Source organism: Otolemur garnettii, unplaced genomic scaffold (assembly GCF_000181295.1).
Source record: "Otolemur garnettii isolate 467f Iridium unplaced genomic scaffold, OtoGar3 scaffold00025, whole genome shotgun sequence".
Classification (NCBI taxonomy): Eukaryota; Metazoa; Chordata; class Mammalia; order Primates; family Galagidae; genus Otolemur; species Otolemur garnettii.
In genome coordinates, this window is record NW_003852420.1 from 13,957,036 (window position 1) to 14,026,318 (window position 69,283).

A 69,283-nucleotide genomic window follows, 5' to 3' on the forward strand; every position below is an offset into this window, starting at 1 on the left:
CTGAAAGTCCTGATAGACAACAGCTTTCCCAGCTCATGTCCCCACAGGCCAGGGAGCTGGCAGCTGCTCTCTCCTAACACCTCCATGCTCAGGCCAGTCAGGAGCCTGTCTGAGGGCGAGAACAGGTTCTCCATAGTTCCCTGGGAGTCACCTTTGTGTAGGCTGATGATGTTACACAGGAGAGCTGCTGAGTTTCTTGAGCAGATACTTATCTCCTTAGCCAAGACTCCATTTCCAGAATGAAGATGGAGGGAAGAATGCTCTTCCAGGCTGGGTGCAGTGGCTCACGCCTGTAATCTTAGCACTCTGGGAAGCCGAGCTAGATAAGCTTGAGATCAGAAGTTTGAGACCAGCCTGAGCAAGAGTGAGACCCCATCTCTACTAAAAGTAGACAAACTAGCCAGGCATTGTGGCATGCACCTGTAGTCCCAGCTACTTGGGAGGCTGAGGCAGGAGGATTGCTTGAGACCAAGAGTTTGAGGCTGCTGTGAGCTAGGCTGATGCCATGCCACTCTAGTCTGGGCAATAGAGTGAGACTCTGTCTCAAAAAAAAATTTCTCTTCCATATGTTATTTCAACAAGTCATGTGATAGGTGAGGAAACTGAGGCTTGGAGTTTAAATTGCTTACCCAAACTCATACTGCCAATAAGTGACTGGGTCAGAATTTGTACCCAGGCCTGTCTGTTCTCAAGGGCAGACAGACCTCTCTTTGTTTTTGTTTTTTTTGGGTTTTTTGGCCGGGGCTGGGTTTGAACCCACCACTTCTGACATATGGGGCCGGCACCCTACTCCTTTGAGCCACAGGCACTGCCCTGACAGGCCTCTCTTTACACCACTCCAGCCTGTATCTCTTGAGCTTAGCCAGCACTAGGGAATGGGCATTTATAGGAACACCAAGATGATAAGGCCTGGCTGTTTTGGATTTGATTTGATTTGTTTTTGGAGCCTTCACTGAACTCTTGACTTTGCTGTGGGAACCTCTTGCTAAGCTTCCCAGATGCTGGAAGGCAGGTCCTCTCTCTTCACTTCACCCCATCAGCACAAGCATCTTGGATTGTCAGGGATGGACTGTGCTGGATCCTGTCAGGGATGTGGCAGCTGCCAGTCACTTACGTCACGAGCCTCAGCAGGCCTGAATGATTACCAAGGTGGTCAAGCTGCCAAGCGGACTGCCTTGGGACTATAGCCATGCCTTGCCCCAGCCCACTTGTCATCTGTCATCTGCCCCTTACCACCCCAGGCAGGGTCCTCTTCCCCTAGAAGCTGCTTAGAGCTTGCCAGGCACCCCCAGTACTTATGGTAACCCAGTTTAGCAAATGGACCTGGAGTTTTATAAATAGCACAATGGCAGGCTAGTAAGCTGTCCTGTGCAACAGGACAGAACATGCATTCCCTGTTTCTTGAGCCATTTCCTAGAATCACGTGATAGGAATGACTTCCAGTGCAGATAAATTTGAATTACTCTTAACTCCTGGGTCTATGCTTTATACTTGGTCTATCTTCTACTCTTTGCCTGTGTTTGTCCCCTGCTGCCTCTGTCTGCATGTGGTGGTGCTTCCAAATCTGTTCCTGGGACGTTTCCTTTTCTTGGAACAGCTGTACCAGCCTGGGGTACCCTCTTGCTACTTGATCCTATAGGGAGGTATCCAGTGGCTGAGGGCAATTTTCAGACGACCTTGTTCCTCTGACGTCATTAGATAGTTATTTTTGGCTTTGCTGTTTATGCTGCAGAAGTTGGGCTGGGATAGGAGAGAAGGAGTAGTGAAGGAGGGGCCGGTCTTGCTTTCTCATTGTCCCAGGGCCTACCAAAGCAGGGGCATTTATTCTTCCAGTATTTATAGAGAGCCTACTGAAAGTCAGGACCTGGGGTAACCAAACTGATGACACAGTCCGAGTATTACTTATGAATTTAATTTTCAGTGGGCATTACTTTGTGGCATGGAGTAGTAATTAAGTGAGACAGCTCTGGAGCCAGTTTGGATTTAATTTCTGGCCTACCATTTACTTCCTCTGTGCCTCAGTTTCCTCTTGAAAATGGGGGTGATTGTACTATTTACCTTATAAGATTGCTCTGAAGATTAAAGGAGTTAATATCTGTGTCTGTCACATGGTAAATATGAGTAAGTGTTAGCAGCTATTACTGTTAACCACACTACCGCCACTTCTTATTGTACTAGGTACCTGAATGTGGCATGGTCCCTGTCTGTTCTGTGCTAGCATCTGGACTCCCAGAGTCTCAGATACTGGGATGGTACATGCAGTCAACACAAGTCAGAAGGAATGCCTGCCATGTGCACCACTTTATCCTAACTTGTGGGGGCATTCAAGGGAAACAGAAGATGGAGTACCTGTCTGGGAAAGCCTCAGAGCAATGGCTCTCAACCCTGAATGCACATCCGAATTTTCTGGAGAGATTTAGTAAACACAATATTCTGGGTCCCACCTCCAAATATTCTGATTTAACTGGTCTGAGCTCAGGATGGGTTTCTTCACAGGTTGCCTAGCATACTTCAGAGCTGGGAAGCATGGCCCCAGTCTATAGGCACATGTGTCCTTGAAGCTTTCCATTAACTGTACCAGTGTGACTCCCTGGAGAGTGCCTTAGAGCCAGTCCTCTTTTGGAGCTCTTGGGGTGTTTTCCAGTGAAGTGGTTGTCTGACTTGGTGGTTCCCCAACTTGGGTGTATGTGAAAAATTACCTAAAATGCTGGGGGCTTATTCCAAAAAAACTTCATTTTAAACAAACCACTGGGGCTCAGGCACGGAGAAAACCCTGTAATGGCTGAATCATGAGTCCTCTGAGGCCCTGAGCCACCCCTGATCCCAGTCTCAAAGACTCTGTCCACAGTGTTTTGTATTTCATTATAACTCTTATCATCTTCTGCCTTGAATTAAAGACTCTGTGTCCATATTGATATATTTTGAATTATTAACCTAGTAAGAGTTACAAAGGGTCATTTTAAAAAATTGGAAAATCCAGACAAAAAATAATCTCCATTCCCACACCTTTTAATATGTCCATTTAATAACCCTCCAGTCATATTCTCTGTAAATATTTTGAATAAAAAGGATCCCACACCATGGATCATTTTGGTGATTTTTTTTTCACCTAAAATGCAATATGTGGTGATTCTATAGCTTTCTCCCAACTTCATCTCTGTGTCTCCAAAGTGACCAGTTTACTCTTTGCCACAGAATAGAGCACTCAGTAAATAATCTTAGCTATAGAATTCTATAATTCTGGGATGACAGTGTGTTGACTGGTTTTCCAGAGAAATCTATGTTCAATTTGCTACTTGGAGTGCCCATAGGTTGCTGGCTGACCACCCTGGCCGGAAAGACAAGGTATGCTGTAGGGACAGCAACCTTACCTAGGGCTTTTCCAGAGGCCAGAGAGGTACTGCCAAGGCTCTGGGCTCAAGAGGTCCAAGGAGGGAGAGAGCAAGAAAAAACAACTTGTTAATGAGAGCCCTGAGTGGCTCCCAAATCAGGAGCAGAGGGAATGTTGTGAGGGGAGTTGGCTGCCCTCTTTGGAGTCAGAAATGTCGTTGCTCAACTCCTTGGATTTTCCATCACAGCTGAGCAGGGAAAGGGTCAGTCTGGGCATGTATCCTCTGAGCAGGTCCTTTTAAAGCCTGTTGGCTGGGCTGATACTCTCTCCAGAGCCAAGGAAACAGTGCCTGGGTAGAGTTAACCTCTTCACTTCCAACAAATTCTCCCGGAGGTAGGTGAGCCTGGAAGCCTAAGCTGGAAGGCAGGGCTACTCAGGGCAAGAGGCCTAAGGAGCCGTGAACTCTGGCTGGAGAAACCTTCTCTCTGGCCTTGTTAAATCCAACAGGCATAATTGCATCCTGCTGACCTTAATTCCCCTGGCAAGTTTAATTGGTCCTGGCATTGCCCCACTTCCTGTTCTGCCTCTGTAGAGGCAAAGAGCGTTTCTGCACAGCTGGTGCAGAGTAGGGGAAGCCCCTTCTTTCTCAAGGGTGAGCAGAGGCTCTGGCAGCTTCTAGGTGAGTGGAGGGTTTCCCTCTGCCCCACCCCTGTGCCTCCACCGGAGCTGAGAAGCTTGGGGACTCCCAGGGAGCAGCTGACTGGAGCAGGCAATCCTGTGGATCTGGAACCAGGCCAGCCTGTCTTCCCAGTGGGAGGCTCTGGAGGGGAGCTGGCAGTAACAGCTGAGCCCTCTCTACCTGGGGTGTCTACAACATTACTGAGCCCCCCACAGTGCTGCGGGTACTGTGCGAAGCACTCTATATGTGTGTGCTGGCTAAGTGCTCCCTGCTGCCCTGTGAGAGGGAAACAATAGGTCAGATGGTTATGAGCAGAGCCTTGGCTTAGTTAGATGGGTCCAATCTTAACTCTGAGACTGCCCTGTGTCTCAGTTTTCTTGTTATGTCTGAAATGGGAATAAAATGGCTGGAATTTACACACCACTTGCTATGAACCCATGCACTATTCTAAATGCTTGACATGCCCCCTGCTGTGAGGCAGGCGCTGTTCTTAGAGATAAAGAAACAAGAAGAGGCACTGGCAGCAATTGGTGGTGGAGTTTCACCAATCCATCTCCTAATCATTACGTGGTAGAGCTGCAAGGATTGGAGGAAGAACAATCGTGAAGTTGTTTATCCCAGTGCCTGGTCCATTTCAGTAAAAGTTTATTAAGCATTAGTGGCCAACACTGCCCTGTAAGTTGTCCCAGTCTGGATATGGTCTCATCAGGAGGTGGCTCTGCCTTTGAAACTGGGCAGCTTAAAGCCACTCACTAGCTGTGTGACTAACCCTCTGAGCATCAGTTTCCACACCTCTAAAATGGTCCAAGGCTTGTGCCTAGAGTCCCTTGTGAGGATCCAGTGAGCTGGATCTTTGGGATAGTCCTGGCCCTTCATGTGTATTCATGCAATAAAGTGATTGGTATTGCTAACCACAGTAATAACATGGTGATGTCTGCAAGGGCCATTGTGGTGAAGTAATCCCCCAAGCTCCAATCAGAGCCTTGTGAGTTAGTCACTTACTCATCAAACACTGATTGGCAAGGACACTGTGCTGGGGACACATATGAGTGTGATACAGCCCCTGCCATAAGGGGCTCCCCAGATGGTGTCAGCCAATGGTGAGATCAGCCTGGGGCCCTGTTGGAGGCTGGGGATTGAAGGAGCAAACTTTCTTTCTTCTTTTTTTGTTGTCGTTGCAGTTTTTGGCCGGGGCTGGGTTTGAACCCACCACCTCCGGTATATGGGGCCTGCGCCCTACTCTTTGAGCCACAGGCGCCGCCTGGGAGCAAACTTTCAAACTAAACTAGAATGTGATGTGGAGACAACCAAATGGAGGGCCAGGAGGTCCCAATAATAGGCATGGACACGAAGCATTTCAGCCTTTTGAGAGCTGCAAGATCCTTGAAGGGCTTACCCAGCAGGGAGAAAGGGGTGAAACGCAGGCTGGGAGATTTTAGAGCAGAAAGAGGACTTTGGACTTTGAAGGACACCCCAGGTCCAACTTCTTCCTTGTTTGGTGACTTTGGGCAAGCTACTCTCCATCCTTATGCAGAAAATGGGATGACCATGCCCCACAGAGTGATTACCAAGGTAGATAAAGCTAACAGCCAGGCACTCACCAAATGGGAGCTCCCTTCCTTAGGAGAACCTGGGTTCAGATCTCAGTTTAACCCCTTACAAACTGTATGGCTTTGAGTAAGTTCCTTAACCTCCCCAGCCTGTTCATGAAGGTCATGTGAGCGGACCTACATAAAAGCACGTAGATGGAGGCTGGGTTTGGCCCTACACAGGCTTCCTGTAAGAGGCAACTTGTCAACTGGACCTTGAAGAAGAGAAACAAGGGGCAGGTCTGGACTGGGGGAGAGCAAAGGTAGTCAGGATTGGGGAAGGAGCCCAACTCTGGTTTTTGCTAGCTTGTACATGTACTGCAAACTCTCTATATTAGTTCACTTTTAAAAAATCACTCATTGACTAGTAATCCATTCATGTAGTTCATGGTTCAAATAGAAAAGTAAGAGGGTATGCAGTGATGACTTCCTCTCACCCCGGTCCCTAGTTTCGTATTTATTCTGCCAGAGAAGCTTTTTTTTTTTTTTGAGACAGAGTCTCATTATATTGCCCTTGGTAGAGTGTTGAGGCATCACAGCTCACAGCAACCTCCAACTCTTGGGCTTAAGCGATTCTCTTGCCTCAGCCTCCCAAGTAGCTGGGACTATAGTCACCCAGCTATTTTTGGTTGTAGTTTTCATTGTTGTTTGGTAGGCCTGGGCTGGGTTTGAACCTGCCAGTTCCGGTGTATGTGGCTGACGTCCTAGCCTCTGAGCTATAGGCACTGAGCCAGCCTGCCAGAGAAGTTCTTATGTGTGTAAAGTAAAAGATCTATATTATTTCCCCCTCTTTTGCACAAATGATAGCATGCTTTATCTCCACCTTGCTTTTTTTTTTTTTTTTTTTTGGTAGTTTTAGGCCAGGGCCAGGTTTGAACCCACCACCTCCAGTATAGGGGGCCAGCACCCTACGTCTTTGAGCCATAGGTGCTGCCCATCCTTGCTTTTTTTTTTTTACACTTCGGAGGTTGCTTCATATCGGTTCATTAATAGCTTCCTCCATCTTTTTTTTACGGCTACCTATTTCCCCATTGCATGAGACCACTTGTTATTGCATTCTGCCTCCTTTCTCTCATCTGAGGGCAGTGAGAGGAGTGGAAGCCATGGGACTGGAATGGATAGTTTGCTGCATCGGGACCTGAACCCAGATGCCAACTCCATAGCTTCTTCCAGGCACTTGGCTCTGACTAGTTCTTAGCAGCCACCCACCCCAGGAAGGCTCTGGGCACAGCTCCTGGGGATGGAAAGCCTCCCGGATCATCTCTCTTTCTCCCCCATCTTATCTCAGCTTAAACATCTCAGGCTGGAGTGCCTCTCGGGTCATGACTGTAGTGGTGGGTCCTCAAAAAAGTTCTCTACCAGCCCCTTTCTCTGGGTGGGCTTGGGAAAGAACTGGTCAGCTCAGGGGAAGGGTGCAGTGCACTTTCCATCTCCTACAAACACTTGGGGCAGCCTCCATCTGTCCAGGAGCCCAAGAAGAAGACAGCAACAACAACAAAAAGTTTTCAGGCCTATGGACTTGTTGAGCCAGTGCCCCTGAGACCATTTGTTATCCAAAGACAATCCAAGTAGGTCTGCATACCCTGGGGGACAAAACTGGGCACTGGGGTCGGGTGGTGACTCTAACCAGGTTCTGGAGGGCCCAGGAGATGTGACATGCAGGTGGACAAAGCCAGGGCCCGGCCTGGGCACAATCCTGGCCTTCAACCCTAGCTCAGAGCCTTCTCCTTCCAGGCCCCATGTCTGATCCCATCAACATCAGGAATACTCGGTAAGACCTGGGAAAAAGACTGCTCCCCCGGGCTCCGGGGCCCCCTCCCTTTGCTCTTCCTGCTTATTCCAACACCATTCTCCCCCCCCCCCCAGTTGGGCCGTGGGAAGAATGCTGTGTCCTCTGAACAGGGGCCAAGAGTGACAGGTGGTGGCAGTCTGAGCTACATGGCCCCTGGTGTAAGAGATCCTCTCCTCCGTCCCCGCCTCCACTGCCTGCACCCCTGCCTCCACCTCTGCCCACCCTGCGGCCCAGTCCCTTAACAACTGCCCCAGGACTGCTCCTGAGCAGCCGCTGAGACAGACGGCCACCAGGTTGCCCCTCTGCTCCAGGTACCTCTCTCTTCTTAGGCAGCTGGGCTGGGCCTCTTTTCTCTCCACAGCCAGGCAGGAGGAGGACTCCGACAGCCTGACACACCCTATTCTTTCTGCAGCTAGAGAGACTTGAGTTAGACAAGCAGAAGCTCACACCTCTCTACCTCATGGCAACAGAAAACGGAGCAGCGGAGCTGGGAATCCAGAGCCCGACAGCAGGTGCCAAGCTGGGGCAGGAGGTGAAGGGAGGAGCTTAGAAAGGGGTGTTTGAATCTGGGCTTGGGCTGGATCTTCAGTGAGAATTCCGTGCTTGAGGCTTCTTTGCACAGTGCTTGGGAACCCAGAAATCAGAAAGCTGTCTGGCTCAGGTTGGACTGGGTCTGGGGCCTGTATGAAGCTCTCCCTGGAGAGACTAGGAAGGTGGGAAGCCTCTATGGGTGGCTGTTGGGGGTGTACCTAAACACTCTGGGATGGTTGGGAGCCACCAAGGCCCACCCAAAGAGCTAGGAGCCTCATATACAGAGCTTCCAAGGCCCCAGTAGCCCATCTTTAGGGCCCATCAAGTGGCCCCAGAGGTTCAGTGGGAAAAGCATTTGCAAGCTGTTGCCTGGGTAGGGACCTGGGTCTAGAGCTGGTCTCTGCCCAGCCTGGCTGGGGAGTGTGGGGGAATATACCTGGACCCTGATGGGTGACTCACCTCCTTTGCAGATAAGACACCTAAAGGTGCCTCAGGCGAAGGACCATTGGCTGCAGATAAAGTCCCTGAACTTCCAGATCCAAAGAAAGTCCTTGGTCCCCCAGATCCAAAGAAAGATCCTGGCCCCCCAGACCAAAAGAAAGATCCTGATCCATTCAACCTGAAGAAAGATGCCAAAGCTCCTGCCCCAGAGGGATGGCCAGAGAACCATCCCTTAACTAGCAGCCAGGGCCCCAAGGGAGAGGGTGACAAGGGTGGGGGTCCTGCGGAGGGCAGTGCTGGGCAGCCAGCAGCCCTGCCCCAGCAGACTGCAACAGCCGAGGCCAGTGACAAGAAGCCCAGTGCTGAGCAGGCAACATCAGGCAACAAGGACCCTGGAGAGCCCAAGGTGGGCAAGAAGGCCACAGGGGGTCAAGCAGCAGCCAGGAGGGGCTCACCTGCCTTTCTGCATAGCCCCAGTTGCCCTGCCATTATCTGGAGGTAAATGCCCCCTGCTTGGGAGTTTGGCGGGGTGGCGCTATCCCCAGGGGTTATGCTTATTGCCCCTGTCTTAGGCATCATCACATTTAGTGCTGAGGAGTGTCATTCTGATGTTCAGCTCCCTCTGTCCTGGGCATTCGCTCTCCTGCAGAAACCAGGAGTTTGCGTTCATTGTGGCCTGGAATGTCAGCAGGAGAGGTTCTCAAAGACTGCCTAAGCTGAGCTTCTCTTCTCCAGGCATCTGGGGTCCAGAGTTCCCCTTACTCCGTGGACTTGAGTCTAGCCAAGGGCAGGACTGAGACATCAGGCAGAAAGGATAACCCTTCTTCTTAATATAATTATTGGTATAATATGAAAAGATGACTAATAACCAGATTGATGGATCATTACTAATACTTTCCTAACCATAATACAGCACAAGCCTTATGAAGCAATCAGTTATGTTTACCTGGATGCTAATGAAGTCATTAATGATATATTGGAAGTCACAATAATAACACTTCCTGTATCAACTTGATAATTACATATTAATATCAGTTATATCACCACAGCTTTTGTGAATCAAGAGCTACATAACTCCCTAGTTGTATCCACATCATGATTAATATATTAATAATTCTATTTACAGCTATTAATGACCTATTAGTGTGTTGATACTCAAGATAATGACCACAGCCATTAATATCCCTTGGTTTTGCACAGAGTGAATTTGGATATATTACCTTGTGTGTTTGGGGCTGGGTTATATTCGCTCTGGATTGCAGATGAGGCTCTGGAGATTGAGACTTGCTCAGGCCTTGAGGCTCTGGCTGCTGAGGGCTTCACCTTTGTGTTCTCACTATCTAGCTCTGAGAAGCTGTTGGCCAAGAAGCCCCTGAATGAAGCATCAGAGCTCACCTTTGAAGGGGTGCCCGAGACCCCGAGGCCCATGGATCCCAGCCCAGCCAAGGTAGAAGGAGGAAAGAACACCCCGGCAGGGAGCCAGAAGGAAGCAGGAGAGAAAGCCCCAGGCCAGGCTGGCCAGGCTAAGGTGCAAGGGGACACCTCGAGGGGGATCGAGTTCCAGGCTGTTCCCTCAGAGAGACCGGAGGTGGAGCAGGCCCTCTGTCTCACAGCCAGGGAGGAGGACTGCTTCCAGATTTTGGGTAGGCCAGGGGCAGGTGGGGTCTGGGGATGCCCTGAGACCAGGGGGAAGGAGGGGGGGTTTCAATTCCCAGTCTCCCTGTTCAGAGGGCTGAACTGCCCTGAGCCATGGCCAACCTAGGCCCATTCAACTAAGTGTCATCCAATTCCAAAAAACCCTCCCTTTTAAATTGCTGTTTAGTAATTTGGTATTTATTTATTTATTTAAACTGAGGTCTTGGTATATTGTCCAGGATGGGCTCAGGTGATCCTCCTGCCTCAGCCTCCAGAGGAGCTAGGACTACAGCAACCTGCTACCATACATGGCTGTTTTTCAACCTTATTTTAAAAAGATTTATATTTTTTGTTTAGTACTCCCATTTGGTAGAAAGGGAAAAGAAGCCTCAGAAGCGAAGTGCAACCTAATAGACAGTGAAGACAGGATTCTATTGTCAGGACAGCTAGGCTCCAGAGTCTGATTTTGTTTTTCTTCTACTTTGGCTAAAATGGGGTAAAAGAAAAATTGGTCAGATTATTGGAGCAACATGAACTGACTGGATGGAGAAATTTGGAGTCCACCTGTAGAAGGGCTCTAGGCCAGAGTTTAGTGCTTAAACTACATGGAGGTGGAGGGGCATGGGAGCCATAGAGGGTTGATGAGCTGAGAAGCACAGGTGTCCAGTGTGGGAGCAGTGACCAAGGAAGCTGGCTGGGCATGTGAGACTAGGCAGGACTGTGGACTGGTCTTCACTGATGATCAGACAAGGGGCCGGTGGCTTATGCCTCAGACAGCAGAGAGCCTTGAGCATGAGTGAGCTTGGCCACCAGGTGAATAGAGAAAGGGCATGGGCAGGGGTGGGGTGAGATGGGGTCAGGAGAGCCCAGAGTGTCCCTACACCGCCCCTCCAGGCTGAGGAGCCCTGGGAGACCCGCCAACCTGCCTGGTGAGCGGCACAAGGCCATCCAGACAGGGTGGGAGGACCTGGCGGCTGGGCGGCCGCCAGAAGCCCTGCCTCCGCCCCCAGCAGCGGCAGAGTCCGCCACCCCGCCCCGAGAGCACTTTCTGGGGTGACGGGATCTGAGCCATCTCTAAGGTCCATCTGATTAATCACCCGCCCGGTTTCCCTGCCACCTTTTGCTATTTATAAAGAGGTTTCCATTCCGGATGACTCAGCCTGCGGGCCTTCAGGATCCGCTGTTCTTCATACTTGCCGCTAGGTGGCGGCATCTCACCACCAAACGCGTCTGCCTTGGTCGCGCAGCACCAGGCCGCACCGTTAGTCTGGCAGGCTCCGGGTGGCGTTAAAGCGGATGGTAGGAGGCAGGTCCCATCGCCTACAGCATCATTCTCCTCCAAACAGCAACATAGCCACTCCGCTGTCTGTCATTCCACTTCATATCTACTGTTTTTTTTTTTGCAGTTTTTTTTTGTTATTAAATCATAGCTGTGTACATTAATGCAATCATGGGGTACAATGTGCTGGTTTTATATACTATTTGAAAACTACTGTTTGTTTTTAATGGAAATGCAGATATGGTGGGATGGAGTCCTCATGCCTTATGATGGGGGAGAGGTCAAGAACCCAATCACCCATCCTGGTTGTTCTGCTGAGAGAATCTGGGGCCCCTCTAACAGGAGCAGAGGCCTCCCAAGGTCATTTTGTGTGTGGGTGGCAGAACTGAAATTGGAAACTGGACCCCAAAGTCCCTATCCTGCAGCCAACTGTCCCCCAGATGTCACTTTGTGCATTTAACTTCCCTGGATTGGGGCATGGCTAGGCAGAAGGGGATGGAGCCAAGGTGAGTCCCCAGCATCCCCTGGACTGACTTTGAGCCTTCTGCTCTGCCCCTCTAGATGACTGCCCACCACCCCCAGCCCCCTTTCCCCATCGCATCGTGGAGCTGAGAACTGGAAACGTCAACAGTGAATTCAGCATGAACTCCAAGGAGGCGCTGGGAGGGTGAGAGCTGGGAACCCAGCCTGGGACCCCTCAGCCTGAGGTTTTCCCTATGCAAGACCTACTTATACCCAACTTACACATGGCCCATGTGGACACCATCACCTCTGTGTGGTTACACATGTCATGCACAGCTATCACATGCTGATGTGCACTCAGTGTCACTGTCAACGCAGGCACATCCTTCAGTGCTTCTATAGGAAATGCACAGTATTTTCCTGTCTGTCTCCAGTCCAGGCACCACACCCACCCTCTCCCAGTGTGGTGATTCCTACCTTGCAAAAAGCCCAGACTTGGTCTGATATCCCAACAGATCCTTCCTCCCTCTGCCTGAGGGTCCCTAGGGCCTAGGGCCCTTGCCTGGTCTAGACCTCTATGTGTCACATCCCTGGGCCATTTTGCCCCCCTGTGTACATGGTTTGTGTGGTTCAAAGAACTTGTCTCCAGCTGTTGTCTTGCCATAGAGCTCACAGCTTGAGGGGGTGGTCAGGGTGGGCTGGGGTGAGAGCTCCCATCTCTCAGGGGGAGGATCCAGAGTCATCCTCAGGTCTGGGACTGAGATGGGAACAGAGTACAGTCCCCTCACTCCAAACCTCTTTTCTTTCCAGAGGCAAGTTTGGAGCAGTCTGTACCTGCACAGAAAGAGCCACAGGCCTCAAGCTGGCAGCCAAGGTCATCAAGAAACAGACCCCCAAAGATAAGGTACTGTAGGGGGTTTTGGCTGCTCAAGAGGGGGAGGGGATCCTTGGAATGGGCACCTTTCACCTCCCTCCATGCACATTGCTCAGCCAGGGGTCTGGTGTGGGAGGCTTTTTGCATTGAGGATCCCACACAGACAGACAAGACAGCCAGCCAGCCCTGCTGCAGGGGTCCGATGCCCCTAACCATAAACCAGACCCCCCAGTTAGTGAACTTATCTGGGGACTTCCCCTTCTAGGCACGGGATATTCATGCCCTCTGGTTCAATTCAACAAACACTGATGAGTGTGGGCTCTGGGCAGGCCCTGTGCTGGGCTCTGGGGGTCCTGGAGTGAAGTGGACGTGGTCCCCGCCCTCAGGGAGCTGACACCAAGGTAAACAAGCCCTGTCTAGAGCATTGCCTCTAGCACCCAGCTGGGCCGTGTTCAGAGGAGGCAGTGAGCAGGGTTTGTGCAAGGAAAGAACGGATGCTTGCAGGCTGAGGCCACATGGACTGAGAGAGTCTGGAGTGTGAGGAGGTGAAGACAACCTGGCAACCTAGTATAATCGGAGCTGTAACTCAGGACCAAGGGACCAGGGAAGGCTTCTGACTCAGCCCAAGGGCTCAGGGAAGCTTCTTGGATCAGCTTCTCCCTGAGTAAAAGCTTTGAAAAATGAAATGTTTCAGGAAAGAAAGCAGGAACAGAGTTTCAGGCAGCGGGCACTATGAGAGGAAAGCTGTGAGAGCCAGAAACAGCAGGGGGTGCTGAGGAGTGAGGTTATGGGCACCCCAGGCAAAGGCAGTCATGTGTGCAAAAGTCCTGAGCGCCTCCCAGCTCTAAGCACATTTGGGGGGAATGTCCTTTCTATGTGACTATAACCTTCTCTGTCTCTGCCACTCCACAGGGCCTGGACTCATATTCTTAGCCACTGGGTCCCAGGCCTCTATCCCACAACCTGGTCCAACATAGATGCTTAATTCCTATGTGCTGTGTCAATTAACCCGAACCAGCTATTGATTAATTACTTTTTTTTGATTTTTTTATTAATTAATTATTGAGTACTTTTTCTTTGCTACTTGCTGGGCCAGGTGCTTGGGAAAAGTCAGGGAACTGAACACGCCCCTGCCCTCATGGGGCTGACATTTTAGAGTGGAGGGACAGACAAGTAAAACGTAAAGCAAAACAAAAAGCATGGCGTGAAGTCCTGAGAAGCACTAGGAAGAAAAAGAAAGCCAAGTAAGGTATAGATACCACGAAGATTATGAGTAGATGTGAGCCCCCTTAGATGGGGGAATGAGATTAGACTTTTTAAAAGGGTGTTATGTGAGGTGGGGCCTGAATGAAGGAGTAGAATAAGGGAAAAGAAGGCCAATTTGGCAGTGATTCCATGCTTAGTGTTTAACAACTGGCTCTGGGCAGAGCAGGTAGGGGAGAGGCCTGATTTATAGCTTCTGCCAATTTCCATGGTGTAAATATTCCTACCACAGCTGATATATCAACCTACCAATGTGACAACTGGCTTGCAAACTTTCTGAAAATGACAAATAATGGTGGTTTAGGCTAGGAAGGCAGCAGAGGAAGTGAGAAATGAGTGGATTTATGGTGTAACCTGAAGGTGGACTAAGCTGAAAGGTTTACTGACAGGTTGGATGTGGGGTGTGAGGAATTGAGAGGAAGAGAGGAAGCTTTTGACTTTTCATCCTGCACCCTTGGGTGAAGCATAGTGTACCCATACTTTTGCTGCCAGGCAGGCTGAGGATGCCTCATTTGTTGGGAAAGGGGTGTATGATATCTAAAGATTAATTCCGGACACGATAGATTGGATGTCTAACAGACAAGGGAAATGGCTTGTATTGGAGTCTGGGGCTCACGGGAGTGAGCTAAGAGGCTAAGATATGTATGTGGGCATCAACTTCATTTGGAGGAAATGTAGAATCATGGGACTTGGTGAGAACGTCTGGGGAGAGAGCAGGGGGAGGGGAGAGATGGGGAAGGATGCAGCCCCCAGGAAGGCCAATATCCAGCCAGGAGGCAGAGGAGGAGAGCCAGTGGGAGTGACTAGGAGTGGTGAGGACAGCAGACATGGGCTGGGGGAGAGAAGGGAGGCAAGGAGGCCAACGAGGAGGCTGGGCAGTGGTCCAGGAAAGGCCAGGCCAGGTCAAGGGTGCGGATGCAAAGGGTGGAGGCAGGGAGAGATGGTGCTTGGCTGGTACCCTTGCCTTTTCTGGCCCCCAGGAAATGGTGAAGCTCGAGATCGAGGTCATGAACCAGCTGAATCACCGCAATCTGATCCAGCTCTATGCAGCCATCGAGACCGCGCATGAGATCGTCCTGTTCATGGAGTAGTGAGTGGTGGCAGTGGGGGTGGGGGCCAGTGGGGGTGCCAGCAGGCCCAGAGCAAGCCTGTGGAGGGGTCTGTGCACACAGCATCGAGGGCGGCGAGCTCTTCGAGAGGATTGTGGATGAGGACTACCACCTGACCGAGGTGGACACCATGGTGTTTGTCAGGCAGATCTGCGACGGGATCCTCTTCATGCACAAGATGAGGGTTCTGCACCTGGACCTCAAGGTACCGGGGCTGGGGTTTCCAGGGAGGGGACGGGAGCAGCATCCAACCCCCGAGATCAGTGTTGTGCCAGCCAGCCCCCATCCTCCCATCCCTCCTTCTCTACCACCATCTATCCTTCCTTCCATAGATTGAAAAAAAGGTTTATTGAGTACTTACCAAGTGCCAGGAGGGAAGGATAAAACAGAAAGGAAAGCAACAATATAGTCCCAGCTTTCATGGAAATTCCTTTCTAGTCCTCAGTATCGTGGGAAGGGTCTTTTGCAGTCCTGTGAGTGCTCAGCCCCAAGCTCCGTGTCTCACACAATCTCACACAGACAAGGGGCAAGTATTGCAAAAGCACCTATCTCACTGTTGTCCTAAAATAGGTACTGTGAATGTTTGTTCATTTATTCAAAATCAGCAAATATTTGCTGAGGGACTACTATATGCCAAGCAGCATTCTAATTTTTTTTTTTTTTTGAAGCTGTCTCATTCTTTCTCTCTGGTTAGAATGTTGTGGCATCATTGTAGCTCACAGCAACCTCAAATTCTTGAGCTCAAGCGATCCTCTTCCCTCAGTCTCCCAAGAACCTGGGACTACAGGCACCCACCATGACACCTTGCTGGTTTTTCTATTTTTAGTAGAAACAAAGGTCTTGCTCTTGCTCAGACTGATCTCAAACTCCTGGCTCAAGCAATTCACCTACCTCGGCCTCCCAGAGTGCTAGGATTACAGACATGAGCCACCATGCCAGCCTCAGGCAGTGTTCTAGGTGGTGGAGATCCAGTGATGAGCCAAATACAGAGGGTACCAAAAAAGTATACACATTTTAAGAAAGGAAAAAGCTGTATTAAAATTGTAATACTTAACATATACCAATAACAAAAGATGAATACAGGTCACATTGAACACCTCTTATAATGGCAGAAATCAAATACGACTTGAGTATTACCTTAACACTTCTTTCATTAAAATGTGTATACTTTGGGGTGGTGCCTGTGGCTCAAAGGAGTAGGGCCATATGCCGGAGGTGGCGGGTTCAAACCCAGCCCTGGCCAAAAACTGCAAAAAATAAAAAATAAAAAAATAAATGTGTATACATTTTTGGCACCCTCTTTAGATAATCCCTGCATTTGTGGAGCTTACAAATAAGTACAGTGTTAGTACAGCAATATACACGAGGGGGGTGCTAACAAAACCATTTAATGAAGGATAATTTATATTCTCCTTTGGATGTCGACCAGTACGGTACACCTGGGAGGTTGGGAAGAGCAAATAGATGTTATGTATGTCGCCTCAGCTCCCATCAGCTGGCCAGGGAAGCAGGACAGCCAAATGTTGGCTGTCCTGAGGTCAGGCGTTCCTGCTTATGGGCTAAGTGGCAAGGTAGTGGAGGAGAGGAAATCTCAACCCTGAGGTGAGTGGGCACCCATCAGCCAGGTGGATAGTACTTTCAGTCACTTATTTGCTAGACACCTACTGAGTACCTGCTGTGGAAGGGCCTGTGCTAGACATGGGGGCTACGCGGGACGTAGGATATGGGCCCTGTCTCGTGGATCCTCCAGGTTAGTGGGGGAAACAGATATTCATTAAATAGGACTAAGTAGGTCATTTTAAGCCACTGAAAGTGATATGAGAAAGCACTTTGAGAGCCAGGTGCGGTATAATCCTAGCACCCTGGGAGGCTGAGGCAGGTGGATCCCTTGAGCTCAGGAGTTTGAGACCAGCCTGAGCAAGAGTGAGACCCCATTTCTACCAAAAATAGAAAAGCTAGCTGGGTGTCATGGCAGGTGCCTGTAGTCCCAGGTGCTTGGGAGGTTGAGGCAAGAGGATCACTTGAGCCCAAGGATTTGAGGTTGCTGTGAGCTGTAATGATGTTGTGGCACTCTACCCAGGGTAATGGAGTGAGACTCTGTCTCAAAAAAACAAAAGAACTTGAGAGTAATGAGGAAGTGTAAATGGTGAAAGTGACAAGTAGGCCCAGCCAGAGCACTGGGGTCTGAAGCAAAGTGGGGAAAGGGTGCTGCTGCACCCCACACCTCGCCTCTGCATGTGGGGTATCAGTAGCTGTTCTGAGTGAGCACATGAACTTCCCAACAGCCCACTGATGGCAGGTGGCTGAGGAGGTAGGTTTCAGTGGTGCTAAATAGAAGCAGAGGCCTTAGAGACTATGAGCCAGGGGAGAGCTGATAGGGCTTGAGACAGAGTGGCAGTAGGGGAGAGGAGGGCAAGTGGCCAGATGGCGGCTACATTTGGGAATGAGGACCAATCTGATCTGTTGCTGGTTTGCATGTGCGGAGCTTAGGGAAAGGAAAGGGTCAAGGGTGAATTCCTGAGTTACCGGGCAGATGGTGGCTGCTTCACTGTGCTGGGGGCAGGTGGTACCCGCACAGTGACACTGGAGGCCTGTCTTTCCCTCATGAAAGCTAATTTCGCTGGGGTAGGCCAGGGTCCCCAATTAAAATGCGATGCTCAAGGAGGAAGCTCGTTAAGCTTCCATATCCTAAAATGTGCTTTTGCAGGGAGCAATCAGAAAATCAAGGTTCTGGGGCTTCTGAGGCCCTCTCATGTGCAGGCCGAGAATCTCTGAAAAAGATCTGAGTCTGCCTTATTTCCCCAAATGTTTGTGCGCTGGGAACTTTCTTTTCTTCCCTTGTTTTGGTGGAACGACAGGCTGAGCTACTAACGTCATTAGTGTCCTGCTCTGTGTGAATTTATCAATTCTAAAAGGGCCTTCAGAAAATGTTTCGTGAGGGACCTTGAATCAAACGCTTACAGAGCCCAGACAAATAGCAAAAATGTGTTGTTTGAGCCAGGCCAGGGGGGTGGAGACCACAGGGGAGCTGGAGGACTTTTGTCATATCTTGGGGATCAGTGGCAACTCACTGCCAGGAGTGTGGCCTAGGTGGCCCAGCCTTTCAGTTTTTCAGGACGGGCTAGAAATCAGAGTTTTGGGAAAAAACTCTTGCTTTTGAACCACTGTTCAAAAACTTTAACATGTTTATACCCTGCAACCTCAGATTAGTCCTGGGTCCTAGTGTTGCAGGAAGAGGAAGTGGAGGCCCAGACTTCGCCTGACATTAACTTCACTCACATGTTTTCTTGTGCTGGGGTTTCCTCTGGGACCTGGCTTACTACCTCCTGGGTACCTTTGTTAGACATTGAGGGTGGGGACCAAGGAGGCCAGAAGAGAGTCCCTGCCCTGGAAGAACAAGCCCAGTAGCACCGTGTCTGCTCCAGCTCCCACCTCGTGGAAAGCACTGAGGGTTTTTTTTAGCCAGTGGGTGCAGAGGGACATGGGGAGGCCAGTGCTGGAGCCAGTCCTGGATTCAAATTCTGGCTCTGTTGCTGGGCAACTGTGGCCAAGTCACTGCTGTGTCTGAGCCTCAGTTTTCTCAACTGCAAAATGAGAGCCAATGGTCACACTATCTCAGTGTAACAGTGCCTGTTGGAGGACTGATGAACTAAAGCGTGGAGAGTGACTGGGCCTGACCTTGTAGTTTTGTAGCTCATTGTCGTCATTACTAACTGAGGGTCAAGGCCAACTGGGGAGACGTGAGTAACACTGGTGCAGAGCCCTGTGCTGGTATTTTTTCTCTCTGTCTTTCTCTATCTGGGGGTGACATTGCACTGGCCTCCCAGCCCAGGGCACACGTCTCCTCCTCTGCACGTTTCAGTTTCCCCATGCGTAGAATTACTAGAATGTTTCTTTACTGCCTTAAATGGAGGGAAATCACACCTGAACCCACCCAAAGGGTCTCATGCAAGTCCCTCCCAGGGCCTCAGGATCCTTCTCCATGTCCAGGGCAGGCAGGTCGGGGGGTGCTCTGATGGCTGCTCACCCTGGCAGTGTGGGCCTTTGCCTCAGGAAGCCTGGATGTGGGTGGACCTGATGGGAGAGAGAGAGAGAGCTGAGTCGTAAGCCAATCCAGGCCACCCCCTTTCTCCTCAGCCAGAGAACATCCTATGTGTCAACACTACAGGTCATTTGGTGAAGATCATTGACTTCGGCCTGGCACGGAGGTACCACCTGCATGGGCAGGGAGGGTGGGGCTCACCTCTGAGGCTGGCAGGGGCAGGGGTGGGGTAGAGAGTGTCCAGGAGCAAACCTGGAGTTGTGCTCTGAGCTCTTGGTTTCATCCCCAGGTATAACCCCAATGAGAAGCTGAAGGTGAACTTTGGGACCCCGGAGTTCCTGTCACCTGAAGTGGTGAATTATGACCAGATCTCTGACAAGACGGACATGTGGAGCCTGGGTGTTATCACCTACATGCTGTGAGCCAAGGGAGGGTGGCATGCAGGGGTGGGTGGGGCACACAGGTGGGTAGCCCAGGCCAGTCTTGGCCTTGGGATCTTGGTGAGGTGGACCCACCTTTGTGATCCCTCAGTCATGGGATCACTGGGGGCAGGAGTGCTAGAGAGAAGAGGATAGGAGAAGGTTATATCCATTTCATAGGTGGAAAAGCCAAGGCCCCTAAAGGCATAGCATCCCAGCCCAGGCAGAGGGGTAGAAGACCTTTTTGTGTGCTTGCCACATATCTCACACTTAACATTCCTCATCTTCACTGTGACCCTGGGAAGCTAGGATGATTATGCCCATTTTACAGATGAGAAGAGTGAGGCTCAGAGAGGGGAAGTGACTTGCCCACAGTCACCCAGCCAGATTCAAACCCAGGTCTGTCCCACTCAAAAGGCTGGGGGTCTTTTCAGCACAAGGTGCTTCTTCCTAGGATCTGTTCCTGTCCCCTCCCCCATGAAGGTGTTTTGGCCTCTCCATTCTCACCCCCCCACCCCTGCTATCCTTGCCTCTAGGCTGAGTGGCCTTTCCCCCTTCCTGGGAGATGATGACACAGAAACCCTAAACAACGTTCTGTCTGGCAACTGGTACTTTGATGAGGAGACTTTCGAGGCTGTATCAGATGAGGCCAAGGACTTTGTCTCCAATCTCATCGTCAAGGACCAGAGGTGAGGATTGTGCCAGGAAGAGGGCTCTTGCTGTGTAAGCTTAGTGCAAGTCCGGGCCTGCAGGGCGGGAACTGAGTGCAGGCTGCTGGGCCCTGGTGCCCATGGGCATGCACCCACCTTACCTCGCTGCTCTGCCCAGGGCCCGGATGAGCGCTGCTGAGTGTCTTGACCACCCCTGGCTCAACAACCTAGCTGAGAAAGCCAAGCGCTGTAACAGACGCCTCAAGTCCCAGATCTTGCTTAAGAAATATCTCATGAAGAGGCGCTGGAAGGTACTACTAGATCCAGGGAGGGGACAAGGGAGGGACTATAGGGCAGGAAAAGGTACTGATGCCAGGCCCCAGGCCCCACCAGCCCTGTCTTGGCAGGTTCTGTTGACCAGACCCAGCCCTGTCTGGAAAACAGGGTTGGCTTTTCTGTCTTTGCCCTGGGCTGGCCCCTGTCCTGGAGTGGAGACCTCCACCCACCCCTCCACTCTGGGGATGGGCGGCCATCTGGGGCTTGGGCTCAGGGGAAAGTCTCTGACCCCATCATAGGGTCCTTTCCTTCATTTTCCAAATATTTATTGAACGACCACTACTTCTAGGCACCAGGATACAGCAATGGACAAAAGAGCCAAGGGTCTCAGTCTTTAAGAACTTATTCTTAGGGGGTGATGGGGTGTTATTAGGCAGGGTTAGGACAGGGCTCTAGAAAAACATAAAGACTGTCAGCCTGGGGAGAGGTTGCACTTGCATGTGGGGGTCAGGGAGGATGAAGCATGTGAACAAGAGGTCAGGGCTGAGCCATGCCAGTACGAGGGGAGAGAATTCCAGGCAGAGGGGGAGGCAGTGCAAAGACCCGGAGACAGAAGCACCCTGGGAAGCTTGAGGAACAGGTAGGAGGCTATAGTAGGTGGAGTGGAGTTAGCAAGTGACTAGGAGTGAAGTCAGACCAGAACAGGGGGGCGAGATGTGGAGGGACTCATGGGCCATGGTGAGGGTTTGTCTTTTACTTGGAGCAAAATTGGAGCCATTGGAGTGTTTTGAGGAGAGGGCAGTCAGTTCTGGTCTGTTGAGTGAAGGCAGGAATCATGACGCCTCCTATGGCCATTTTGGGCACTGCACCCTCCCTGGCCTCTGGGCCTCTTGGAATGGGAGGGACCTTAGGAGGATGCTTGTCCACCCCCACAGCTTCTGCCCTGCCCTGGTGTTGACTGGGACTTCTCCCTTTTCCTCCAGAAAAACTTCATTGCTGTCAGTGCTGCCAACCGCTTCAAGAAGATTAGCAGCTCGGGAGCACTGATGGCTCTGGGGGTCTGAGCCCCAAGAGCAGCTAAGGCCTGGATGCAGCCGCATAGTGGATGGGGCTGAGGCCACACAGCCCAGAAGGCCAAAGAAGGCAGCCAGAACCCCAGGCTGGGCTGGCCAGGACAAGGCTGCGCCAGGCTGGGAGGCTCGGGGCTCCCCATGCCCCCGTGCAGTGACCGCTTCCCCGACATGAGCCGCCCGGAGTGTGGCCTGGACCCATCCTGCTAGTGCCTCCCCAGACAGGGCTGCTGCCTGTCAGCCACAACCTAGATGCCACGGCCCATTGAGGCCACTCCCTGTTCCCTCCTCAGCTCTCCTCTTTGAATGGCTGCTTCGATGACCCTGCTTTGCCCCTACTGGGGCATCCCAGCCTGGGCTTGCTCCTAGCTGGGGTGGGATGGCTGGGGGTCTTCATATACAGGACTCCTTTGGTTGTGGGTGGGAGGTTGCAGGGAGGCAGCAATGCCGATTCTTGAGGCCCAGCTGCCAGGGAGACAGAGCAGGCTTTGTGAAAGAGGACCTCTGTGCCCCACCGCCTCCCTATCCCAGCAGATAAGGCCTAGCCCACACCATCTGGCCAGGGCTGAGCCCCACCCATCTTCTTGCGACCACCAACACACAGGAACTCTGTGTGAGAGAGAGGACGCCCAGCCCAGGCCTGGCGGAGGGGTAGGGGAAAAGCCTGGGGCCACAGGAGACCACCCCCGAGCTTGCCTCAGAGCTAGGCTGGCCCAACCCGGCCACTTGTGGCCCCATCTCTGGGGCACTTATGGCCTAGAGGATGGGGTCAGCAGGCCCAGGAGGAGTGGGAAGGCAATTGGGCAGCCCCTGCTCTCAGCTTGTGGCTTGTAAATAAATGTACAGGTTGGATGTGACCTCCTGCCTTCCATGTGTGTACTCGTGTGAGATTCCAGATGACTATAGTTGGTTGAGCTCCTACTGTGGCCAGGTACTTGAGTAAAGCCTATCAGCTTGAATGAGGTGGTTCCACGTGATGTCATGGCCAGTGGCTTCCCCACGTTGTGCCTCAGTAACCCCACCTGTGAGAGGAAGGCACCACAATGGCCAGCATGGGTGATGAATGCGTGCCTGGCTTTATTTAAAGTACTTGTGCATATGTGAACTCATTTGCCCCTCACAGCAGGTTGTGAGGTAAATGTTACTATTTACAGAGGGGGATACTGAGCCAGAGATAGTGGCAGTGACAGGACCTGCTTCATGGGGTGGGGTGATGGTTGCACCAGTCAGACTGAGGTGGAGAGCTCAGGGCTTGGCTTGGCATGGGAGAGTGCCCAGGGAGCACCAGGGTTCTCATTCTTGCTTAACACTGAGGCTGAGAACGGGGAAAGAACTTGAATGCTGCTCAGCAAGTTAGGGGTTGGAGCTGGAGCTGGAAATGAACTTTCCTCTCTCCCAGAGCAAGGCTGTGCCCTGAGGTCACAATGCTCCCACCAGAACAAGTGGTAAGCAGGAAGCAGGAAGCAGGGGCTCCAGGTAGAGGTCAGGTTGGGCAGGCCCAAGATGCCTCTGCTGGGTCTGCAATGAGGGCCTCCCAGGCATCCTCAGGGGAGAGGGGTCTTCTCTGCTCTTTACCACTGGCCATAGCCCACCTCACCCCAGGCCAGCAACGCAGGGCAGGGGGCTCCACTGCTAGAGGGGATGGTCTAGAGGGCAAGAGAGTTGAACTCTGATAAGGTGAGCCTTTCTGGCTATGAGGACTACAGAGTCAGAAGTGGGGCTGGCCTGCTGGGAGCATAGAGGTTCTGGTAGGAATAGCAGAGATTGCCGTGACATGCATTGAGCCCCTGCTGGGTGCGGAGCCTGACCCAGGCCCATGTTCACCAGCATATCAGCTGCTCACAGTGACCCTGAGTGTTGTGTCCATTTCTCAGAAGAGGAAGACAAGCCTCAGGAAGGTTCAGCCACTTGTTCAGGGCCACACAGCTAATCAGGGCAGAGCCAGGATTTGGACCCAGATAGCTTCTACCCAGAACCCCTGCTCTAAACCCCTTTACTTCCAGCCTCCTGACCTCCTAAGAAACCTTGGACTTGCTCTCAGACAGAAACCTGGACAGTTCATCCTATTCCTCTCCTTCCTCCAAGGTCATTGGCCTGGAGGGGGAGGCCAGAGGGTGGGTACGGGGGGGGCTGTTGCAGCAGGTACCACATGGGGTGGGCTGTGGGTAACTCTGGGGCCCAGGCCTTATCCTTGCAATCAAGAGCTCAAACGCCTGGAGAGTCCAGCTTGTGCTCTTACTGGGAGGTGTGCCATGGATCCCTGCCTGCCTGCCCACCCGCCCGCCACCTGCCAGCTGGGCCAGGCCTGTAGTTTCCTCTGAATGGTTCTTGGCCTTGCTGGCCCCCACCCAGGCTGAGCCTCGGCCACACAGCATGATGATGAGGGATGAGTCACTACTGTGGGGGGAGGGGAGGAGAGGAGGTCCAGGCTGAGCAGACATCAGGGCCTGGATCCAGCTGGGGAAACCAAGGCCAAAACAGGGAAGGCCTGTAAAGACAGTAACACCTGGGACTAGAACCAGGGACTAGAACCCTGCCTCCCAGGACAAGCCTCAGTTTCCTTCTTCATAAGGAAAAGGTAAGTTTCCTTTTCTTGGTCTTCTTCAACCTCAGCTCTTGTCTGCCACTCCTAGGGCCACGTGACAGTAGACGGATGAGATGGGGTGCTCATGCGCCATATTTTACAAGGGAAGAAACAGAGGGAAAGTGACTTGCTTAAGGCCACACAGAAAATTAACATGTCCTAGGCAAGAAGCCCACCCAGAACTGTGGAGCAGGGCTGATCACTGCCCTCAGACCCAACCCTCCCCAGGAGCACCTTTGAGAAAGCTCTTTTTGATTCATCTGTGTCTCTCCCAGTCCCTGGAGGCAGAGAATACAGCCTTGACAGTATGGATGAAGAACTGGGGACTCAAAAGGTTCTTGTTCCCTCTGAGGGCCACAGAGTGCACTCAGGGAAAAGCTGGATCCAGCTCTCTGCAGACCTGGGTTCCAGCCCCATTGCTTTGAGAAGAGCTCTCATCTCTAGCAGTTGCAGGAACAAAGACTTTCCTCCCTATGACTATGCTGATGTAGAGAGAGAGGGTCTATTGTTGGTTTGAGACTGCTAAGCTGGAGCCAGTACTGAGCAAGATCAGGACCAAGGCTCTGGGTCTGGGGTCCTACAGCTCCCAGCTGTGAGCTTCCATGCCCCTAGCATAGCTTGTTCTGGCCCCACAGTACCAGGGGGCATGGGCCCCTCCTGCTCAGTGTCCATCACACTGCTGACACTGTGATCTTCCCCTGCAAGGTGCTTTGTGCCTCCACTGTGCCAAGGCCATGAACTTCCCCTGCACAGGGTCTTGGGCCCTGGGTGAGCTAAGAAGGGTTAACACCCTCGGTGGGACTGCTCCTCCCAGTTGGTCCCAGCCCAGAGCACTTTCCTCCAAGACCATTTCCTGCCTCTGGGCCTTAGCCAGGCCCACAGTGACCACCCCTATGGGTCTGGAAGCCACTGAGGCCACATCTGGTTTGGATTACATCAGGGCTGGTGACTCTGCCTTTTCCTGTCTGGGTCCAGTGGCCTCAAATTCCACCAGCCACCTTGGACCCAACAGGGAAGTGGTGGGAAAAGATTTAGGCAGTGACAAGGTTACCCCGAGGGAGTGGAGCAACCAGGGTGGTCCTGAAGGATGTGCCCACCTGGACCAAGCTCCTACCTGTGAGGCTGCCCGTGCACCTGTTCCTTTCCTTCCTTCACACTAAGGGGTAATATTTATTGAGCACCAGACTTGGTACCAGGAGATTTTCAGGTGTTAATTCATTTCACTTATACCCTATAAATAGGTATTTTCATTGCCAGCATTTCACAGATGAGGAAACCGAGGCACAGGACATGTATGGACAAGTCCCTGGGCTCCTGGCCAGCATGCAGTGGGGTCAAAGAGCAAGGCAGGTGGTCTGACTCCTTACAACTGATGACTTCACGTTTGCCGAGTCCTGCGTGGGGCCTTGCGCCAAAGGAGAGCTTGGAGATAAATTAATATGATCCTTGTCCTCAGGGAGCTCCCACCCTGGTGAGAGGGTGGAGATCAGGGTGAAGCCGGAAGGAAACTCACAAAACCATGACGATATGAAGGAGACACTAACCCCTCTTCTTCTCTCCAGTGGGAGTGACAGACACACTGAGGGCAAATAAGGAGCAGGGCTTTTCCAGGTAGAGAGTGAAGAGAGTGTTCCAGGCAGGAGCAGGGCTTTTCCAGGTAGAGAGTGAAGAGGGTATTCCAGGCAGGAGCAGTGCTGTCCAGAGACTAGGAGCTGAGGACAAGCTTGGAGCATTCTAGTAAGGCTTTTGCATGAGATGAAGCAGGAAGTAAGTCGGGAGAAGTTAGCAGGAGCCTCGAATGGCAGGCTGACTCTGGACAATAGGGCGCCACAGAAGAGTTTTGAGCAAAGGAGAGACATGGTCTGTGATTTGGAAGGATCTCTACAGCCAGGGAGGTCAGTGAATGGTGGGGAGAGACTGGAGGAAGGGAGCCCAGGTGAGGGTGGGCCATGTGTGCTTAAGAGGTTGTAAGAACTGTGGGAACAAGAGGAAAGGGCACACCACTTAGATGGCTCTAGGAAGACAGAGAGATTGGGTTCCAAGTTAGACAGAATGGGGTTCACATGTACTTATTTACTGTCTCTGAGCCTCAGTTTCTCATGTGCAAAATGTGGTAATAATAGTACCTAAGACATGTAGGGAGAGCCCAGTATAGGCTGCTGAGCTTATATTTCTTTCACAACTGTGTCTCAGACCTCTACTGTGTTCCCGAGACTGTTCTGGGTGCTGGAGACAAGCAGTGAATAGACAAAACTCCCTGGTCTTACAAAGCTTCCTTCCAATGGGAGAGACGGATACTGAATGGCAATAATGAATTTAAAATGTGTTGATTGGGGGGCAGGTAGGGAATGTGGTGGCCAGGGAGGGCTTCTCTGAGGATGTTTGGACAGAGACCAAAGGATGTGAGGGTGTGAACCCTGTGGGTATCAGCAGAAGGCTGGCCCAGGCAGAGGGATGAGTAAGCATAAAGGCTGCTTACTTGAGAGAAAGGAAAGCCAGACGAGGGGCAGCCAGGTCCCAGGGGCCCTTGCTGAAAAGGACCTAGGCTTTTGCTCTGGGTGAGAGAGCGAACCTCTGGGGATTCTTTGAGATTCTGTCCATGGTGAATGGATGAGCGGAGGACCTTGGCTCCATCCATCCACTTAGGATCTCTTTGATGGCCTCCTATGTGCTGGTCTTCAGGTTAGGGCAGTAGATGAATAAGGAGGGCCTGAAGTGTGCATTCTAAGGCAGAGACACAATGAAAACCGAGTGCACATACACACGCGTGATTCCGCGTTGCTGCAGGTGCCATGTGGGGGAAACAAACAGGATGCAGAGAGGGAGAGTAATCTAGAGGCCTCTGATTAGATAAGAGAGCGATGTTTTGACATGGATGCTGGGTGTTGAGCAGCCAGCGAGGAGACAGCATTCCAGGCAGAGGGAATAGCCAGTGCAAAGGCCCAGAGATGGAAAGAAACTCACCCGGGAGTCAGCTGTCTCAGGGAGCAGCCGCTCTTGTTTGCATCCAAGTAAGTTCAGGTGGCCCTGAGGCCTATGGTCAGGAGGGGGCAGTCCTGGCCTCCTTACCGGCACCAGGCCAGGTTCTCGTTGACCTCATGATTAAATGAAACTTTGGCCCCTTTTTGGCCATGAAAGTGCTTCTTTCTGTCCCAGCATCTGCCTCCTTGAGTCTCTCTTCCCAGTCACCAAGAGGGTGGGAACAGGGGTTTAGGCAGGTCTGGGCCTGTGGGATGTGGGTTTAGCCATGTGCAAAGGGAGGAGAATAGAGGATAGGGCTGAGGGTTTGAGGCCCTCTGGTGGGGTTGTTTTATACTTCAATCTCATTCCTGTTGACAGAATTGTACACATAATGTATGTGTAGGGTACATTCCTACAGGTTGGAATCATTACCATTTTACAGATGATGAAACTGAGACTCAGAGAGGTGAATGCACTTGCTCAAGGTCACCCAGCAGGGAAGCAGAGACGCCAGGAATTAAGCCCAAAACCTTGTCTGTGTAACAGTTCTTCCTCCCCCTACACACTCCCCCCAGAGTAGCTAGACATTTCTCATGTGAAAGGGAACATTCCCAGCACCCAGTGCCTCTTTATCTTGCTTAACAAACACTTACATTGCTGTTGGCACATGCCAGACCCTGTTCTAAGCACACTGCAAATAATAACTCATGTAATCCTCAAATAGCCCCATGAAGGTAGATACTGTTAGTGTCCACATTTTATAGAGGAGGAAAACACAGAGAGGGGAAGCCACTTGCCCAAGGTCACACAGTGAAGAAGTGGGAGAGCTGGGATGTGAACCCAGTCTGTCAGTCTCCAGGAGCTCCCACAGCCTCTGTGGGGGGGACTAGTCTGTGTGGGGAAGGGAGGTTTTTTGGCTGAGGCCTAGACGCTTGGGTTTTGCATACTGTGGCAGGTGGACGTGCCAGGCTGGCCACACAACCGCCTCCTTCTTCCTTAGCACCATGGCAGCCTCTGGGAGCCCTGCCCTCCAAGGGAGAGGGTCTCCCTACCCTCAGCCAAAGCACTGTCTGGGTGTGGGGAGGAGTGTCTAACTCCGGGCTGTGGAATGCTGTAGACCAGGGAAGGAAGCGGGTGGGCGGGAGAGCAGTCCAGAGATAAGATGTGGGGGTGGATGGGCCTCTGAGGAAGGCCAGCCCTGTGGGTGGGGGTGGCCTCCTTGGGGGCAGGGAGTCCTCCCCTCCCTTAGGAGAGCACAGACCAAGGGCCCAGCAGGTGAAGAACTTTCTGATGGTTCTTCAGCGCTGCCAAATTTTGGTGGGAAGGGGCTGCCTGTGAGGGCAATGGGCTCCCCTTTCCCAGAACCCCACGAAATGTCCAACACTTGATGTCATAGAGAGGATTTAGAAATTGGGCCAGAGACGCCCTTCCAACTCTGATATTCCAAGAATCTGAACTGCTGTGATTAAAAACTCTGGAATATTCTGAAATACCACTGATTTTACCATTTTAGAATTTGATTTAGCATAACCCTGCAAGGCATCTTGGTATCCCTTTTTGCTCTATCTAACCTGCTGAGGAGGAGAATGGTGACTAGGAGCCCCTCCTGGAGACAGACAAACCACCAGCAAAGAATGTCTTTGAGGCAGTGTCAGATGTGATGGCCCTGTCCTCCCACAATTACACAGTTAAGGCAGTAGAAGAAGGTATGATGGATGGGTTGGGAAGACACCTCTGCTCCTGCCTTCCTATGTGACCTTGGGCATTCACTTACCTCCTCTGGCCTTGGTCTCTCCATCTGTGCCCAGGGGTTCTCTCTGGGTCAACCCAGATGAGGCTTTTGCCAACCTCCTCCCCCACTCTAGGAGGAAGTGGTCAGGCAGGAGCCAGAGGTATCTGTTGACCTCTGTCAATGGGTAAAAGCAAGAGGCCCGGTGGGTGGGGGTCTGAGGCTGGGCAGCTAGCAGAGGAATGGGACCTCCTCCAAGCTATCCCCCAGGTCAGACCCTCTTCTAGCACCCAGACCCAAAGAGTCAGGCTGCCCATGCCCCCATCTGCTGGGTGAAACCCAGAGAGGTAGATGCTGAGCCCAGGGTCCTCCTTGGGGATAGGGGTGGAGGGGTTTATCTTCACTTCCTGACAGGGGGGCAGATGGAGGTGTGCAGAGGGGGGTCTCCATGCACCCACCTATGCCCTTTCTCATGATCCACCATGGCAAAGGGTGAGGAGAGGGCTGAAATAGTCAGAGGTTAACCCTCCTCATGGGATGAGCAGAGCAGGAGGGGCCTGGGTCTCCCAGCCTGGCCAGTCTCTATTCAACTAGTTCAGGACACAGGCTAGGAAGGGACTGAGATCATCAGGGCTCCACAGGAATGCACGACAGGGAATGGTGCCCAGCAGAGGCCTTCCCGGGCCCAAGTGAGAAGAGCCTCCTCCCTTTAAATCTGTCTCTGTCTCTGTGTGGCCCAGCTTGTACACACACACACACACACACACACACACACACACACAGAGCCCGAGGCACGTTGACCCATACAGTCACATACTGGGCTTCACATAAGAGCCTCCTTCCACTTCTCACCCAAGCCCCTCACTCTTGGAGGGTCTTCCCCCTCTCTTTTGACCCACAGAACTGCCCACATGGGACAGGACAGACCCTTGCTTCTTCTTCCCTCCATCTGATGGGTTCTGGACTGGGGTTCAGTGGACAGGATGGGGAGGAGCCCACAGCTGGCCAGGCATTTTCCCAGCCCCTCTTACCCCACAAGTCCCTCCACCCCCCACTATAGCTCTGAGTCTGTGGGAACCAGACAGTTCAGGCTGTCCAGCCAGGCTCACTTCCTCCCAGGCCCCAGGGGACCTGCTGAGGGAAGAGGGAGCCGCAGGGACTGAAGCCAGCATGGCTGCCTGCTCAAAGAAGGTCCTCTGGAGGAACTGGGCTGTCTGCCCAAGAGGGGTCTCCAACCCCCTGGGTGTCATCTCTTAGGACATAAGATGCTCCAGGCCCTATCCCAAAGACCAGAATGCAGGTGCCCTGAGCACCCTGGCTCTCTTCTCTCTCCCTATACCTACGATCGAGATGGAAGGCCTGAGGCTTGGGGGAAGAAGCCATTTGCCTCTACTCCTCCAGCACTGTGAGGACAGTGGGGTTTCAGGTTCTATGTCTATTCCTCTGATGGGGACCATGAATGCTCCCATTCCTCCTGCTTCCATGCAAGGGGGTAGCTAGAGAAGGTCAAAGGTCAGGGCTCAGTCACTTCTGATCTGTGCCCAGGACAGCTATGGACCTTGTCCCTGTCCCAAGAGAAATGCTTTCTGCAAGAGTCACCAGGAGGCCTTGGAGAGCTGGAACTCAAGGGAGGTCCCCCATTGGTGTGGGAAATGCAAAGAAGAGGACAAGTACCGCCCCTCAGATTTTGGGTTCCCAGCCTGCACAGTGGAAAGGGGTGCTCCAACCGTGTTCACCCCCTTCATCCTCATACAAACTGCAGGTCGGGGGCTAGAGGGCACAGCCACACATACCTGGTCTGATGTCCTCTTTGCATTTACTTGCCAGCTGGAGCTGGGGCTAGTGTGCCCCGAATTCTCTGGGCCTCAGTTTCCACTGCTGAAAACAGCTAACTTTCCACATCACACATTTCACATCATACATCAAAATAACCGTGACCATTTACAGATTAAATGCTGCAAATGGTTACAGTTATTTTGACTGCCATCTCAGCTTTTGAGGCAGCAGAGTCACCCTCAGGCCAGCCCAGCCTCACCCCTGCCGGTCTGTCTCAGTTGCATTCCTCCTCTCCCTGCTCCCATCCCCTGCCTCCCCCTCCTCTGCTGTCCTGGGAAACTCCCTGTGAAAGTCCCCAGCAGGAGAAAGCCCCATGTGAGACATTCCCACCGAGGGTGCCTACCTCTGCTGTACAACCCCAAACCACAGCCACTCCACACAGAGCCAGGCGTCCCGGCCTTGGCCCCGGACCATCCAGCAAGCCGTGCCTCATCATCACACTGCCTTTATTGGCCTTGAGAGCCACAGAGTCACTCCCAAGGGGCCCCTCTTCCCCTCACCCCAGATTTGTGCGGAGGCCCCAGAGGCTTGGCTGATTGCTCGCTGCTTTAATCCTGGCTTTCTGTCCTGGTTGTCCTTAGCTTGCCAGGGATGGTTCCTTCGCGAGCTCTCCAGGTCCTAGAGCCAGGCTCAGCCTGGAGGATGCAGTTAGTGGAAGCCCTGCAGGGACCGCCCGAATTGAGGCTGCCTTCACTCAAAGAAGAACATTCCTGGAGTCCGGTATAAGCAGGGGGTCAGCCCCAGTGGATAGCTGGAGCCTCCCTGCACAGGGAAGCCACCTGCAACCCAGGGTTCCTTGGGGTCAGCTGGAAGGGGCAGTGGGGCCCGGAGTGAGGCTGGAGGAGTGAGGGGTGCAGGGGAGGGGGCTGCTGAGGCCAAAAGGTGCTCCAAGCCTGGGTCAGTCCCCATGCTGAAATTCAGCGCCTGCAAACGGCATTGGTAGCTGCTCCCAGTGCCTGCCTCAGAGGTCAAGGCAGGTGTGGGGGCCTTGTTAAAGCCCTCAGCTTGGCAGAAGCCAGCAGGAAAGCCAAATGCTGGGCACGGGGAAGATGAGGTGGCCACAGGGTGCTCCCCTGGGCCTGCAGGCTTGGGCATAGAAATCTCTTTGGGCTCAATGGATGGCCGAGGCTTGGCATCAGTGGTTGCTGGGCACATGCTGGCTGGCAAGGCCCCCAACAGACCCCCAAAGCTTGTGTCTTTGGGGCCTGGTAGCTCTGGTGAGAATGGGCACTGCCTGCTGGTTGTGGTGTTGGGGACCCTTGGGTCCTGGCTGGTCACTCTAAGGGATCCACGACGTGCCCTGGCAGGGCCCTTGGTCCCCTCGGCACCTGTCCGCCGGGTGAATCGGCGGCGGCGGCGCAGGAAGCTGCCATGCTCGAACATGTCGTGACAGTCGGGGTCCAGTGTCCAGTAGCTGCCTTTGCCTGGCTTGCGGTCATCACGGGGAACCTTGACAAAGCACTCGTTGAGTGACAGGTTGTGACGGATGCTGTTCTGCCAGCCAGGTCGGTTGTGGCGGTAGAAGGCGAAGCGGCCCATGATGTAGCGGTAGATGCCACTGAGTGTGGCCCGCTGCCCAGGTGAGCTCTGGATGGCCATGGCAATAAGGGCTATGTAGCTGTAGGGGGGCTTGGTCGGCTCGGCTGCAGGGGCCTGGGGCCCAGGCAGGGGCTGCTGCTGCATGCTGGCCAGGCTGGCCAGGCTGCTGGGACCAGAGGGGCCAGGCTTGGCGTCCAGGGCTGGTGTCTGGAACAGCCAGCCCGGCCAGCCTGAGCTGCTTAAGAGGCCCACTGGCCCAGCCTCCCAGCCTGGAAAGGCAAAAAGGGGTGGGCCCGCCAGGCGGCCCTCCCTTCCTCCCTCACCCTACTCCCCCAAGGCCCAGGAGAGATGGGCAGGAGAGGCCAGGACTGGGAAGCTGAGTACCTGCCGGGGGTGAGGAGGTGGGAGGGAAGAGACCCTCATCTCTCATGTGCTGGGGGATGACAGCCGGGGAGGGACAGGATGTGAAAGTGAGTGGGTCAGAGACAAAAACCAGAAGAGATAGAAGGAGAAAGGTAAAGAAACAGGGATGGGGGAAAAGACAGAGACAGAGAGGCAGAGACCTAAAGAGAGAAACAAAAATAAGGCAGAGACAAGCAAAGTGGACAGAGACACATAGAGCCTGAGAGAGACACATACACACACCGACAGCTAATGTTCAGGGAAAGTCAGACCCACTGGGAGGTAGAAACAAAGGCATCCACAGAGAGACAGAGAGAACGGCGATAAAGAGAGACAGGGACAGGGTGGCACCTGTGACTCAAGGAGTAGGGTGCTGGCCCCATATACCTGGGGTGGCACATTCAAGTCTGGCCCTGCAAAAAAAAAATAAAAAGAGAGAGAGAGAGACAGACAGACACCAGGGGGAAGAGGCAGAGTCTGAGCCGAGTCCCCATAGAGTGAGAAAAGCCCCAGGTTCTCTAATCCCCCTGTCTCTTCTCCTCCCAGGCCTTGGGGCTACACTGCTCCCTGCCCTCCCAGCATTGGGGGGGTCTGCTGGGAGGGGCACCTGGAATGGTAATGGCTTGTAAAATCTAGTTCTACTGAGACCCTGCCGCCCCCTAGTGACTGGCATAGGGAGGACAGCCGTTTGGATAGAAACATTCCCCCCTCCCAAGAGGCTGCTTAAGTCCTTGGCTGAGCCTCAGTTTCCGCAACTCTAAAATGGAGCTGGTAATAGAACTATTATATTATTTCTTTAAAAAAAAAATAAAAAAAAAATGGAGCTGGCAACTCTTTGGCTGTTCAGGTCATGGTGAGAAGGCAGCAGGTTCCCTATCACAGAATCCAGGGCCCCCCCCCCCCGGAGAGCTCAGCACAGAGTAGAGCTTTGACTGTAGCTGTGGTTTGTCACCCTGAACCGAGGCTACCCTGGCTGCAGCCTTGGACTGGGAAGTACAGCAAAGCCCAGAACAGTCAGGCCTTCTGAAGGACAGGGCAGCATCCTCCCTACTTTCCCACTCCCAAGTCGTGGTCACCTACTCTATGCCCAGCCAGCTCACTACCTCCCATCCCCCCCATTTACTCCCCTAACCAACCCTGCTTTGGGGATCGTTCTAGTTTCTTTTGAATAGATGAGGACTTTGAGGCTCAGAGTAACTTGCCTGAGGTCCCGTAGCTAGCTAGTGACAAAGCTGAGGTTGGAACCCAGGGTTCTGTGATTCATTAACACCCCTTCTGTGAGGAGCACGGGTGGGACAGTCACTGGATCCTCACTGGAAAACAGAATGTGAACTCCAAGAGTGTAGAAACCATGTTGTTTTGCTCTATCTCCAGGGCCCAGCACTGGACACTGGAACAGAGCCCTGGAACAGTGGAGTTGTTTAACAATGTCTGTTAAATGACCAAAAAAGAATCCCAGCAATTGACTGACTTCTGTCCTTTGTTGAATTATACTGTTTCCCCACCCCATATAAACAGTTCATTAATGTATCACTAAAGGAGATTTATTATGTTGGCATCTGTATAAGGATTCTCATAAATAAAGTCAGAAAATGAAAAAAGGTCTGATATCTGGGGTGAAAAACAGGTACTTTACTCACAAGCAGGGAGAACCAGCTATATGCTTGTAGCCACCTCTCTCACAGCAATCTGCAAAGATTCGCCACCACTTATAGTGAATCCCACAAAGTTCAGTGGGGTTTGGAGAGGGGATAGAATGTCATCTCAGGCATCTGTCTCTGTTTCTCTAAAGACAGTGGTGCTTGTGGTTCAATGGTTAGCATCCAAAGTCCACGGTTAGTACCAAGTCCTCAGTTTTGGGGCCCTCCCTAGTCTTCCAAATAAAGAACCAGGATTAGTGGCAGGAAACAAAGGGCTTGGAAACTTAGAGCCCCTCCAAAGCCAGGCAATCTTGTTACTGGTTGGCCCCATTCTGAACAACCCTGAGGACTAATTGTGTGTACACTTAGCTCTAAGCAAATGTTATAGTGTACTCAATTACCAGTTAAGGCCAGATCTAAGTAAACCATTATTGGCATGTGGGCCTCTCAACAGGGAGGAAGTCTTGTTTCTGCCTACTCACCAGTCCAGGTGGCAGAGAGGTTGAGGCATGATCCAGTGGCTTCCCCTGTCCCATCAACCTGGGTGACAGGTGGAGGAAGCCTCAACTCCACTGACTCAATACGAGTAGGGCTGGGTTAGGGATAGAGGTTGGTACCCTGTGGGGCGCTGCCTTTAAGGGGTAAGAGAGGAGAAAGTGGCCCACTTAGGGCTGACTGGGCTTTGTCAGAAGGTGGGTGATGCCATGGGGAATGCCATGTGAAGAACCCAGCAGGCGGCAGGAGCCCAAGCCCTTGGAGTGCAGGAGGAGCTCTCTGGTGAAGACTGGCTCCACCTGCAGGGAACAAGTAGGGTAATGAGTAGATCTCATCCTTTTCCCAGTGACGTTCCAGATGGGAAGCCACAGCCCTAGTGACAGCCCCTTCCCCACTCCCATTTTTCAGGTAGGTTCATACAGACCAGAGAGTCATAGAACAGGCTAGGGGTAGAGATGACACTGGAGGGAGTCGGTGAGGGGCAGTCTGGAGGGGCTTGGAGCCTGTTGGTTCTCTGCAGGAGTGGGGAAATGACTCATGTGGGCCGTGACCAGCCGCTCTTCCGGCTGGTCCAGAGGGACCGAGTACTCTTCGCCAAAGCACAGATGGATCTGGTACTCTGGCTCCGAGTGGCCATCCTGCAGATGGGCGCATAGTTCTATGGGCACAGAGACTGTGAGGGGCTGGGCCAAGAGTGAGGCATCCCACCTGGTGCCCACCCTGTGCTCACATCCCACACCCAAGCCCTGGAAGTTACATCCGCACTGGGTGACTACACCCACTTTCATGCCCTGATGCCTGTCCCACATCTGTGCCCACTTTCAGTGCTCATGTCCTTTGCTGGTGCCCCTATTCCCACTCCCATGCCATTATGCCCACTGTCATTCCCTATGCTTACTTTATTCTCAGAGCACCTGATGCCCACTCTATGCCCAGAGCCCTATGCCAACACACATATCCAAGCCCTATGCTTGCGCCCCACACCCAACGCCCTACACCTGTCTCTGTTGCTTACACCCACTATGTGCCTATATCCGTATCTGTACCCAGCCCTCCTGGTGCCCATCATCTTTCCCATTCCCAGTGCTCCCATGCCATATCCTTGGTCTCCATGCCTACCACACTTAAAGCTCGTTCCCTTGCACCCGCATCTCAGGTGCCCACTCTCTTCTGTCCACACTCCTTTGCCCATGCCCCCCGTGCCCACGCTACTCTGGCTTACTCTACCAGCGGCCCTGCTGTCGTGCACTCATCCTCCAGGAATCAGCGCGTGTCAGGCAGCTGGCAGGTGCTCTGGCGCTCCAGCTTGTTGGGCTGCGCGCGGTGCGGGGCGAGCCGGCCACGCCAATACACCAGGCCCTCGCACAGGCGCTTGGCGAACACGCCCTCGGGCGCCACCCACAGCCGCAAGCCGCGCTCTAGGTGCCACAGCAGGCGCTGCAGCACGTGGGCGCCGGGCGGCGGCTCTGGGAAACAAACTTGGGCGACAGGTGGTGATGGCTCCAGCAGGCGTTCGGCGAAGGCGGCGGCCGCGGCTGCTCTCGGGCTCTGACTGCAGCCCTCGGCGGTGCGCGCGGTGGCTTCCTGCACCAGCGCCGAGCGGTAGAAGACTTGCACGTGCAGCCAGCAGCTTGCGGACCAGAGAGTGGGGTGCGCGGTGGTGCCGCCTGGTCCATTCTTCTCCACAACCGGGCGGGTCCATTTTTCTCCATAACCAGGCCTCGGGAATTTCGAGAACTCCTTCCCAGTCAGAGACAATACTAATTTTAGTAGTGGTAGTAGTCGTAGTAAACAATAGCTTCTAGTATAAACAAACTTAGTTGAGCGCCCTGGATTAAAGCATCGGAACATGAGGCCATCCCTGCAAGCCCTCTAGGAGTCTATGTGCCTTCTCCTAGCAAAGATTTGAATGCTGGTAGAAATAATAACAGCAACGTGGGTATCAACAACACAGCAGCAGCCCATGTGAGGAGCTAGCGCTTTGGTTAGGATCAAAAGCTCTGCAGCTAGGCCCCACGATTCTACTCTCTCACTACCACTTAGGAGCTGTGACTTGTTAGCGACTTTCCCAGGGACTAGCGGTGCCACCTTGGGCAATGTCCTTAGCCTTTGTTTCAGTTCCTGCTACATAAATTAGAGATAGTATCATCACAGGGCTTTGGGTGGGGCAGCAGTGGAAGCTTAGAAGGATGCCTGATTTAAACCAAGCCTGCAACAAATGTGAGCTATTGTGACAGTCCTGGGAGTCTGGGCTGGCTGCTTTAGGAGGGAGACAGAGGCTCGCCCCACCCTGGGCCCTGCCCGGTTCTGCACACTGCTCAGAGGGCAGAGCCTTTTGATTCCTTACCAGGGTTGCTGTAGTGCTCAGAGGGCATCACTCTCCAGGGGTGTTTGGGGTTCCCTGCATAGTACCCTGGGGAAGGAGAGGAAACAGCTGCCACCTCACCCTGGTCCCCTTTGTCCCCCAGAGTCAAGGAGGAGGCTTGGGAAGAGGTAGTGGTGAGGGGGAGACCCAATCCTTACTGTGATCAGCCAAAGGGCCTGGGAAGAGGGCAGCTGGTGGCAATGAGCCTCGCTGGGCCAGCCTGTGTGGCTGCTCCTTGTCCTCATCTTCTGTGATTAATCTGGAGCCATCCTGAGCATTGGGGGAGGAAGCCATGAGGGTTATGGGTCACAGCAGTTCTCAGACTGTTCTGGGGTTGACAAGAACTTTGAAGCTTCAGAGTTCAATATCTCCGAACTCCTGTGGAGGTAAAGAGAGAGTTGGTGGGGGGTGTTTGTGGGTAAAGTGTCAGAGTGGGTCTTTGTGATGGGGAGAGGGTGCTGAGGGTAAATGCAGAGGTGAGGGAGCTGGAGAGGATAGACATGGGCAGACAGAGCCATGGCCAGATCTTAGTGGGGATGGAGGCAGCAATGCACCATTGATAATGGGGAGAAGTGATGGGTGGAGATAGCAGGGGTAGAGTGGTAGAGACAGAGCTGATGGAGCTGATGGGAACAGAGCTGAACCTGATAGGGCGCATGCGGCAGAGTGATGCATCAAAGGGTGGTAGGGGAGGGCGTGAATGTGCAGACAGAGTGAGGGAACTGAAGCTGATGGAGGGGAAGGTAGAGCGAGAGCTGGAGTAGAGGTGAGAAGAGGCAGGGGAGCAGGAGGAGAGCAATGCTGGAGCTGAGGCCCGAGGGATGAGGTCAACAGCAGTACTAGAGGTCATAGCCAAAGAGGGTGGGGCCAATGGGTGGCTTGGGTAAGAAGTACCAGGCTACAGGGGCTGGAAGGACACACTGACCTGGTCTGCCCCACAGGTAGGCTCAGTCGCTTCTCCAGGGGGCTCCTGCTGGCTGGAGGGAATGCCCCACTCTTCAAAGGGAGCACAGGCCTCAGCAACTGCATGGAATAAGGGACACGGGTCTCAGAGGAACCCCTTCAACTGAGGTGACCCCAGGCAAAAGCATTCCAGCTCACTGCAGGGCCTCAGGCAAGGCCCACCTGTCTCTAGTCCTCAGTTTCTTTTTCTTCCTTCCTTTCTCTCTCTCTATTCCTTCCTTCCTTTCCTTCCTTCCCTCCCTCCCTTTCTTCCTTCCTTTCTCTCTCCTCTCTCTCTCTCTTTTTTTTTTTTGGTTTTTGACACAGAGTCTTGCTCTATTGCCCCAGCTAGAATGCAGTGGTGTCAGCCTAGCTCATAGCTCCTGGGCTCAAACTCGTGGGCTTAAGTCATCTTCCTTCCTCAGCGTCCCAAACAGCTGGGACTACAGGTAGCTGCCACATGCTCAGCTATTTTTTTCCTATTTTTAGTAGAGAGGATATCTCACTTTTGCTCACATTGGTGTCAAACTCCTGAGTGCAAGCGTTTCTCCCAACTTGGCCTCCCAAAATGCTAGGATTATAGGTATGAGTCACTCTACAACTGGCCAGTATTCTCATTTTTTGAATGGGGAGTAAAACTGGGTGGTCAAAGTGTCCTTCTAATCTTACCAGCCCATGAGTGAAAGCTTGAGCCCAGTATTTCCCATTTTACAGATGAGCAAAGTGAGATCCTTATTGCTCTGAGAGCCACCCTCAGCCATTGCCTTCAGGGGCAGGAGGGTACCTGGGCCAACAGCATTGCTAGGCACAATCCTGTAGACCTTGTAGGGGTTGGAGACGTCCAGCTGGCTGCACTCACACACCTTGCAGAAGTCAGCACTCTTGTTGAGGGCGCAGTGGAGCGCAGGTGGAGAGGTCCTCCCTGTTGGTGTCCTCCAGGTGCTTGCCCTTGTACACAGCCCAGGCCTGGAGAGGGGCAGGGCACTTGGGAGGAATAGCCTGGGGGAGGGTGTCTGTCGTGCCCCTCCCCCCTGCCATGTTCCTCCTCCCCCCTCCTTCTTTCTCTCTAACACATGTTCTTTGAACTCCTACTGTGTTCTGGGTCTGAGTTAAGGCTAGGGATTGAATGGGGAACAAGACAGACACTGTCCCTGCTCTCAAGTCTAATGGGAGAAGACAGTTGCAATCAATTAAACAGAAATAACTATATTCCAAATTATGGATTATGATAAATACGAAAAAAATAAATAAGTTGATAAGATATAAAATAATGGCAGTGGTATACTAACTGGGAAACTATAGACCCAAATCTGTACCATATACACAGTGGACTCCAGATGACTTCAAAAGCCAAAGGTAAGAAGTAAAACTAAAATAGTCAGTAATGTAAAAGAAAATCTTCTAGGGGCAAAGAACACTTCTTACACAAAACTTAAAAGGCATGAATCATGAGGCAAAAAATTACCACGTCTGAAATCAGCAAGGGGCTGAAATCTAGAACATACGGGGAACTTCTCTAAATCAACAAGAAGCAGAGTACATTCCCTAAAGAGAAAATTCTTATCAAAGGATAGGAATTGATGGTTTATGGAAGAGAAAACTGGAAGTCTGTGAGGAGGCGCTTAAACTCCTTGGTATCAAAGAAATGCAAATTAAAATGTGAGCCATCACACATAAGCCAACTTTAGCAAGTTGGATAATACCAGGAGTTGGGGGCGATGTGGTGGGGAGTTGCTGATGGGTATGGAATGGATGCAATGCCTCTGGATGGTAATCTGGCATGCTTAGTTGAATTAAGTATTATAAATGTACCCTGTGAACAAAAATCCCAATTCCAAATTCCACTGACATTCTCGGAGGGGCTCACAAGGAGACCTTGACCCCCAGGAGCATTATTTGTGATATTGGGAGTTGGAAGCAAACTTGTGTCCATCCCTGGGAAAGTGAATTGGGGTATGTTTGTAATGGATACCCACTATAGGGTCTATACAGCATCTAGAAACATCTAGGAGCAAGAGATTGGATCTGTAGAGAACAAGAACAGATCTTCAAAGCATGGTCATGAGCAGAAAATTAAAGAAAAACACCACAGAGCAAAATCTACAACACAAAATATCAACATGCAAACCAAAGATATTTGTTAAATACATTGGAATGGTTGTTGTGGTGGAGGGAATAAGTAAGTAAATAAGAAAATGAGGGGCTACTTTACAGAGGGAGATCAAAAAAGGCCTCTCTGAGGAGGTGACATTTGGGCTGAAGCCTGAGTGAAAAGAACAGAGTCTGACGAACAGCTGGCAGAAGGGTGATCTGGTTACGAGGAACAGCATGTGCAAAGGGCCTGTGGTAGGAAAGAGATTGATAAATTTAGGCAAGGCCAATGTGTAGTCAAAGGGGAGGACATCATGTTCAGGGCCAAGGGGGATTTAACTGAAAATAATCGCACTCAGGCATTGTCCTTAGAGACTCCAGGTCTAGTGGTGACACAGACAACAAAACAGAAAAGCCTTAGTTCTTGTGTTGGTGCCAGGGGTGAGACCTTTTGAGGCTTGATTTCATCATCTGTAAACATTATTAGTGGGTGTTAATAACTACTTACCCTCACATGGTTGTGATGGATGCAGGATGAGCTGAAGTAGAGTGCTCAGCACAGTGCCTGGCACACAGTCAGTGCTTATTCATTGCAGCCCTTATTCCTTATATTAAGGATACTCTAACTCAAAGATAACAAGGGCACAGGGCACTGGGTGCTATCATCATGGTAAGAGGAATCTTTGTTTTGTTTACTGCTGTGTGCCCAAACAACTAGGGTGGTACCTGGTGCACGGAGGATGTTCAGAATACATTTGTTGACTGCATTGAGCTGGGCCTTGAAGGGTGAGGTGGAAGTTGAGAGGTGGAGTGGCTTTCCTGGCAGAGGGAACAGCTTAAGCAAAGGCCAGGAGGTGTGGAAGGGCATGCCTGGTTGCTGCTGTTGCTGGGTGTGTGTGTCTCAGGGAGCGTGTTCAGTAGATTCTCATTATTCAGGGTAGTCATGTTCTGTAGTTGCCACAAACACTGAATTAGAGAATACAGAAGTGTCGCTCCTAGGGGAAATCCAGGGCTAGGTTCCTGCCAGTCTCTGGTCATACTATTTTCAGTGGCCAATCCATGCATAACCTTGCTTTAGGTGTGTTTCTGTTTGAGGATGCTTTATTTAATATAACTGCTGATTCGTTAACATTGAACTTGTAGCTATAGCACTATACCTCATGCCTGCGTGCAGCTTGTCTAGCATGTACTTTCACTATATGGCACCTCATAGCCTTCTCATACTCAGAAACTTTAGACAGAACTTTAGCATTATGCTTGGGGGTCACTTTGAATAGTGAAATCACCAAGAAAAGGCACAAAAATACTTTAAAATGTAGTGCTAAATAGACTATGAGAGCACTTGTTTATAGTATGACAGTCAAAACAAGAAGGCAGGGAATTGCCTTAGCTTTGAATTTTCCTGAAAGTCGACTTATATTTCTTGCCATTCTGTGTATAGCTATGAATGGCCACAAAAGCGATGTTAAGTATTGATTTGGGGATACATTTTAGCAAGTAGGAGAATTTGCAGATACAGAATCCATGAATGAGGGCCGACTGTATATGGTGGGGGAAGGGGAAAGAGGAATTAAGGAAGAAGAGATAGGTTGAAGCCAGATCATGAATGTCCTTGAAAGTCAAGCTTTGTCCCATGAGCTTTGAGGGACCAGAGGGTTTGAAGCTAAGGAGTTGTACACATCATGTGTGAGCCAGCGGTGGGTGGAGGGATGGGTGGGAGCAGCCAGAAGGGTGAGGAGAGTCAGCACCCCTGGGTCTCTAACAGCATGAAAGTCTTAAGAGACGGGCCAGACAACCACCCATTCAACACTTATCGAGCACCTACTGTGAGCCAAGCATTGTGGTTTTAAAATTCATAGAGAAAGTTGTTCCAATGAGCCTTTGCCATTGGAGTCAGGGATGACTTGGGAGAGGTACTGCATTGGAGCTTAATGAATGCACTAAATAAATGAGTGCACCAGGAAAGGCTTTCTCAAGGAAGAGAAGTTTAAGCTGAGGACAGGGCGGTTGGCCAAGTAAAGGTGAAGAGGAGAGGTGTTGCAGGCAGAGGGGACAGCATGTGCAAAGGTCTAATGGTGACAGGACATGAAACATTGTGAAACAGAAAGAAATAAAGTGGAGGAAGGGAGGTGAGAGAGAAGAGGCTGGGAAGGGCACGGCTTCCAGGCCGCCTGGGTGACGAGTTAGTACTTTTTCAGGAGGGCAGCAGGGAGCTGCGAAAGGATTCTGAGTAGGGGATGATGGAGACCAGATTTGCATTTAGAAAGATGCCCCCCTAGGACTGTTTGGATTGCTCAGGGATGGGGTGTGGGGGGGTGGGAACCCAGTGAGGTCACTGCAGCTGTCCTGGAAGAGATGGTAGGAGTGGGTTCAAGTGGACAGAGTGGAGAGATGTTCTGTAGGAAGAGCCATCAAGCCTTGGCTGTGAAGCAGATGGAGGTTGGAAGAGGGGGAGCAGACAGGGCCCAAGCACTGGCTCTGGTTCAGGTACACAGGTAGCAGAAGTTCAGGTGAGTGAGCTGCTAAGTGTGGTATTTGGGATGTGCTGAGTTTGAGCAGCTGGGGGGCCATCCAAGAGACAGCACCTGTGAGGCAGCTAGAGCAGTAGGCTTGGGGCTTGGAGAGAAGGCCCAGAGCCTCCATGCTGGGGCCATGGAGGCAGGACGGTGGGCCATGAGGAGGGAGGTCCACCAGTGAGTGCTGGGAGCCCCAACAGAGGAGGGTGAGAAGGAGGGGTCTGGGAGGATGGAAGTAGGCAGCAGAGATTCTGGGAATCAAGTGAGAGTGTTTCGAGAAGGAGGGAGGGTCCACCAGGTGCAGACCCACTCTAGGTCAAAGAGGATGAAGGCAATGATACGTCCTTGGATTTGGCAACTAAGGATGCTAGCAGGAAGGACAGAAGCCAGCCTGGGCGTGGGGGAGAGGGTAGGAGAGAGGGGGTTAATACAGGGGAGAGTTTCCAAGTGCTGTCAAACTGTGAAAGGAGAAGAGAAATCAGGAAGGAGAGCATGGAGGTCACAGGTGGTGGTGGTAGCCTAATGTGTGGTTTGCTGCTTATTGCTGGGGAGAGTGATTCCAGAATTTAAATGTTCATGGGAAGGAGCCAGTGTGGAAAAAGGTCATGATAACTGGGGGAGGGGAGGTCATTCCTGCAGGAGGCCCCTGAGAATGGCTGATGCTGAGAGCACAGATTAACATTCCCTAGCTGCAGGGGTTGGTGGTTTTGGGGTGGGAAGTTGTGGAAGGCCCTTTTGTGGTACCTCATTTCCCAGTGGGTGGGAAGAGATGTCCTCTGAGAGGTGGAGATGGGGCAGGTCATGACAGCATGGGGGATGCTATTTGGAGGATCTCTCATGCAACCCTCAACCCTGGAGGCCAGCAAGTGCCCCATGGTCACATGGCTATTTGTGGGTCCAGGTGCTGGGGTAGTGAGCCTCCCTGGGGCTCCTTACTGTCCTCTTACCCTGAAGAGCACTGTGTCCTTCTGGACCTGGTAGCACTGCTTGGCTATGTGCTTCCAGGGGCTGTGGAAGAGGGTCTTGCCTGTGTCCTCCCAGTGCAACCCTGGGTAGCACCCACTCTCAATCTGTGCCACCAGCCAGTCTCGTAGGCACAGGGAACCTCTGGCTCCTGCTGTGGGTCCTCTGCTGTTGTCAGGGACATTTCTCTCCTCTTTTGCCAGGAGCTGCTGGCCATCAAGATGCAGTGCCTGGGGGGCCAAGCGCAGCTGGACCTGTGTGGTCTGGGATCACCAGGTGGTGCCAGGGATGAGGTGCCTCCAGGGATGAGGAGGTGAAGAAAGTGAAAGTCGAGACAGTGGGGTTTCACTTTCTGTTCTGTTCCCTCTCCCAGGAGGGACTTTCCTTTCCCTCCTCCCCATGTCAGACTGGCCTGGAGGGCACTGGACCTTTCCTGGAGTCAGGGGGCCTGAGACCCTTTGTGGGACCTCTGACCCCAAAGGGTATACCAAGTCAGGAGGAGGATGGATGGACACTCAAAGATGCGACCTTCCTTACACCTGCACCTGATAGCTGCTCTTCCCAGCCCACCCAGAACACAAACTTGTCCGTCTCTTCTTAGCACCTGCACGGGAAGTTTGAAAGGCATAGCCAGTGGTTCTCAACTTTCCTAACGCCATGATGTATTTTCATTGTTACAAAGGGCTCGAGACTCACAGGTTAAGAACCGCTGGGACTCTCTCAAACTAACTCCTGCCAGACTTGGAGGGCAGTGACTAGTTTCAAATGCACACTCATGGCCTCTATCCCAGAGCTGCAGAATCTGACTTTCTGGGCAGAAAGCCAATAACCTCCATATTTTAATGAGGTCCCCCATGGGGTTCTGATGCAGGTGGCCCATGGCCCACACTTAATTCCTTAAATATCTAGAGCACTGACTACTCATCACAGTCCTGGGCCTGGCCACTTTCCTACAGTGTCTCATTTGGTTCTCACAGCAGCCTAATGGGTGGGTATAGTGACCTATTTTAAGAAGACTGAGGCTCAGAGAGGTTAAAGATCTATAACAAGGTAACAGAGCTAGTGGGGGTGGTGGTGCAGCACTCAGGATCCAAAGCATCCAGTATCTCTGGTCCTTACAGCCCAGCAGCCTAAATAGTGTCCCACACTGCCTCCTGACAGTGACACCTGAAGTTTAGGGATTCTTGGTGGGGTCTGCTGACCCTCAGAAAGTGTATGTAAATTGCCTATGTCTATGCATTTTTCTTTCATTAAATTGTCAAAGGGGATTTGTGATATGAAGGAGGTTAAGTTGCTCAGACTGCTCCTTGCCTTGTGTACATGGGGAAATGGAGGCTGTGAGAAACCACCCCCACTGTGGTGGGCTGAGGCTGGAAGCACTCTCCCTCATGTGTATCTCTTGGGCTTCTCCCTTACCCCCATATTCCAGCAGCCTTCTCATTCTGACACTTCTACAGCTACAGCTGGGGGTTCAAAGTCAGGCCTTATAGGCCCTAATGGGGGTCCAAGACATCTCATATGATTAAATACAAGAGTAATCATTACACCTGAGCAAGAGCCTTAAGTGTATCAGATGACCCTTCATTTTTCTAGGTCGCAGAGGGTACTAATTTAGAGGATAGGGTTAGTGACCAGACTGCCAGAAGTTCCATCCCAGTCCTACCATTTGCTAGTTGGTGACTTTGGGCACTGGCCTCAGATTCCTCACCTGTTAATTAGTGACTACTTAATTGAGTTATTTGAGGATTAAAGGTGATGCAGTAGAAGGTTCAGTACAGTGCATGGGCTCAATAGGTGAGTGGTACACGGTAGTTGTTGAGCCAGAGTGTAGTCAGGTAATGCTGGAGGCGGAAAAGGAGTACCTTCGAGAAGGACCTGGAACATCAGATCAAGGGGCTTTGTTTTGCCCTGTCAATGATGGGGGCTGTGAAGCCTTTTAAATAGAACAACACTGTCAGAAGCAGAAAGGGGTTTTAAACCAGGTGCATGGAGGTGCCACCAACCAGGCTGGAAGGAGTGAATCCAGCCCTCTCACTCTTCATGCTTGATCCTAACACAGGGCCTGTTCATTTCATGTTCTCTCTGTCTGGAATGCTTCTCCCACGGAGCAAAATAGTCCACTCCCTCACCACCTGACATTTTTTCTTTTGTTTACCTGGTGTCTTTCTCATCAGAGTGTCAGCACCTTGAAGGCCATGGTTTTGCTCATGTATTCCCAGTACCCAGCACAATGGCTGGCACATAGTAGGTACTCACTGGCTATTTGTTGAATGAATGAGTAGGAGGCTGGGACAGTACATGAAGGTTATTTTGTCCATCTCCTCCACCTCAGTCTTGAAATCTGTGCCTCCCTCAAAGCCCTGAGCATGTTACTTGGTGCATAATAAAAACCCCATGTAAGTGGCTATTGGGTTATAGCTATTTTAGACCCCTCTCAACTTGGGTTAATTTTAGTTCAGGAAAAGTCAGCTGCAATGGCCTCTGTTCACTCTCAGAGTCAGGTACTGCTTTGTTAGTCTGCCCTTGACTTTAAACTTTTGGTGAGAAGGGTCATTCACATTAGTTGGGGATAGATATTCCTTACCAATAACCTCCCAAACCCAGAAGTCGCTGCTTCCATTATGGGACTCAAACTGACTAAGTCCATGTACATCTTCCTCTGCTCTGGCTGTGTGTCCTTGGGTAAGCTGCCTGACCTCTCTGAGCTTCACTTTCCTTCTGAGTACATTAACCCATGCGGTAAAAGGTCAGGTATGAGAGAACACTACCTTATCTTAGTATTGGTGGGTAGGAAAGGGGAGGGAGTTGGGGGAAGAGGAGGGCTCTTAGGGGAGGAGTTCAGAAGGTGGAAGGGGCTTTAGAGAGGAGGGCTCAAGGGCCTTGTCAGGAGACCTTGGCTTTGGGAGAGATGTGGGGTGGGCAGGTATTAGAGAAGCGGGAGATCCCAGAATTCAACTCCACAGACCGCAGTTAATAGACTTAGAGGGTGGTAGGGGATGCAGACTCCCTGCCATTCCCGTTTCCCGCAGGCTCCAGGTCCGGGGCAGAGTCCTGCCCTTGGGTCTTTGCAGAATGACTAGGAAGCACTACGACAGGCAGCTTTTGTGTCTCTTTAATACCCCCCCAGGCCCGTCCAACCCCCATGCCCACCCCTTTCCCTTTCCCCTCCCGCCGCCTTTAGAGTCGGCCCCCTCTCCCAGCCCAAGGACTAAGGCACCAGTTGGCTGCAGCAGGCCGGCCCGGACGCCGAGACTCATGGATGGAGGACACACTGACTGCAGACGCAGGCGAGCAAGGCGGGCAAGGAAGGCAAGGACCACGCCGTCGTCGGGCTCCCACAGCCTCTGGGCCAGTGTTGGAGGCATGGGTGGCCCAGACAGCCCTCTCAGGAATACAGTTGGGAGGGACAGGTGAGCCACGGCGGGGCGGGATCCTCACTTGCCGCCCTTGCGGGACAGACACCGCGGGAGGCAAGAGAAAGTCTGCTTGACGCGCGCCAGCAGCGGCAGTGGCCGGTGGGCTTCTCGGGGCGTGCGCGGTACCAGGCGTTGTAGGGTTCCCTCGGAGGCCGCTGACTGCAGCGCGGAGGAGGCGGCAGAGGCCGTGGAGCCCTGCCGACAGCGCTTGCACAGCGGCAGCAGCGCGCGAACCTCCTCCTCGTCGCGGAAAGGGCACTCTCCGAAGCGTTCCTCCAGCTGCCGGCGAAGCTGCAGAGTGTGCGGGAGGCGGGGCCAAAGTTTGGCAGGGGGCGGGACCAAAGCTTGCCCGGGGCGGAGCCAAGGCTTCTGGCCAAGGCCCTTCTAATGTCACTACTCCCATCCTTCTCCAAGCTCCCAGCACCTCGCTAAACCCCTCCCCTTCCTGGACTCCCCCTTTGCCTTTCATCTCGGGGTTTCCATCCCTCACTGAGTCCCTCTTCTCCTTTATAAGGCCCTTCACTCCCACTGAACACTCCCTTTCTCTTAAGATACTCCATCTTCCAAACCTGCTGAAGTGACAGCATCAACTGCCCCCACATCCCACGCACAACGCCCCTCGCAAGGAGCCTCTTCCTTGTCTGACTCTTTCCTAATGTACCTGCAGGGTACCTCCCTGCTGGCTACTGAGAGCCCACCCCGTCTTTTGTCCCCAGGGAGGCCTCCATTCCTGACACTTCTATGTGCCATCTGCCCAAGAATTGCTTTGGCCTCATCAGGGACCCAGGCAAGAAGTCGGACATGGACAGGTCTCCCCCCAGGGTCAAACACTGAAAAGCCTTTGAGTGCCAGCAGGTAGAGCAGCCAGTGGGGAGTGCTGAGAGGCTCACAGTCTGGTCTAAAAGCATTCAAATTCTGTATTTAAAAAAAAGGCCTGGGTGTCAAACAAAATACATGTACACTTAGGAGCTTGATGAGCTCAAGAGCCACAAGTCTGAAACCCCAGAAAAGTCTTCTGCTGGTTTTGAAGCAGAAGCTAAAATCTTCCCAACTGGTGTTCAATTCAAGTGAGATCTCCCATCCTTGGCCCAACCCAGCCTCCTGCCCCAGGCCCTACCTTCTGGGAACTCCCCCAGCCAAACTCTTCAAGTTGCTGCTTAAAGCCTGGGTTGGGGTTGGCTATGGGCCGCGTGGCTTTGATGGCTTCAAGCACTTCCCGCCAGCCTAGCCCTGTCACGGTCATCACATATGCTGTCACGATAGTGGTGCTTCGGGAGATGCCTGCAAAACTGTGACCCCCCCCAATAAACCCCCAAGTTTTAGTTAAGATCCAGTCTCCTCTGTGCTCCCCCGAGACCCCATCCCCACTTCAGCTTCTCCCCACCCCCACCTCCTGGGCTCCAAACACAAGGAACGTGCTAGAACCTTTCTTCCCACCTCCAGGTCTTTGCCCATGCTGTTCCTTCTGCCAGGAGTATCCTCTGGCATTCTCCCATGTCAAGGGCCTGAGTGCAACATCACTCATTCACTCACTCAACAAACACTGCCTGCTCATCTGTTCTTTTTCAGAGTCTGAGGATATTGTGGGAAGAAAACAGACATGGTCTCTGCCAGCCTGGAGCTTACAGAATGGTTGGGGAAGACCATTTTTTCAGGTGGTGCTAATTGCTTTGAAGATAAGTCTGGGAGCTAGGAGATCTGCATAGGAGGAGGTATTAATCTAGGCAGGGGAGGGGGGAGATTAGGGAAAGGGTTCCCAAGGAAGTGACATCCAGCTGAGTTTGAAAGTTAGTTAGTTAGTTAGGAATGTTTTGGGCAGCATGTAAAAAGACTGTGAAATGGAATTCTGGTGGATTTAGAGAATGAGGAGGTTAGTGCAGCTGGAATAGGGAGGAGGGAGAAAGAGTCGGGGATAAGGCTTGGGAGAGCTGATCACAAGGTAGGGGGTCAGGCAGGGCCAGGCTGAGCCTGGCATAGGATGGGTGCTCAGTGGGAAGTTAGGAAATAAACAGCATCAGCTGGGCCAGGGGTCTCCTCAATGTTCCCCACTTCCCTGTACTACAACCTCAAAGGCCTGGAGGGGAGAAGGAGGGAAGTAGCATAACTACTGGAGGGTAGTGGGCTACTTGCATGACCTCACCTATCCCTTTCAATAGCCCTGCCAGGTCGACTTTCTTTTCCCCATTTTATAGATGAGAAAACTGAGCCTCAGGGAGAAACAGCTACTTGGCTATGGCCACACAGCTAGTAAGGCACACAGCTTTGATTGGTGAACTTTCAGGCTCTGTGACAGGCTTTCTACCCTCCCCATCTGATGAGGGTGTGTTCAGGACAGAGGACAGACACTTCCCCCCACCTGCCCTTAACTCACCAGTGCACAAGGCAGTTCCCTCCATTGAGGCGGCAACAGTGGATGAAGTTGATACATTCTTTGAAGTGCTTTTTGCTAGAGAAGAAAGCAATGGGGTAGGGAACATTGAGGAGCAGGTCTCTTAGGAGTCACCCCCTTCCCATTTACAGGGTAGCAAGGGACAAAGAGCCTTGGGTTCCTCATGTCAGCCAGTGTGTGCCCTGACTAGTAAAGAGGTGGAGGTGTGTGAGAAGCAATAATGGTGGCATTTCAGGCAGCAAGGAGGCCAGTGAAGGCCAATCCCACCATCCAGGCAGGAGCACCTCTCCAGTGGGTCTGGTGGAGCCGGTTTTCACAGTGGGTTTATCTTGGCCTTTCACAGAAATGGGTGGGAGGAGACACAAGGGTCCCAGTCCTCGAGGTTCTGCAATCAGAGCCCCTGGGAAGAATGACGGTAAGCAAAGGCTGGAAGCAAGGTTCCCCAGGGTGGGAGTTGACTGTCTGGGTCTGTTCTAAGCTGGGAGGCACTGCTGCTAATAATACAAACAAAAACCCCATTTTCTGAGCTCCCATTACACTCCAGGCCCTATCCTATGTCATCTGTCAACCCATGTCATTTGATCTTTGAAAGCCTCCCTGACTCTGATCACATAGCCTTGTTTCACAGGTGAGGCTCAGAAAGGGGAAGTGATTTGTTCAAGGTCACACAGCAAATAAATGGCAAGGCCTGGCTGGGACCCAGATGTCTTAACTCCAAGGTCAGGAACTCCAAGGCTGAGCCTGCCCCTTTCAAATCTGCTTGTGCTCCCAATCCCAAGAGACAGAGTACTTTCTCCATTTTATAGCTGGGGAGAGAGAGGTTGAGGGAGGTTAGGAGTCTTGGCCAGGCATACTGAATGTCATGGTTGGGTCTGGGTGACCACCTGTGACAACTTTCTGGTCTGAGCACTCTCTGTCTTCCCTCAGACCACCTCCCCTTTCCACCTACCAGAGGAGGCAGCAGTCTGTCCACCCAGGGGAAACTTACATGGGTACTTCAGGGGTATCAGCCACAGGGATGCGAAGGTAGGTGATGTCCTGCAAGTACAGATGTGCTCAGGACCTTGTCGCAACCCCTCCTCCCCCTGGCCTGAGCTGCCCACGTGCTACATGACTCCAGCCCAGTTTCTGCCCCTCTCTCAGTCACTAGTGTCCTTTCCACCCACTGAAAGTAGGCTCTATCTCTGAGGACCTCCCAGCTCTGACCATCTGTGATTCCTGAGCCTTCTGAGCAGATGGCATCTCCTAACCCCATAGGTGACTTGGGTACCAGCACTTGATAAAAAGGACCCAGGGACCTTTTATCTAAGAGCTGGGAAAGGGCTACTTAAACTGGCTCCCCTCCAAATGGGGATTACAAAATTATACAGTAAAAATTTCATTATCTTAAAAGAAAATAATTAAAACAAGTTTACATTTTGTGACTTATGGTTATTAAACTATGTGCTAATTGTTGGAATAATCAAGGAATAAATTATCAGTAGTTTTGTCGACAAACTTGCTGTAATATCTTTTTGCTTCCTGATTACCCTCCACAAAATATGGTAAAGATTATTTCTGCCCATCTTCAAGAGGGCTCCTTGCTTTTCTCAAGGACTTTAACCAAATGGTTCTTTTCAGTTGTGTGGCCCATCATTAGCCAGTGGCTAAGAGACCACCAGTCAGGTCCTCCTTTGTCCATGGTGTTGTGTGAGGTTCCAAGCCTTCTCCAATTCACATTCCCCAAGGTCACAAAATTCTGCATGTTTTGCAAGGCTTGCAATTTCACTTTGCAACACATTTGGCCTTGACTTTACATGGTATTATCAAACTATGACTGGTAAATTCACTGATGGAAGGGGAGGGAGAGATGCACCAGAGAAGAGGGAAAGGCTGCTGGAGCAGGGACTTATTACGTAGACTGTCGTTTCATTAGTAAATACATTCACAACTTGGCAACCTTCCCCATACAATCCAGTGACTGCTTACTCCAAATACTTCAAAACAAGGCTGCCCCATAAAGCAAAATCGGAGTGCAGAGGCCTGGAAATTTCTTTTCTAAATGACCCTGAAAATCATGGATTATTGGAGATTGCTCTTAGAAACCATCAAACATGACACACGGGAAAACTGAGGCTCAGAGATGGGAAGAACCCTACCTAAGGTCACACAGCAAGTCTGTGGCAGAACCTGGTCTCAGTCTCAGATCTCCAGAGCCTTTTCCCACTCAAAGTTCTTTCTCTTCAGTGGGTGACACAGACTCTAACTGTAAGAGAAATGGGCTCTGTTTCTGGGATTTGAATATTATTAACTTTGCTATTATATCAGTGGTCATATGTTGAACACACCTTATGTGGCTCTCAACAATTCAGAGAGGTAGTTACTATTATAAAATTCCTATTTTACAGACTGGGAAACTGAGGCTCAGAGAGGTGAAGTGTGCCCAAGGTCACAAAGGGAATAAATGGTGAAGGTATGAACTCAGTTTCCTGACTCCAGCACGTGTGGTCTGATTTCCTACTTTCTTCCTCTGGGTCCTAATACCCTCACACCTCTTTCCCAGGACTTGATAATCCTTCTGGTGGGGACCATGCCTTACATAGTGCAAAGCATCTTCATCATCTTGCATTACCTTTGCATCCTCACAACAGCCCCTGGCTGCAAACAGGGCTGAGAGATCAAAGGCCCAGAGAAGTAAAGTCACAGCCCAAGGGTACACAGCAAGATACAGAGCCCAGAGTCATTTGGAATCATCCATCCAACTGGGCAATGGGAAGCCCAGCAGGGGGACCTCTGTTCGCTGCGAGTCATCTGGCACCAAATGGCCTGTGTTCAAAGCCCGGCTCCTCAGCTTCCTGGATGTGTGACCTTAGGTGAGTTAAGGTCATTTGGCATGACCTCTCATGCCAAATAAGGCTAATTCCCCTGTCCAGGGGTGAAGACCAAATGAGTTAGTGTGGGTCAAGAAGGCAGCACAGGACCTAGCACACAGTAGGTACTTAATAAATGGGTCTGCAGCCCCCTCCCCACCTGTGCACACCCCTGGGATGGGGAGAAGGAATACCTGTAGCAGAGGCTGGGGTGACTCGTGTATAGAGATGATGTGTGTGATCTTATTCCGGCCCAGCTGATCCGGGTCTTTGGCATCTGAAAGAAACAGAATAGTTGAGCCAATTTGGCAGGTGTGACTTATTTGTTACTGATGGCCAAGTGCGTGTGGATGGAGCCTGGAGTGCTGCCTGCCCAGCTCTCCTCCTCAACCCTCCTCCTCTACCTTGGCCCACCCTCTGCCTCCTCTCTGCCTCTCTTGCTTCTGGGGCACTCACAAGTAACAGCTCAGAATCTCCCCCATCCTTGTTTATGCTGCTCTTTTTGTCCGAACACCACTCCCTAGCACATCTTTTGACCTAAAAGTAGCAAGTCTACTTCTAGGAAATCTTGTCTCCAGAAGCATTTGCTCACTTAGAAAGCCGTGTGTAGAAGACGATGTTCTCTGCTGTACTGCTTATATCAGAAATAGTTTAAAAATGGAAACAATCTAGCCAGGTATTGTGGTAGGCGCCTATAGTCTCCCAGCTACTTGGGAGGCTGAGTCAAGAGGATCACATGAACCTAAGAGTTTAAGGTTGCTGTGAGCTAGGCTAACACCATGGCACTTGAGCCTGGGCACCAAAGTGAGACTCTATCTCAAAACATACATACAAACAAACACACATACATAGATACATATATACATAAAAATAGAAACAACCTAGTGATCATGGGAAAAGGCCTGGGTAAATAAAGGTATATCTATACTTTGGAGTACTGTGAAGCCATTACAAAGAGATCTTTATGTTGATGTGCAAGGATGCCTGTAATATATTTTTAAGTGAGAAACACAGCTTCCAGAATAGTGTACGGAACAGGTTCCTGTTTTTATTTTAAATATTCTGTCTACAAAGATGTATGAAAAATGGCCCAGGGTTATACCCAGCACTGCTATGCATGGTTATCTCTAGGGACTGGATGTCCTCAGATGATACATACCCCGCTTCAACAAACATTTACTATGTGCAGCTTTTGGCTGGGCACTGGAGGCCTGGGGCCAATGACCATGGGGTCACTACATGGCTCCTGCCCTTTTGGGACTTACACATTTAAAGAGGATTCAGACCTAAGCCAAATACTCACAGAAGTCGATGTAGATGAGCTGCTGAGGTGGCTCCCAGGAAGGAAGGAGCCAGGTTTTATGATGGTGGAGCACCCAAGCTCTTACCTCCTGAAGCTTTCTCTGATTCCCACCTTGGGTCCCCCAAACCTCAGACCAGCCTGTCTCTTAGCATGTTTTCTACCCCACAGCCAAAGATATGTGTTCAGCTCTGCCCTGACACCAGCAGCCTGGAAGCTTGAGCCCTTGGGGGCAGGAATGGGGTATTATACATCTGTGTCCCCGTCTCAATTGAAGACTGCAGAAAGGATGGATGGGAGGATGAGGACTGCAGAGCTTGTAGGCTCAGCACCTCTTTGTACCAGGGGTATGGGGTTGGTGCTTGGGACCTTGCTTTCAGGAAAGCCCAGCCCTAGCCTCCATAGGCCTCTCCTCTGAGGAGGAGGTGGTGGCTATGGGGGAAGGGCTCAGCTTCCCAGCTAGAAGCAGCATCCCCAAACAGACCTCAGCCCAGAACCCAGGAGTCAAATGAGCCCTTAGGGGGCTTTTGAGCTGAGGAGGAGGCTGAGGCTCAAAGCAGGTACAGACTTGCCCAGGTCCATAGCTCTGGTCCTGAGCCCTGTGAGCTGTCTCTTTAACCTCATGGTGAAACACTGGGGGCTGTCAGTGTCAGGGTCCTGATGCCCACTCCGTGCCTTCAGGCCTGGGGACACTCCCCCACCCATGCACCTCTTTGTCCTCCATGAACCTTTACCCCATCCCAGCCTGGTGACACTTTCCTGCCCCCAGCCCCATTCCTGAGTGTGTCCATGCTGCGTGGGCCAGGGCATGAATGGTGGACAGAGGCCTGGGACCGGCAGAGTGCCATTGCCTTGGGACAAAGTGGGCAGTGCTCACCAATGAAGTTTCCGAGGTAGAGTCCAGGAAGTACCTATAGGAAGGACAGGCAGGGGTCAGGAGGGAAGAGGCTGCACCCCCTCCCGCTCTCTGGCTACTGGGGGCTCTATAGCCTCTTTCTGTTCTATGAAGGCTGCCTGGACCTCAGGATTTAGGGAGCAATCTTATCCCGTTTGTGGGCCCTCCATCTTCTGTGAGAAGGCTTTGGGGTTCTGGGGAGGGTGGGAGAGTGACAAATTAACCACAGTGGGGGGCTACGGGAGGGGCCACCTTGGGTATGGGTGACCTAGAAGAGGAGGGAGGCTGTGGTGGCAGGGAGCAGGGAGAGACATAGGGGGAGAATAGGAGGAGAGCCAGGGGACCTGCAGGTTGGGTGGGTGGAGGAGAAGGGAGGCAGGGAGGCAGGGAGAGGGAGCCCCAGGGAGAGGGGGAAGGCTAGAGAAACAGTGGCCAGGCAGAGTCCAAGGGAGACAGACACCTGGGACTCACAGGGATGTAGATTCTGGGAGTGAGAGAGCCACAGAAAGACACAGCAAGAGATACAGTCACACACACACACACACACAGAGGGCAGAAACAGGCAGAGAGGAACAGGAGAGAGAGGTAAAGACACAGACAGATGGGGTCTCAGAGACACAGGGAGACAGAGATCCAGCCACACCGAGACTCAGAGAGACCCAGAAGGTCAGCGGCGGGCGGACCGACCTAGTCCGAGCAGGGGCACCGCGGCTGGCCGGGGCTGGGGGTGGCCAGAGAGGGCTACGCGGTCCCCGCCCCCCTACCTTGGTCATGCCATTCCCCATGATCCCGGGGGCGGGGATCCGGGTGCACCCCCAGTTCGTCGCCACCCGGAAAGCGCTCGGGTCACAGTTGCCCTGATGGCCCAGGCCCGGCGCCCGCAGCCCGGCAGGGAGTGGGGGGCCCGGCGTCCGCGGCCCTGCCCAGGCCTGCCCAGCCGCCGCCGGCGCCGCAGCCACTGCTTGCCGACCCCCGGCCCGGGAGGGAAATGATGGTGGAGACGCTGCTGCCGCCGCCACCGCCACCGCCGCCGCAGGCTCCTCCTACCCCTTCGGTCATGTGGGCCCCCCCCCTTGGGTCACGGCGGGGGGCCGGACAAAGCCCCAGTGTGCCGGGCCCACGGCCCGCGGGACAACGGCAGCTTGTTGAGCCGCGTGGGACTGCCACCTCCGGAGGTGGGGGCGGGGCGATCCCCCCACCCTGGCACTGTCTGGCGCGGACTGATTGGGGGATGTGGCAGAGCCCCCCGGCTGGGCGCAGAAACTCAGCTCCCAGTTCCGACTCTGCCTGGACCTTCTTCCCGGCCCTGGGGCAACGTGATGGGGGCTGGACTTTGACAGCTAAGGGCTCTGTGCTCTTCGGGTTCTGTTTCCGACAAGTGAAGTGGGTAATTCCTTCTGTTACACTTCCCCCACTCCGCCCCCATGCAGCCATCCTACCAGCCAGCCTTCCTCCTCTCCGTCTCACCCAGCCGTTCATCCTCCCACTCCCCTATTTACCCATTACCTATCCTTACACCCATCCATCCTCCCATCTATCATTCATCCATTCATCCTTCCATTCATCTTTCATCCATTCTTTCACCCCTTCCTTCCACCCACTTTGGCCCCTAAGAGGATGATGCCATTTGGGTAAGCTCCACTGGGCCCAGGCATAATCTCCATTAGGGGGCCCAGGCAAGCAGGGAAGTGTTGGGAGGGGGAGGTGTGAAAGGGTTCCACGGACTTGGGTCCCTTGGAGTAAAGAAGACTACAATAGGATGTAGTTAGGGGGAAGAGTTTGGAAGGGTGAGTCTGGAGAGGAAGGTTGGACTGCTCTGCTCACATCTAACCTGCTGGCCAACCTTGGGAAACTTCCCCTGCACCCCAGCTAATCTTATCTGCAGAGGGTGCCACAAAAAGTATACATATTTTAAGAAAGGAAAAAAACGTATTAAAATTATAATGCCCAATATATACCAATAACATTTGTTACCTTGTATCTTGTATCTCTCTTGTAATTGCAGAAGTCAAACCTGACTTGAGTATTACCTCCTATGGCACTGAAATAGAAACAGCTGAACCAGCTTTGTTCCTCCAGCCATCACCTCCACCACCCCGCCCCCATCTACAGTAGGAGGTTGAGGGGGACACTGTGGGTGTAGAACAGGACAGAGAGAGGAGAGTGGAGACAGAGAGAGGAGAGAGGATAAAGGAGATGGAGTCCCTTTGAAATGCACTTATTAGAGAAAGAGAAAATGTTTCCTTTGTGTTTATTCCTTCTTCAAGTTCACAGTTTACATGGGGCTGCCTGTCTCAGCTCTTTCTGTGTCCAGGGTTCTCATAAAAACCAAACTGTTCAGGTGGGGCGCAGTGGCTCATGCCTGTGATCCTAGCACTCTGGGAGGCCAAGGTGGGTAGATTGCTTGAGCTCATGAGTTTGAGACCAGCCTGAGCAAGAGTGAGACCCTGTCTCTACTAAAAATAGAAAAACTGAGGCAAGAGGATCACTTGAGCCCAAGAATTGAGGTTTCTATGAGCTATGATGCCACAGCACTCTACCCAGGGTGACAGCTTGAGACTCTGTCTCAGGAAAAAATAAAACAAAACAAAACAAAAAAACAACACCACCAAACTGTTCAGCAAATAGTTGCTGAGCACTTACTACATAGATTGTAAGTATTAGGGAGATAGCAGTGGATAAAGTAGATTGTTTCTATTTTCATTAGCTAATTATCTAGGCCAGCATTGCCCAACAGAAATGGAATGCCAGCTACATGTGTAATCACATTAAAAAGTAGAAATGAGTTAATTGGGCTTTCTATTTGTTTGCTTGTTTTAGAGATGGGTTCTCACTATGTTGCTCAGGCTGGTCTCAAACTCTTGACCTCAAGCAGTCCTCCTGCTTCAGTCTCCCAAAGTACTGGAATTACTGGTGTGAGCCCAGGGCTGACCTGAGTTAGCATAGTATATCCAAAATGTCATTTCAACATGTGTCAATAGTTCAAAATTATTATTAAGACTTTTTATGTCCTTTTTATTATAGTAGGTCTTCCAAATCTGATGAGTATCTTATACTTAAAGTACATCTCAATTCAGACAAGTCATACTTCAAGTGCTTAATACCCATATGAAGCTAATAGCTACACATTGGACATCTCAGATCTAGGGAAGGCAATTACTCCTTGCAGTTTTCTATGAAGGAAACAAAGGGGAGGCAGGGAAAACATCTTCAACTAGGTGACATCTGAGCTGAGCCCTGACATATAAGAAGGACCCAGCTGTTTAAAAAGTAGAGAGAGCAGATGGAATGCACTGGCAAAGCCTCTGGTGGGAAGAGCTTGGCCTTTGTGAAGAGTGGATGGGACTGGAGTGGATGGAACAATGGGAGGTAGAAAGAGATGAGGCTGAAGGGGATAGTTGGGGCCGAGCATACAAGATCATTTACAGTCACAACTGGGGATTTTTCTTCTCCATATGATGAAAAGCCAATGGGAACATTCAACCTGGGAGGCCATGTCATCTGATTCACATTTAACTGCCAATCAGTCACTATGGCCCTCAGTGACCCTCCCCCTCGGTGGGGGAGGGGCTACTGTGAGCCCTGGAGAGAGAACAGTTCCCTGGGACAGGGTGGAACCTGAGAGGCTGGAAAGAAGAGACAGACTCAGAATATATGAAAATGTTGGCAATTCGGCTGATAGGACTTACAGATAGCTTGGATGTGGGAGAAAGAAAGGAATTCTAGGATGACTCCTAGGTTCCCTGCCTTGAAAATCACTATCTATACCACAGAAGCCAAGGAATCCAGGTGGCAAAGACAGGAAACAGATTCTCCTAGAGCTTCCAGAAGGAACACAGCCTTGCCAACATCTTCATTTTAGGCCAGTGAGACCCATTTTAGGCCTCCGACCTCAGTAAGATAACACATTTGTGTTGTTTTAAGTCACTAAATTTGTGGTAATTACAAGCAGCAATGGGAGACTCACATACTCAACGGCGCCCTAGGGAAAAAGTACACAGCTTAGTGTATAGCACCCAAGGTCCTATGGGATCTGGCTTCTGCCACTGTGACTCTGTGCAAGTTGGGCCTCAGTTTCATCATCTATACAATGGGAAGAAAAACTTCTATAGGTCTGTAGTGAAGTTAAACAGGATATATTTAGAGTACTTGGTAGAGAGGCTGGCTGGCACACAGTGTGCCATTATAATTCTTACCATTGTCATTACCGTTATCGTGGAGCAATTGACGAGGAGTCAGGAAGCCTGGTTTCTATTTCCTTCACTAGGGTTCTGTTTCCACATCTGTTAAGAAAAGGAAACAAAAATATACAGGTTTGGCAGCTTCATCTCTCCCTTCTCCTCTCGTCCCCACTCCTTGCTGAGCACTGATCTGCATTCACTTTCTCAAACACACTTCCCTCGCCCTGACTTCCAACTTGGCATATGCCTTTCCCTCTGCCTGGACTGCTCTTTCTTTCCATCCTCTTTGTCAGGCTAACTCCCATTTCCTCCTGTCTTTAACTGACCCTGATTCCACTTGTTTAGACTCACTGTTTTGCATTGCCAAAGCATCCTAAATGTCTTCTATTGTATTATTGCTAGGGCTTTTGTGTTTTCCCTTTGGAAAAAAAAAAATCTTAAATTCAGGTGAGGATACTTTGTCCCATTTGCTTCAACTTGTTTAAATAAAATAGTCCAAATAAACTTGAAGTAGTTGAAGTTCCCTTTTCTTTCTTCATTTCCTTCACTCCCTCCCTAGAAGCAGCTACTATCCTAAATTTGGGAGGTATCCTTGAAGTCTGTGTTTATAACTCTTAATACCTGTGTACCCCAAAGATATGGAATACACTTTTGTATGTGTACTTATAATCGACACAAATTGTAACCTTTAAAAAAAAGCATTTTTTATTCTACAACTTACTTTATTCAACAATAGATTTGGGGGCTATTTCCATGTAAATATAGCTCTGCATCATTTTTATCACTGTATAGTATTTTATTATGAGACTATATCCCATTTTATTAATCCATCGGCCAATTAGCGGACGTTTAGATTATTTCTTTTTTTTTTTTTTTTTTTGAGACAGAGCCTCAAGCTATCCCCCTGGGTAGAGTGCCATGGCATTACAGCTCACAGCAACCTCCAACTCCTGGGCTCAAGCGAGTCTCCTGCCTCTGCCTCCCAAGTAGCTGGGACCACAGACGCCCACCACAATGCCTGGCTATTTTTTTTTTTTTTTTTGGTTGCAGCTGTCGTTGTTTGGCGGGTCCGGGCTGGGGATTCGAACCTGCCACCTTAGGTGTACGTGGCTGGCGCCTTAGCCGGTTGAGCTATAGGCGCCAAGCCTTAGATTATTTCTAATATTTTCCACTATTATTAATATAAAGAATGTTGCATCCTTCTGCATATGACTTATGTACAGGAGTTAAGATTTCTTTAGGGAAGTTTGTCACCTTGCACATGGAGTATAAGATGAAAGATACTCCATGGGGTTATGCTCCACTGTTCAGTGGGCCTATAGGATGTATGTTTACTAGAGGAAGTTTTGGATTGTGTGGTGCATGCATTAGCATGTTTTGAGTTTCATCCATGTATCAGTACTTCATTCCTTGCTGTGGCCGAGCAGTATTCTATTGTATATATATATGTTGTGACTTGTTTATCTATTGGTGGACAGTTCAGTTGTTTCCACCTTTTGGTTATTGTGAGCAGTGCCTACTATGAACATGCGAGTACATATGTTTAGATACCTGTTTTCTTTTTCTTTCTTTCTTTCTTTTTTTTGAGACACAGTCTCACTGTGTTGCCCTGGGTAGAGTGCCATGGCGTCACAGCTCACAGCAACCTCAACTCTTGGGCTCCAGCGATTCTTTTGCCTGAGCCTCCCAAGTAGCTGGGACTACAGGCGTTGCCACAATGCCAGTTGTTTTTTTGTTGCAGTTGTCGTTGTTGTTTAGGTGGCCCCGGGCTGAATTCAAACCCACCTGCCTAGGTGTATGTGGCCAGCGCTCTAACCACCAAGCTACAGGTGCCAAGCCTACTGTTTTCAATTCTTTTGGTTATATATCTATGGCTGCCTGTGTTTTTGTTTCATAGTTTGTAACCATTTATTTAATTAGTGTGCCTTATTTATTTATTCATTCAATATACATTATTGGCTATCTGCCGAGTTCTAAGCATTGTGCTAAGTTCTGGGGACATAATATAAAAAAGAAAAAAAGAAAGAAAAAGAAAACACGTTCACCATTTTTTATTGATGCTCATTGGGGAGTGGGAGACTCCCCTGACCTGCTTAGGGGAGTGGGTGGTCAGAGGCTTTCCTGAGTTAAAATGCAAGTTGAGGGCAGTGGCTTTAAAAAAAAGCATTTTTTATTCTACAACTTACTTTATTCAACAATAGATTTGGGGGCTATTTCCATGTAAATATAGCTCTGCATCATTTTTATCACTGTATAGTATTTTATTATGAGACTATATCCCATTTTATTAATCCATCAGCCAATTAGTGGACTTTTTTTATTTTAAGTTGAGCGTGGCTCAGTGGGTAGGGCGCTGACCCCATTTACTGAGGGTGATGGGTTCAAACCTGGCGTTGGCCAAATTGCAACAAAAAAATAGCCGGGCGTTGTGACAGGCGCCTGTAGTCCCAGCTACTCTGGAGGCTGAGGCAAGAGAACTGCCTAAGCTCAGGATTTGGAGATTGCTGTGAGCTGTGTGACACCATGGCATTCTACCCAGGGCGACAAAGTGAGACTCTGTCTCTACAAAAAAAAAAAAAAGCAAGCTGAGATCTAAGCAGAGTGGGAGAGCAGAGCTACCAGCAAAGGGAAACTCAAGGTTAACAAAGATATGTGTGTATGTGGGAGTGTGGGGGTGGAAAACAAGGCCAAACCAGTAACTGAAAGGAGATTACAGGCTGGAATGGGGACACAGGGGGTAAATGGATGTGGAACAGATGAGTATGGCAAAGTCTTCATGCACCAGACCAGTAAGAGTTTTGCTGGACAAGGTAAGGAGTTTCCTCCCGTCTTTATTTATTTATTTATTTATTTATTGCAGTTTTTGGCCAGGGCCAGGTTTGAACCCGCCACCTCCAGTATATGGGGCCAGCACCCTACTCCTTGAGCCACAGGTGCCGCCTAGTCTTTAATGGTGAAGGTGAGCCATGGAAGGTTATATGCAGAAGAGAGAGGAGATCAGTCAAAGAGCTCTTTGGCTGCACTGTAGAGAATGAATTGGGATGGACAGGGCAAGGATGGCCATTAGCAAATTTGTCGGGAGGCTGTTGCAGGCATTGAGATGGTAGACAGTCCTCAAGAATTAGAAATTGCCTGGGGTTACATTCTGAGTTAGGGGTTAGTTTAAAGAAGAGGAAAAGGAGGAGGAAGAAACAAAGGCCAGAAACGGAGTTTCAATAAAGCATTCAGTAAATTAAAAAAAAAAAAAGAGAGAGAGAGAGAGGAAGAGGAAAAGAGGACGAGGAAGAGATGGAGAAGAAGGAGGAAGAAGAGGAGAAAGGAAGAAAGGAAGGAAAAAAGGGAGGGAGGAAGAGAAAAGGAAGGAAGGAGGAGAAAGAACCTGGGGAGATCAGCGGTGACTGGCTGCGTTAGCGACCGACCAGCTGACTAGGCGACTTAGCGAGGGACTTCAAGTAAGGAAACTTAGTACCACTGCATTTACCAAAGCTAACAATTTTTCAGACTCAGCACTCTTAGATCAGGGAAAGTGTGGTTGGAGGGTAGGTAGTAAGTGACCGTAGCGGGCAGCCAGACTCTGACCAGGTGTGCCCCAGAGTCACAGAGAGATGGGGACGGGAGAAAAAGTTGAGGAAGTCGAGGGACCTGGCTGCCCGGACGCCCAGGAGACTCCAGGGCCCAGGTGGACCTGAGCCTGTAACTCGGCGGGGAGAGTACCCTGGCTCATCCAATCAGGGCAACGGATCCGGCCGCCCCTCTGTCGCCTTGGAAACGGGACGCGCAGGCTAGCGCCGGGAGCTGTGGCAGTTTGAACCAGGCCAAGGCGAACCGTGTCATGTCGCGACCGAAGGTAAGTAAGAGTGGATCTGACCACGTACTTTCGTCGTCCCTAGAGAAAGCCAGGGAAGGCGTGGAGGGATTCAAAACCTAGAGGCGGGGGCGGTATTGGGGAGTGGAGGTGCGTCCTCCAGGAGGAATTCCAGACAGAGGCAGAAGAAAGCCACAAACTCAGAGGAAAGACCACAGTCTGGACACGCCCGCGCCGCCCGGGCTGCTGCGCTGGGGGCCGCGAGCCCGACTGCAGGCGGGAAATTTACACAACTCCGGGATTCTGAGCTGTGTTCGGCGGTTTCTATGACCCTGGATGGGGGAAGTTCAGAATTTCAGATTTTCTGACCTGGTGAAGCCCCTAGAGATTCATTTGTGCTGCTGCCCACCTGCCTCTCCATCCACCCACCACCATCCATCATCTATCCATCCATCTGAAAAAGCCTGCAATAATGCCTTTTCCAAGCCCAGCTCAGTGCAGGCCAAGGCTCACAGAGGTGATTGGACAAGCCTCTGTCCCCTGAGAGTGCATAGCCCAACTCTTCTATTTTAAGAGTGGGGAAAATGGGACCCAAGATGGGATTATGAATGACTTTCCTCGCACCCCAACTTCTTATCCCATGTTCACCTCTCATGAATGGAACTTCCATTGCTTTAATTCTTTCTCACAACAACAACAACAAAAAAGAATTTTTTTTTTTGAGACAGGGCTTCAAGCTATCCCCCCTAGGTAGAGTGCTGGGGCATCACAGCTCACAGCAACCTCCAACTCCTGGGCTCAAGCGAGTCTCCTGCCTCTGCCTCTCAAGTAGCTGGGATAACAGGCGCCCACCACAACGCCCAGCTATTGTTTGTTTGCAGCCGTCATTGTTGTTTTGGTGGGCCCGGGCTAGATTCGAACCCGCCACCTTAGGTGTATGTGGCTGGCGCCCTAGCCACTTGAGCCACAGGCACCGAGCCAACAAAAAGAATTTATCTGTGTTCAGAGTGCCTTGAACTTCACCTTTTTACAACAACTCATTATTCATGTGATTATTAGTGTAGCATCTGCCTTCCCCTCTAGACTATACTGACTCCTCAATCTTTCTCCTCCTTTAACTTTCTAAATATGTCTTGAATTCATTCTTCTCTTTGCTTCAGTTACCACTATATTAATCATGACCCAATCCTCAATTTAAAAAAATTAATCCTTTTTATGTAATTTTTTTTTTTAGACGGAGTCTCACTCTGGTACCCTGAGTTGAGTACCATGGCATCATAGCTCACAGCAACCTCAAACTCTAGGGCTCAAGTGATCCTCTTGCCTCAGTTTTTCTACTTTTAGTAGACAAGGGGTCTTGCTATTGCCCAGGCTGGTCTCAAACTCTTAAGCTCAAGCAAATCGACCTCCCTTGGCCTCCCAGAGTGCTAGGATTAAAAGTGTGAGCCACCATGCCCGTCAATTAATATTCTTTAAACACAGAGGGTGGGACATATGCCACTTTTAAAAAGTTTTACTGTAAAAAACAGAAAATAAACATCTACTGAAGTAGTCCCTGCCCATCTATCTGACTGATCCCTTTGAAAAGAAGAACAAATTGCGGGTTGCTGAAGGATGCACAGACTCTTAGCAGTCTAGACTGTGGGTCTGAGTGTGGCAGACCCATGCCGGGTGATGGAAGAAAACAGCAGACTGCTTCTTTGTGACATTGTGTGGCTTTTGTTTTTAAAGTATAATTTCCATTTTATTTTTTCCCAAAGGAGAGTTTTTCTTCCGTCCTCAAGAACTCAACTCCTTACATGGGCTTTGTTGGAGGTCGTGGGGCGGCGCCTGCAGGTTTAAATCCAGGTGGAGGTGTTTTGTCCTTGCGGGCTTCCCAAGAATGGTTCCTGACTACCTTGCTCTGAATAGCACAACTCACACAGTCATGTAGCTTCACATAGAGCTTGGGAAGTACATAGCTGTCAGAGACACGTGCTTCAGAAATATCCCTCACAGCTGCGGCCTCCACTATGTTCCGAGTGACAACCTTCTTTATAGCTTTGTCTTTGGGCCTGCATCGGGCGCAGATCGTTCAGTGAATAGGTTGTACATGGCCACAGGCTTTTTTGGCATGACCCGTTGTTCCTTCTTTTCTTTGTCCACTTCAAAGGGAGGATGCGAAGGAGTCGACACTGTGTATTTTGTTGTTGTTGGAGAAGGAGGCTAAGTTCACTTATATATTGACTTAGGACTTTGTGGTTTCTTTCAAATAACCCAGAGGAAATAGAAGTCTGATCTTATTTAAGAAGGCGTGTGGGGCAGCGCCTGTGGCTCAGTGAGTAGGGCGCCGGCCCCATATACAGAGGGTGGCAGGTTCAAACCCGGCCCCGGCCAAATTGCAACAAAAAAAGTAGCTGGGCGTTGTGGCAGGCACCTGTAGTTCCAGCTACTTGGGGGCTGAGGCAAGAGAATCGCCTAAGCCCAAGAGCTGGAGGTTGCTGTGAGCTGTGATGCTACGATACTGTACTGAGGGTGACAAAGTGAAACTCTGTCTCTAAAAAAAAGAAAAAAGTTAAAAAAAAAAAAAAAGAAGGAATGTGAATGTCACTCTTAAGCGAGCACATGTGCATATACTGCGTGTATCTTCACAAAAATATGCCTAGAGAAACAGGGTTCCAACCTTTGATCTCACCTCCTTAAGCCTGTGATCCCCAAGACCTCAGCTCTGAGGCATGCTGGGAACTCTCCAGAGGGCTAAGGCTAAATGAGGAATTGGATCAGGCAGGAGTGAAGCGGAGACTGACGGAACCAGCTAAGCAATGAATCTGGTCTCTGGTGAAGTAATCTAAGGCCAGCCGCACTGGGTAAGCTTGCGTGGCAAACCTGGTTCCAGCATGGCCATCCCCACCTGCCAGGAAGTCCCAGGGAGCTTGAAGCAGGGCTTATGGCATACATGCAGGAATGAGGGAAGCTGGCGGTGTCAGGAGCTAAGGCTCTCCCTGACTTAACACCAGCTGGTGCCATTCATGTGGACTTCCATCTTGTACGAACCAAAATGAGAAATAAAATTAAAGTTTGCTGGTTGTAGCCCATAAAAGTAATTGAGGCATCTCTGAGTCATTTTCTCAATAAAACAATTTTAAACAAAATCTTGTAGGCTTGTGTTTTCTAAATGTATTATTTTAGCGGTTTGGGATAAGTATTCATATCCCTGGACTGGTTTTTGTGTCAAGATAGTAATAGAACTTCTATCTCAGGCAATATGGCAGATGAGATTTCTTGAAAAGCCTCTTAACACAGCACACTTAAAACTGCTGAGCAAAATATAACGACCTTTGAAATGTATAGCTGAGCTGTGTGTGTGGTGGGAAGGGAGATTCCCAAGGACTCTCCCACACCAAAAAAGAAAGAAAATAAAAACCAGCTGTCACTAATTGATTCTTCATTTCCCTTGAGAAAGGGATTGCTTTTTTCACAAACAAGAGGCATCAGAAGTTGGAGAAGTGGTGTGGGGCCAACTCCATGGACCAAGGAGTTGACAGTAAAACATGTCCATAAAGCTGGAAGCTTCAGAGAGCCCCACCCTTACTTAGTAAAGGGGTAACTAGAACCAATTTACCCTCAGCAATGGGAGACAACTAGGAAGCTAGTCAGCTTCACTTCACCATGGGTTCTAAGTGGAAAAAATGTTCTTTTGAAAATTCTTTTTTTTTTTTTGTAGAGACAGAGTCTCACTTTTTCGCCCTCGGTAGAGTGCAGTGGAGTCGCTCCAGCGACCTCCAACTCCTGGGCTTAGGCGATTCTTCTGCCTCAGCCTCTCAAGTAGCTGGGACTACAGGCGCCCGCCACAACGCCCGGCTATTTTTTGTTGCGGTTTGGCTGGGGCTGGGTTTGAACCCGCCACCCTCTGTATATGGGGCCGGCGCCTTACTCACTGAGCCACAGGCGCCTCCCTTGAAAATTCTTAACGTTGGATGAGTCCTCATGCTAGTCTAAGAAATGTTAAAGTCAGACATTAGCATAAAAATTAGCAATAAAATTTACTTAGGCAGCCAGGTAGAAGTAAATGTTAAACATCTGAAGACCACAACTTTGACCATGATAATGGTTGAACTACATAATAATTGGAATCAATTATATCTTTACACTGCAGGATGCCAAAAACGGTATACACATTTTAAGCGATTCTACCTATGTATTCTAATACTTTTCAAAGTTGAATTGAAGGTACCTTTACAGGTCAAATGTACCTGGACATGCTACATATATCCATCTTACCTGCAATCCATACACTTTTTGAGGAATGATCAGTTTTGCTTCCAGCAAGATCTCTTAAAATGTGTATACGTTTTTTGGCACTCTCCCAAGCATATGGATTATATAGTTTCCAGTGGCTGCTATAACAAATTAGTACCATAATTGGCTTAAAACAACACACACTTATTATCTGAACAGTTTTTGAGGTCAGAAGTCTGAATTGAGTCTCACTGGTCCAAAGTCAAGGTGCTAGCAGGGTTCCCTTCCTATCAGGAGGCTCTAAAAGAGATCCATTCTCTTGCCTTTACCAGTTTCTAGCAGCTGCTCATGGTCCCTTTTCATCTTCATCTTCAAAGCCAGTCTTTCTTTTCTTTCTTTCTTTTTTTTTTTTTTTGAGACAGAGTCTCACTTTGTCACCCTCAGTAGAGTGCTACGGCATCACAGCTCACAGCCACCTCAAACACTTGGGCTCAAGTGATTCTCTGGCCTCAGCCTCCCAAGTAGCTGGGGATGATAGGTGCCTGCCACAACGCCCAGCCATTTTCGCCCAGCCATTTTTAGAGACAGGGTCTCGCTCTTGCTCAGACTGGTCTTGAACTCATGACCTCAAGCAATCCACCGGCCTCGGCCTCCCAGAGCGCTAGGATTGCAGGGGTGAGCCACCCCACCTGGCCTAAAGCCAGCCTTTCTCACGTTGCTTCATCCCTCTGACATTCTGACATTGACTTTTCTGCCTCCTTCCACATTTAAGGACTCTTGTGGATTACATTAGGACCACCTGGCCAATTCAGAATAATCTATTTTGAGATTAGTTGATAAGCAACCGTAATTCTATCTGCAACTTTATTTTATTTTTTAAATGAAATTCTTAACTCTTTTTTTTTTTATTTTGAGACAGAGCCTCAGGTTGTCACCCTGGGTAGAGTGCCATGGCATCATAGCTCACAGAACCTCCAACTCCTGGGCTTAAGAGATTCTCTTGCCTCAGCCTTCCAAGTAGCTGGGACTACAGGTGCCTGCCACAATGCCTAGCTATTTTTTGGTTGTAGTTGTCATTGTTGTTTGGCAGGCCTGGGCTAGATTAGAACCTGCCAGTTCTGGTGTATATGGCCTTACCCACTCGAGCTACAGGTGCCGAGCCTCCATCTGCAACTTTAATTCCCCTTTGCCATGTTATGTAATATATTAACAGGTTCTAGGGATTAGGATGTGGACCTTTGGGGGGATGTCATTATTCTGCCTGTCACAATTTGTTATAATCAGGTAATTAGAAAATGAAATTTAAAAATACTGTTAATATTGACAATAGCATCACAAAATCAAATACCTTATGAATAAATTTAATTAAAAATGTACAGGGCTCCTACACTGTAAACTAGAAAACAATGTAGGAAGAAATTAAAGAAGACTTAAATTAATGGAGAGATAGACTATTTTATTCATGGATTGGAAGGCTTAGTATTTTATGACGTCCCTTCCTCACCAAATGATCTGTGTGAATTCAGTGTGATCCCAATCAAAATCTCCACATATTTTTTTGTAGAAATTGGCAAGCTGACTCTAAAATTTATATTGAAGGGCAAAGAACCATAGTGCAAAGACAATCTTGAAAAAACAACCTTGGAAGACTTATGCTACCTGATTTCAAGATTTCCTAGAAAGCTACAGCAATTAAGACAATGTGATGGCGACATAAGGATAGACAAGTAAACAGAACAAAACAGACTCTAGAGACAGATCCACATACACATGGTCAATTGCATTTTGACAGACGTGCCAATGCAATTCAGTGAGGAAAGGAAACTTTTTTCCAACCAAAGGCTCTGGAGCAACTGGATAAACATATGGAAAATGGAATTGAAAGCATGAAAGAGGATTAAAGATATAATATAGGACAGCTTGACTAGTGCTGGGGGGATTGGATGGACTTGAATGGAAGAACAAAATAAGATTTTGCTGCCTTTCAGGGGAACTTGCTGCTATCAGTTTCGTAAAGCGTTATCCTCCACCCCCCTCCACTGGGTCTTTGAGGAGTAAGATGATGTGGTAAGCAGAAGTCTAAGCCCCAAATTCCCACCCCTTGGCATTCGCACCGTGTATAGTTCCCGCTCCTTGAGTGTGTGTGGAGTCTATGAATTTGGTGGTGTGATTACCACGCTGATTACCTTAGGTTAGGTAAAGCTCCTCCAAGATGACTTGGAGGGAGAGCGCTGGACATCAAAGGGACATGCTTCTGGTGGCCTGGAAGAGAACAAACATCCACATTGTGAACTTGCCTTTAGGGGCCACATTGCAAGGAACTGCAGGTTGTCTGTAGGAACTGAGAGCTTACGGAGTGAGCCAACAGGGACCTCAGTCTTTTTTTTTGACACAGAGTCTCACTATGTCATCCTCAGTAGAGTGCTAGGGTGTCACAACTCACAGCAACCTCAAACTCTTGGGCTTATGCTATACTCTTGCCTCAGCCTCCCAAGTAGCTGGGACTATAGGTGCCTGCCACAGCGCCCGTCTGTTTTTTGTTGTGGTTGTCATTGTTGTTGTTTAGCAGGCCTGGGCCGGATTTGAAAGCGCCAGCCCCAGTGTATGTGGCTGGCGTCCTAACCACTGAGCACAAGCACTAAGCAAGGACCACAGTCTTACAACCCCAACCAACCAATTGTTGAATTCTGCCAACAATCTTGGCAGAGGACCCCAAGCCATTTGA

General features: G+C 50.7%; 4 protein-coding genes and 1 pseudogene across 5 annotated transcripts; 1 reads left to right on the forward strand and 4 right to left on the reverse strand.

The window, feature by feature from the left end:
• Positions 1-7,827: 7,827 nt before the first annotated feature.
• Positions 7,828-21,436, forward strand: MYLK2 (myosin light chain kinase 2). Its single transcript, XM_012804113.2, has 13 exons — positions 7,828-7,903; positions 8,393-8,442; positions 8,494-8,861; positions 9,708-10,006; positions 11,839-11,944; positions 12,550-12,643; positions 14,857-14,966; positions 15,049-15,190; positions 19,123-19,193; positions 19,317-19,445; positions 19,983-20,135; positions 20,275-20,407; positions 21,356-21,436. Exons 1-13 carry the CDS (start codon positions 7,852-7,854, stop codon positions 21,434-21,436), a joined length of 1,788 nt encoding a protein of 595 aa, XP_012659567.1. The 5' UTR covers positions 7,828-7,851.
• A 9,543-nt stretch (positions 21,437-30,979) lies between these two features.
• Positions 30,980-32,303, reverse strand: FOXS1 (forkhead box S1). The gene has a single exon (XM_003788077.1). It carries the CDS (start codon positions 32,233-32,235, stop codon positions 31,243-31,245), a length of 993 nt encoding a protein of 330 aa, XP_003788125.1. The 5' UTR covers positions 32,236-32,303; the 3' UTR covers positions 30,980-31,242.
• A 2,495-nt stretch (positions 32,304-34,798) lies between these two features.
• Positions 34,799-46,870, reverse strand: LOC105886818 (interferon regulatory factor 4-like). The gene is given in 10 exon segments (XM_012804081.1): positions 34,799-34,927; positions 35,168-35,288; positions 35,884-36,259; positions 36,976-37,041; positions 37,152-37,263; positions 37,919-38,016; positions 38,720-38,841; positions 38,843-38,901; positions 43,490-43,735; positions 46,778-46,870. Coding segments are annotated over 10 exon segments (1,422 nt in total).
• DUSP15 (dual specificity phosphatase 15) lies at positions 46,596-55,569 on the reverse strand. Of its 2 annotated transcripts, none has more exons than XM_023512220.1 (7): positions 55,402-55,413; positions 54,337-54,370; positions 52,354-52,436; positions 50,299-50,348; positions 49,293-49,367; positions 48,039-48,210; positions 46,596-47,212 (listed from the first exon to the last, which is right to left on the reverse strand). In XM_023512220.1, the coding sequence occupies exons 1-7, from the start codon at positions 55,411-55,413 to the stop codon at positions 46,940-46,942; spliced, it is 699 nt and encodes a 232-aa protein (XP_023367988.1). In that variant the 3' UTR covers positions 46,596-46,939. The 2 variants fall into 2 exon arrangements, with proteins under 2 accessions (XP_023367988.1, XP_003788126.1); XM_003788078.3 differs by having other exon boundaries at positions 46,605-47,212; positions 55,119-55,569.
• Positions 55,570-64,135: 8,566 nt separating this feature from the next.
• LOC100953346 lies at positions 64,136-66,308 on the reverse strand (annotated as a pseudogene).
• Between the last annotated feature and the right edge of the window lie 2,975 nt (positions 66,309-69,283).

Excerpts from the sequence above, each read along its gene's own strand:
- DUSP15 (XM_003788078.3), bottom strand. The coding sequence starts at position 55,139 with ATGGGGAATGGCATGACCAAG. Across the intron at positions 50,349-52,353 it reads CACCCCAGCCTCTGCTACAG|GACATCACCTACCTTCGCAT; the intron begins GTATTCCTTCTC and ends CTGTACTTGCAG. Across the intron at positions 48,211-49,292 it reads GGGAACTGCCTTGTGCACTG|TTTTGCAGGCATCTCCCGAA; the intron begins GTGAGTTAAGGG and ends GGGGGGTCACAG.
- MYLK2 (XM_012804113.2), top strand. The coding sequence starts at position 7,852 with ATGGCAACAGAAAACGGAGCAGCGGAGCTGGGAATCCAGAGCCCGACA. Across the intron at positions 15,191-19,122 it reads TTCTGCACCTGGACCTCAAG|CCAGAGAACATCCTATGTGT; the intron begins GTACCGGGGCTG and ends CTTTCTCCTCAG. Across the intron at positions 20,408-21,355 it reads TCATGAAGAGGCGCTGGAAG|AAAAACTTCATTGCTGTCAG; the intron begins GTACTACTAGAT and ends CTTTTCCTCCAG.
- FOXS1 (XM_003788077.1), bottom strand. The coding sequence starts at position 32,235 with ATGCAGCAGCAGCCCCTGCCTGGGCCCCAGGCCCCTGCAGCCGAGCCG.